This window comes from Rutidosis leptorrhynchoides, unplaced genomic scaffold (genome assembly GCF_046630445.1).
Source record: "Rutidosis leptorrhynchoides isolate AG116_Rl617_1_P2 unplaced genomic scaffold, CSIRO_AGI_Rlap_v1 contig237, whole genome shotgun sequence".
NCBI classification, from domain to species: domain Eukaryota; kingdom Viridiplantae; phylum Streptophyta; class Magnoliopsida; order Asterales; family Asteraceae; genus Rutidosis; species Rutidosis leptorrhynchoides.
The window spans coordinates 6192-77846 of NW_027266485.1; the positions used below are offsets into that span (position 1 = coordinate 6192).

General features: G+C 35.0%; 9 protein-coding genes and 1 pseudogene across 9 annotated transcripts in view; 5 read left to right on the forward strand and 5 right to left on the reverse strand.

Moving 5' to 3' along the window:
• The first annotated feature begins 10210 nt into the window (after window positions 1–10210).
• Window positions 10211–12669, forward strand: LOC139882148 (uncharacterized). Its single transcript, XM_071866515.1, is given in 9 exon segments — window positions 10211–10490; window positions 10788–10862; window positions 10954–11235; window positions 11401–11536; window positions 11630–11792; window positions 11874–12002; window positions 12077–12271; window positions 12335–12475; window positions 12556–12669. Coding segments are annotated over 9 exon segments (1515 nt in total).
• Window positions 12670–13365: 696 nt separating this feature from the next.
• Window positions 13366–15572, reverse strand: LOC139882146 (probable WRKY transcription factor 3). The gene is made up of 4 exons (XM_071866514.1): window positions 15177–15572; window positions 14104–14717; window positions 13847–14005; window positions 13366–13615 (listed from the first exon to the last, which is right to left on the reverse strand). Exons 1-4 carry the CDS (start codon window positions 15570–15572, stop codon window positions 13366–13368), a joined length of 1419 nt encoding a protein of 472 aa, XP_071722615.1.
• A 6636-nt stretch (window positions 15573–22208) lies between these two features.
• Window positions 22209–23365, reverse strand: LOC139882149 (uncharacterized). The gene is made up of 3 exons (XM_071866516.1): window positions 23219–23365; window positions 22823–23145; window positions 22209–22749 (listed from the first exon to the last, which is right to left on the reverse strand). The coding sequence occupies exons 1-3, from the start codon at window positions 23363–23365 to the stop codon at window positions 22209–22211; spliced, it is 1011 nt and encodes a 336-aa protein (XP_071722617.1).
• A 4997-nt stretch (window positions 23366–28362) lies between these two features.
• LOC139882150 (mitotic checkpoint protein BUB3.3-like) lies at window positions 28363–32626 on the reverse strand. The gene is made up of 15 exons (XM_071866517.1): window positions 32522–32626; window positions 32304–32434; window positions 31789–31871; window positions 31378–31629; window positions 31072–31144; window positions 30901–30981; window positions 30731–30812; window positions 30477–30577; window positions 30347–30377; window positions 30220–30250; window positions 29573–29742; window positions 28993–29115; window positions 28857–28913; window positions 28698–28772; window positions 28363–28464 (listed from the first exon to the last, which is right to left on the reverse strand). The coding sequence occupies exons 1-15, from the start codon at window positions 32624–32626 to the stop codon at window positions 28363–28365; spliced, it is 1497 nt and encodes a 498-aa protein (XP_071722618.1).
• Window positions 32627–33472: 846 nt separating this feature from the next.
• Window positions 33473–34964, reverse strand: LOC139882151 (cell division topological specificity factor homolog, chloroplastic). Its single transcript, XM_071866519.1, has 2 exons — window positions 34866–34964; window positions 33473–34075 (listed from the first exon to the last, which is right to left on the reverse strand). Exons 1-2 carry the CDS (start codon window positions 34962–34964, stop codon window positions 33473–33475), a joined length of 702 nt encoding a protein of 233 aa, XP_071722620.1.
• Window positions 34965–36135: 1171 nt separating this feature from the next.
• On the forward strand, window positions 36136–38760 carry LOC139882145 (protein RETARDED ROOT GROWTH, mitochondrial). The gene is made up of 7 exons (XM_071866513.1): window positions 36136–36425; window positions 36866–36977; window positions 37307–37466; window positions 37836–37984; window positions 38181–38332; window positions 38419–38533; window positions 38626–38760. Exons 1-7 carry the CDS (start codon window positions 36136–36138, stop codon window positions 38758–38760), a joined length of 1113 nt encoding a protein of 370 aa, XP_071722614.1.
• A 409-nt stretch (window positions 38761–39169) lies between these two features.
• LOC139882152 (putative receptor protein kinase ZmPK1) lies at window positions 39170–41558 on the reverse strand (annotated as a pseudogene).
• A 5495-nt stretch (window positions 41559–47053) lies between these two features.
• LOC139882153 (uncharacterized) lies at window positions 47054–48391 on the forward strand. The gene is made up of 3 exons (XM_071866520.1): window positions 47054–47162; window positions 47249–47484; window positions 47819–48391. Exons 1-3 carry the CDS (start codon window positions 47054–47056, stop codon window positions 48389–48391), a joined length of 918 nt encoding a protein of 305 aa, XP_071722621.1.
• Window positions 48392–48467: 76 nt separating this feature from the next.
• Window positions 48468–48953, forward strand: LOC139882154 (uncharacterized). The gene has a single exon (XM_071866521.1). It carries the CDS (start codon window positions 48468–48470, stop codon window positions 48951–48953), a length of 486 nt encoding a protein of 161 aa, XP_071722622.1.
• A 21150-nt stretch (window positions 48954–70103) lies between these two features.
• LOC139882155 (uncharacterized) overlaps window positions 70104–71655 on the forward strand; it is a 1983-nt gene continuing 431 nt past the window's right edge. The window contains exon 1 of the mRNA XM_071866522.1: window positions 70104–71655. This exon is cut by the window's right edge and continues 431 nt beyond it. Within this exon, the coding sequence (XP_071722623.1) occupies window positions 70104–71655 (1552 nt within the window).

Genomic DNA, 71655 nt, shown 5'->3' on the forward strand with positions numbered 1-71655 from the left:
AAACGTCTAAACATTACTTTATATGCGTTAAGTATAATAGAACAAACTTGCTTTTAAATTCGTCATTAAGAAGCAAATAGAACTTCGCTTAAAGGGTATTTGAAAGTTTTTCTCTAGATTTCAAAAATATAATACTTATCTATGCCATATATTTAAATAAAACTTAAACAGCAAGATAATCGAACACTATGGCATAGTCATATATATATCCCATAAAGCATCAAAATATTCTTCGTAATAAAAATGAAAGTAACACTCACAGTCGTTGAAGTTGTGTTTTCGTGTACGTCCCTCGTAGGTAGCTTGCCCGATTCTGTCTGAAATCGATACTAACGTTAATAACTATCGAATTCTACATGATAAAGAAATTCCGAATATTTGAAAAGTTCGATGTTAATTCGCTGTTAGATATTACATCTTGCCTCGATCTGCGTGAATTACTGGTTTAATGACATCGATAATTTACTAATTCGAGATTCTCAATTAATGATATCGAAATAAAATTGATACGTGGAATTCGTACGTCTTACTTGTTAGATTCTACACGATCGATTAGTTAGTTAATTACTAACGGAAATATTTATTTTACTCATTAATATTTATTTCAAAATCATTTCTTTAATTTAATCAAATACTTATATAATAGAAAAATATTTAAAAATTCACATAATACTCCAAATGGTTAAAATAATATTCCGTCATTTTTACAGAATTTTTTAAACTGAGATATTATTTTAAATAATTTTGAAAACACTTAATTACATTTGAATTATTCTTATAACTTTAATTAGCTCAGAAATCCAAATAAAATAAATTTGTTCTCTAAAACTTCTGAATCTTTGATATTATGTCAAAAATAATATTTTCAACTTACTGTGAGAATTTCATAGGTTCGGAACATATATTTTAGGTTATACTAGGTTCGAAAAATACATATATTGCTTTAATATATAAAATTAGGTTTGGATTAGTAAAATGACCAGAATGGCCTTTGACTTTATTAAGACGCGGTGGTAAACTTGTACATTTGTAAAACAGTGAAGGGTATATATGTATATTATCACAGGTTCGGTGATTTTAAAATCAAACCGTTTCAATCAGAATAAACCAAACCGAATTGAACCGAACTAAACCGAAAGAACCGATTTTAATTCTGTGAAAAGACAATTTTAACCTTTGACTTTTATTGACCCAATATTGACGCGTTTACTGTCTCGTAAATAATTAAAATTATAAAGGGTAAAGTGGTAATTTATCAATAAAATCGATTTTTCCGTCCCACTATAAAACAAGGATTGAACCGATCGGTCCAATCACTTCTCTTCTTCTTCTTCTCCGCGACAGCGGAACTTCTCTCGCCGCTTCGCTCTGCTCGACGTCAGCCCAGCCGTTTCCGGCGACGTCAAGCCCCAATCCATATACCGATCAACTCATCTCGTCTCAAGGATCACGAATATCCGGTTAGATCCTCTCAATTCCTCTTATATTTCGTTTAATTTCGATTTAAAGTCTCGATTGATTATGAACAAAAATTGGGGTTTTTACTTGATTCTTATATATGTTGTTCGTGAGTGTCCTAGGAGTGTTTTGATATGATTTTCATGTTAAATTGACGAGAAAAAGGAGACGAAATATCACCTCAAAATCCCGGTCAATCAAGGTCAACGACGAAATTGATGACATTTCCCGGTGATTCCGCGGTCGTGGTGATCTCGGCTTGCTGCTGGGTGGTCAGCTCGGTCAGAAGTGGAGCAGACACGTCCGGTCAACGACGGTCAAAGGCTTCTCTCGGCTGGTCAACGGCGGTCCATGGTGGAATTGATGATGTTTCTCAACATAGATGGAGTCGCCGGAGCTTCAGGTGTTTTCTGGACCATCAACTCGGGTTAAACTCGACTGACTCAGTTAAGACCCGACCGTGACTCGGTCTTGACTCAGTTGGTAAATGGTCTCCGATCGGTAAGCCTCTTTGACCAAAAATGTTCCTCGCCGTCTCTAGTATAGCATAGTTGAATTTGAGATTATTCTGGAAATTTTGTATATTGGCAGTGTGTTGTTGCTTGCTTGGCTGTGAAACTGTGAATTCAGTGTTTAAGCATCTCTGGAAGTTTGCATGTTATTTTTCTGTGAGTTGTAAAATCATAAACAGTTTGGTTTTGATGGCTGCCGGCTGGAAATAGGTTTAAAGCTATATCTGGTTAAGTTGTTTGGCTGACTGCCTACACTGTTTATCTGAGTTCAATGCTGCTTGTTGTGGTCAGAGAGTGTTTAGCTCAGTTTTTTTTTTTAAATTCTGGAAGTGTCTTAAGTCTGGCAGCCATGAATTGTAGTAGAAAGCTGCATGTATGCATGATTTGGTGGGCTGCCAATATCACCACACCTGTCTAGCTACAGCAGCTGTGTTGAGTCATGAATTGAGGCAATGTTTGCTGCTTTACAGCTGTCTTTGATAGTGCTTGCTGTTGTTGTTGTGTTTTGTGTAAGTGTTTTGGTCAAAAGGCTACATTTCTCCAGGTGTTTGGCAGCTGAATTGGACAGTGTAGTGGCTGGGATTGGCAACTTCAAGGCTGCCTGGACTTGACTTATTGGCTGGCCGGCTGGGTTATGTGATAGTATAGGCTTGTATTTCATTTTGTCTATTGGAAATATTCCTAACATGTAACATTTAGGCTATTGCATATAGGATTCAAATATTTTCTTATTTGTATCCTTTGTATAATGTTGCAAAAATACTTGCAAATATACTTGTATGTATAAATTAGAATTGTTTGTACAATCTCTTTGTTGAATTATTTATTTAAGCATAATTTAATCGAATCTATTCGTCGATCTAGCGTCAATACTCGTCGTGAGAATAACTCACATCTAACGTACTCTCGAAATCCAATTTCTCGCTAAAAGAAAGCTAACTTGACTCTTAAGCAATAGATGCGTGGAAAATCGAATCTTCCAATTGACGTAATTATCGAAAAGATAATCACGTGCGTCGAAGTCGAATTTTGATTTAGCGTAAACCTCGAAGTAAAACACGTGCGTCGAAATTATTATTTATTAAAAATTATCGACACGTCGACACGATTACACGCTCATCTAAGCTCGATTTATCGAGTCGTTACAATTCCTCCCCACCTTAAGAACTTTCGTCCTCGAAAGAACTAACTAGAGTTGGAAAAAAAAAATGAGGATATTGCTCTCTCATGTCTCGTTCCGATTCCCAAGTCTCTTCTTCTATTTTATCGCTCCTCCATAAAACTCGGACTAGGGGTATGGTCTTGTTGCACATCCTCTTCTCGGTCCTGTCGATGATAGCGACCGGAACTTCGTCGTTCGTTAGCGCGACTAGGATTATATACATAATACTTAAAACAAACACGTGAAATTCCTTTGTAGAACAAATCTTCTCTGATTTCTATCAATTGATGCTTGAGTCGAACACGTACTTCGGTTATCTAGTATAAGTCGTCGGGGTATTTTTGAATCGTTTAAACTTTGAATTCATCGTTCTCTCCATTTTTTTCTTCTCATCTCGAACATGATCTTTGTCTTCATCATTCAAAGCCTGGATCTTAGATTGACGTTCCTTATAAAAATCTTTTATCTCTTGCGTCGTTAATTATTCTTCGGTCCTAATCTCGTCGATCGGTACTTCGTAGCAATTCTTCTTAAATTTTCGATCTCGTCAATACACGACATTCTTCACGCTCATTTGAGAATCTTCATTAATATGGCTTGACTTGATACCTTCCCATGGATCTTTTATCAAATTGATTTTCAAAACTTAAAATTGATTTTCTTCTTTGAGAAGCATTTTTTTTTTTTGCAAGTTAAATTTTTATTTTTAAATAACTTGAGTTGTTTGACTATGAAAAACATATTGCATGGCCATGACTTTTAAAAAATTTCATTTGATCCATGGTCGGTTATCTCGTCGTACCATAACTCGTTGGTTACTCTGGCATCCTGAAGCTTCATCTTTATCGATCGTCTTCTTTCCCTTCAATGTCGTTAATCTCTTAGTTCAAAATGATGTCGTTTTTCGTCTAGTTGAAGCGAAAGCTTCCATCTCTCTCGAGACATCTCCATATCTCTTCGTATCTTTCATCCTTTAGCATTTTCTCATTCATCTTTAAACTTCATCGATCATTCACGTTTCCATCCATTGTGGCTCCTCGAACTTTTGGATTAGGCGGCGAGGCCTCATTAACACGACTAGTGGAATCTCGGCTTGACTGTTATGAGTTGATGTCCTAAATCTGGCGGACATTTCTAGAACGTCGAGCAATTATTGGCGACATATCTATACGTAGGAGAATATCCTAGCTGTCCACTTCAACAAGCGGAATTCTTCATTCCTCGTGAGTATAGCTCGTTCGATCATGATTTGACTTGATTAACTTCCTATGGATCGTTATTTTTCAACTCGCCTTTTCAAGATTTAACACGAAAGTTCTTCCTTTAAAGAATTAATTCATAAAAATATTTTCATTTAAACCGACTCACGAGTTGATTACTGAAAAAGAAAAATTTTGCGTGATCACGACTCTTAAAATTTTAACTAATCCATAGTCCGTCATCTTGTCAGAACATGATTTATTGATTCTTCTTTTATCTTTCTCTTCCTTCTTCGTCGTTCGTATTTCTTGAACTTTCACTTCGAGATTGTCACGTTTATCGAATATAAAATGCTATTGTTTTCAAATCGTCAGACTTTTAAAATCGAAAATTTTATCACTTTTACTCAATCAAGGTTATCAGGTTACTTTTTGAGGCATAACTACAACGTACTATCGTTTTTCCTATAATCCCTAAGGTAGTTGACTACCCTATAAGATACATAACATAAGCTCTGATACCAACTTGAGACACCCGCCCTCCGATCCCTCATGTGGGCCTACTGCGGGGCCCGTTGGTACCTTCTATCGTCTGCGGAAACTGGGCCCCAACCATGCCTCGTAACCTGAACCTGCTTAACCTGGAGAAAACATTTTATTTGTAGAAAACTGTAAGCTATAATGCTTAGTGAGGTTTTATATTGAAAACACTTAATGAAACATTTAATAATAAACATTTGTATTCTCAAACATTATAAAATATTTTGTCTTTAGAACTCGTCGTAATATATCTTTATTTTTCATAACACTTACAAAGGAAAATTTCTCGTAAACATTTTTCTCGTAAAACGTGAATTCATACTTTACTTAATATTCCTCGATAATAAATGAACTTATCGAACCCCTTTCAGTGAAAAAAAACTTAGGAAAACTACTATGGGAGACCCACCGTAGTATCCTTAAACTCGGCACCCGTAAACATGGGCGCAATTAAAACTTCCGCTACATGAACTAGGGAAGCCATACCCTCTGATCAGACCATAAATTTGGGGCCACATAAGGACCAAGTACTCTCTTTGGATTGGTCGCCACAAAGTCGACCGAATCCCCTCAAATAAAACATTTATATTGGGTTCGTATTTATATACATTATGTATAATAAAGCAAAACTTTCTTTTAAACCTCGTCGTTATTAAAACGTCTAAACATTACTTTATATGCGTTAAGTATAATAGAACAAACTTGCTTTTAAATTCGTCATTAAGAAGCAAATAGAACTTCGCTTAAAGGGTATTTGAAAGTTTTTCTCTAGATTTCAAAAATATAATACTTATCTATGCCATATATTTAAATAAAACTTAAACAGCAAGATAATCGAACACTATGGCATAGTCATATATATATCCCATAAAGCATCAAAATATTCTTCGTAATAAAAATGAAAGTAACACTCACAGTCGTTGAAGTTGTGTTTTCGTGTACGTCCCTCGTAGGTAGCTTGCCCGATTCTGTCTGAAATCGATACTAACGTTAATAACTATCGAATTCTACATGATAAAGAAATTCCGAATATTTGAAAAGTTCGATGTTAATTCGCTGTTAGATATTACATCTTGCCTCGATCTGCGTGAATTACTGGTTTAATGACATCGATAATTTACTAATTCGAGATTCTCAATTAATGATATCGAAATAAAATTGATACGTGGAATTCGTACGTCTTACTTGTTAGATTCTACACGATCGATTAGTTAGTTAATTACTAACGGAAATATTTATTTTACTCATTAATATTTATTTCAAAATCATTTCTTTAATTTAATCAAATACTTATATAATAGAAAAATATTTAAAAATTCACATAATACTCCAAATGGTTAAAATAATATTCCGTCATTTTTACAGAATTTTTTTAAACTGAGATATTATTTTAAATAATTTTGAAAACACTTAATTACATTTGAATTATTCTTATAACTTTAATTAGCTCAGAAATCCAAATAAAATAAATTTGTTCTCTAAAACTTCTGAATCTTTGATATTATGTCAAAAATAATATTTTCAACTTACTGTGAGAATTTCATAGGTTCGGAACATATATTTTAGGTTATACTAGGTTCGAAAAATACATATATTGCTTTAATATATAAAATTAGGTTTGGATTAGTAAAATGACCAGAATGGCCTTTGACTTTATTAAGACGCGGTGGTAAACTTGTACATTTGTAAAACAGTGAAGGGTATATATGTATATTATCACAGGTTCGGTGATTTTAAAATCAAACCGTTTCAATCAGAATAAACCAAACCGAATTGAACCGAACTAAACCGAAAGAACCGATTTTAATTCTGTGAAAAGACAATTTTAACCTTTGACTTTTATTGACCCAATATTGACGCGTTTACTGTCTCGTAAATAATTAAAATTATAAAGGGTAAAGTGGTAATTTATCAATAAAATCGATTTTTCCGTCCCACTATAAAACAAGATATTTCCTAAAACGAGATATCGTCTATGTTTGTGGCATATTAAAAAACGTTTCCCAAAAAACTTTCACATGTTTACCACAAAAACTCAACCTGTAAGCAGACTTAAAGAGGTGCATTCGAGAGTCACCGAATATTGGAGATTTTGAGAAGAATTGACATGAAATAATGGCTACCTATAATTTAGAAGAGAATGATTGGCTTCGTGGTTTATATGACATTCGAGATTGGTATAAGAATGAATGACCTGAGGAGAGGGATGAGAAGTTTATCATTTACCTGCAGAAATTTATGACTCTGTCAACTTCCTTCAAAGCACTCCAGTATTTGCAACAGTTAAACCCAATACTAAAATTTAGAAATTGAAAGGAGGATTTAATTTAGAAATCGGTTGATACCTTCTGATTCAATTGTATAAATAGCAGCGTGGGTTTAGTTGAAGTTTGAAAATAATAGGTGCAGAATTCTTCAGCAACTGGCGAAACATTTTTGCTGATGAGTCGAAAAAGATGGTGAGCAGGTCGATTGAGTTATCGGAAAATTTAATCGGCGATGAAGAGCGATTGGATTTTCAATTAGATTAGGATGATTCACGTCGTTCATGAAAAGAAAAAAAAAACAGACACAGAGAGAGAGAAATAACGGAGAAGTAACAGAAAGTTAAGGATATTAAAGAATTATTTAGACCCTTGATTGTCTAAACAATGGACGGTTTAAATTGGGTGTAAGTCTAAAAGAAATATATCTGGTGTAAGTGGATCCCTCCTCATGTATATAATGAAAATTATTGAATAAATATATATAACTGGATACTTTTTAAAGTGTAAAAAAAATCCTTAACATGGCCATGATAGTGATACTTTTTAGGTGTCAAATATAGAATCTTTATGTTTGTAAAAAATATTCTTAAATTTGTTATAAGTGTTAAAGTAAAGATGTAGAATTAATTATTTTACTTTTATTTATTGGCCGATTTCCTCATACGGCAGTAGGCAAATTTTATCTATAATAGAATAATATGTAACTATATATATAGCAATTCTCAATAACTATTTTTTCTTTTTATGTTCAGCCAAAGTTGAATTCCTATCGATGATTATGAGGTCAATCTCAAGATAAATAAAAGATGTTTTATTTTATATTAATAAATCAATCCATAAAAGGTAACTCATTAAAAAATGATCAAAATCTATTTTTCCATGCCATCCAAAAAAATTACGACAAACATAATCAACATAAACGTTTTCGGAGCTTATCAATAGAAAACAATGTCAATAAATTACTATGAAGTAAGCGAAATATTGTTAAATGAAACAAGTTAATCGCTCGAACAAAGATTAATCTTTACAATAAATTAAAAAGTCAAAACCACACATATTCAGAATGGTATTATCGAAGATTTTATGAGGGAAAACTGTACTTTATATCCTCTTCTTTGAAAATGATAAGGAAAATATCCCTCATGTTTTGAATTAAAGGAAAATATCCCTCTTAGATGATTTCGTTAAACAAAAATACCTCTTTGTCGTTAAAAATTGGAAAATGGCTTAACTTTCTGTTAAGTCATTTTAGGTGGCATATTGGATCAATATAAACATGACACTAGACATATGAGATGCAAACAAATTGCCACGTGTCACTAAGAATGTCACCTCATTTGACATGAGAAAAACCGGTTCGGCCAGATTCGGTTCGGTTCAGAATATATTTTTAATTAATTATTTTTTTAATTTTTCAAATTATATTTTTTTTAAGTTTTTCTTAATTTTCAAATTATCATTATTTTTTATATTTTATTTAATTACTTTAATTTTTAATTTTTTTTTTAATTATTAAATTTAAACTTTTTAAATTAATTTTCACTAATTAATTTAATTTTCATTATTAAATTTATCTTTTTTATTTTCAAAATTATTATTATTTTGTATATTTTATTTAATTAATTTAATTTTTTAATAAATTCATATTTATAAATTAAATTTGTTTATTAAATTTAACTTTTAAATTTTATTTATATATATTAATAAAAAGAGATAATTTAAAATAATAATATTTTGAACCAGACCAAACCGGTTTGGTTCGACCTTGAACCGGTTTGAACTGGTTTGGTTCGAATTTGAATCGAACCGGTCTTTTTCATGTCAAATTAGGTGGCATTGTTAGTGACACGTGACACTTTTTTACACATCATATGATACGTGTCATGTTTAGATTGGTCCAATATGTTACCTAAAATAATTTAACGAAAGTTGTGCCACCTGACAATTCTTAACAATAAAAATATTTTTGTTCAATGTAATCATCTAAGATGAATATTTTTCTTCGATTCAAAACAAACGAAATATTTTTCTTATCGAACGGACATAAAGTACAATTTCCATTTTATTTTATGAGAGAAATATAAATTTTCTAAATAAAAGTATAAGACTGCTGTCATAATGATGTAATAATGATGATAATAACGAACACAAGGATTTAAAATCAAGGAAGCTTGAAAGGGGAATTAAGGATCCGAAGAAAACGGGGGAAGAGAGAGAGAGAGAGAGAGAGAGAGAGAGACAGAGTTGTGTTCTGTTTGAAGAAGAAACCTATCTGTCTGTCTATCTGTCTGTCTCTGTCTTCTAAATATCTCAGACAGGGAAAAAAAACATTTGCACCCTCCTTCTCTGCCCTGTCTGTCGTTGTTGAAATAGCTAACTTAGGTAGGAGGGAAGGAAAGGAAAGGAAATCCGAGTTTCTCACTCCAACTCGGTTCCTGATCCTCACATCGATGCCGGGTTCTTCCCCTTTCCTCAGGTATTCATACTTTCTGCGTAATCGTATTTTATTTGAAGATAAATCTTTATCTTTAATTGTATAACACAAGCCTCGGGTTTTTGTGTTTTTCTAAAATTCTCTGTCGGAATCTTCTTTCCCGAGGAAAATGTTTTTAGTTCATAAAGTTATTCAGGTAATGTAATCAAATGTTTGTTTCCATTTTTTACTCATTAATCTTGTATGTTTCTTTATGTGTGTCCTCAGGTAAATTTCATCCTAGCCGGAGTGGGACTAGGAATGTGATTTATCCTCCCAGAATCAAATTTGAAAAAGGTACATTAATTTATCTCATAATTTTGTCCTAAATTGAGAAAAAAAAAAAGGTAAATTAATTTATCTCATAACTAATTTCCTAGCCACTTTGAAGTTTTTAGCATACCTAAAATTTGTCTGTCCATACATTACTTAGGTTTTTAGCTTCTTGATATTAGTCCTAGGCCAAGGCCTCCTATAATTCCTATTTCCTAATCCTATTCCGCTAGAAATTTAAATGAAAGCTTTGCTTCTTAATGCAGGCATCTTGCATGAACTGAAAAAACACAAAACCGATTTGTGCAGAGCTAAACTGTCTGGAAATGGGTGGCTGCGTGTCAACGGAGAACCAGAGAGTTATCTCTCAAGCGAAACGGATGCGAATGAGAAGACGTGGCAAACGCCATGGGAAGAGGGCTGAGACAATGAAAAGGCTAGGTGACGCTAATGGAAACCGTGTAAGAGATATTACGGTTAGTGAATTTGTTCATTTTGATTTTGAGAAGGGAGCAACAACCACCTTCAAGAGATCTGAGATGACTAACAAATCATTTCATCGAACTCAGATGCAATATTGGAATCACAGTCAAATTGATGCCAACGGTACAAGATTTTGACTTTTTTTTTTTCCAATTGCTAGCTTCAATCTTAACAAACTGTTTTATTTAAAACACAGCTACATATATAAAATAGCATACACATTTATTTATACCTAACTTTTAGGCAGCAATATTAACTTGTGGCTGGCTGAGAAACTGAAACATGGAATTGATGTTGAATTGCTTTTAAGCTTCAATTTGGAATTAGAATCCTGTTCGGTTGAATAATTCTAAGTCATTTTCAATTTTCTGGAAGATTTTCTATGAAAACTAAACATTCAGAAAACGAGATTCTTTGCAGGTATGTGCCAAGAGGAAGCATGGTTTGACTCGGTTAGTATTATCGAATCTGATCAATCTGATGATGAATTTATCAGTGTGCATGGAGGTAAATTAATTAACCTCTTGTTGTTCTTGGAGTTTAAAAATTGGTCGAATGTACGAGATAATATTTGGTTTCTTGCCAGATGGATTTCCTACAGTAAATGATGCAATGGGACATATTTCAAATGGTCAAGTTCTCCAGTACGAGGAGTTTTACGAAAGTTACTCGAGAATCGATGGAGGAGGTAAAACTGAGAAATACATGAGCAAAGATGAGTACAAGAAAGTACTTAATGATCCATTCGGAAGCTTTAATAAAGGTCTAAAAGATGATTCTGGGGATAAAATTCCAGAAAATAGAAACAAATCCAAAGTTATCATGGTTTCCATGAAGAGAAAATCCATTGAACGAAAGTCAGGATTTTGTAAGTATTAATTATATCACTTTAAGGGTGCGTTCGTTGTGTGTCTCCGTCTTGATCCATACATTTTTAAAGCCGTTTTTTTTACCAAAAATGGCAAAACAAAAAACACCTTTTGAGGTTGAGTATATATATGAATATGAGATTTTAATATTGGATTAATTGCAGGTCCAGTTGAGAAATTCTTATACCGTCCACGAGCAGGAAATTTGATTCCTTGTTCAACAGGAGATAAGCCTAGTTCAGGAAGCTGGTCTGAAGTTTCACCTTCTGTATTTTAGCTTCGTGGAGACAACTATTTCAAGTTTGTCCTCTGCTTCTACAAATATTAATGTGATTCTTCTCTAATTGTAACATTGTCTGTCTAAACATGAAATTTATACTTATAATAATGTAGAGATAAGCAAAAGCAACCTGCTTCAGAAATCAGCCCTTACAAACCGATTGGTGTCAATTTATTTGCCTGCCCGAGAAAAATAAATCACATTGCTCCGCATCTTGAACTTCCTTCCGCCACAGAAAATGGGAATGCTCCTTCTTTACTCATTGTTAATATTCAGGTAAGTTTATACAGCTAAGTAGCTTGAAGTGCAAGTTATCTTGAAATGCTGGTTTGCTGATGAAGACATCTGAACAAACAGATGCCAACTTATCGAGCCACTATGTTCGTCGGTGAATACGATGGTGAAGGCTTGAGTCTAGTATTATATTTCAAATTATCGGAGAATTTTGAGACGGAAATTTCTCCTCATTTTCAGGAGACGATCAAGGTGCTTAAATTACCTACCTGTTTACAATACCAATTCTATTCCTTAGGTTTTAATTTAATGGCTTTGGTTGGCAGAGATTTGTAGAGGATGAGACGGAAATCATTAAAGGGTTTGCTAAAGAATCTAAGGTTGCTTACAGCGAAAGGCTAAAGATTTTAGCCAGCTTGGTCAATCCAAGTGAAATGCAGCTGAGTTCTACAGAAAACAAGCTTGTAAAATCCTATAATGACAAACCTGTCCTTTCTAGACCTCAACACACTTTCTTCAAGGTAACAATAAAAGCACGAAATTACCTCTTCTAGCTTTCTACCATGTAGTTACATTCTCATCAGAGCTATTTCGAATTTTCAGGGCTGAATTACTTTGAGATCGACCTGGATATTCATCGATTTGGCTATTTAGCTAGGAAAGGTCTTGAATCATTCCGGGATAGTCTTCAGAATGGAATTCTCGATCTGGGTTTAACTATTCAGGTAAATAGATATCTTGCTGTTCAAGATACAAATTGTGGCCCCTCCTTCACTGACGTGAGGATGTTGTTTCTAATTGGCAGGCACAAAAACCAGAGGAACTGCCGGAACGAGTATTATGCTGTATGAGGCTGAACAAGATCGATCTCGTAAATTATGGCCAAATACCTACCATTGTAACAACCAAAGACGATTGAATTGGGACACAAGCAACACGAGAAGATCAACTGCTTGCGAATCAAGTAATCGAGTCTAGCTGATGAAATATTAACCGGAGAGGCGCACATCACATACATTTGATTTTATTAACAAAGTGGATCTTCATTCATGACTGTACAAAATGAATTTAAAATACAAAAAGAGGAAAATACTTTTTTCCGTCGAAAAGCTGTATTTTTTCCCATCTCTTCTTAAATTGTGCAGATCTTCACAGTACCTATCCTATTGGATTTCTGAAGTTAAATGATTCTTTCTGATATACTAATGGATACTGTTAATATCATTTAATATTGGTTTTTTAGGTTCATCGTCTCTTGTAATGCAGCATACAGTCTGGACTCTAGAAAACAGATTACAATGTACAACTACAAGTACTCTCTGGTGCATCCCAAAAAAAAAAAAACAAGGCAAAGCTTGAAAAATGATAACAAACAATAATACTTTGGAATTTCCATGTACAAAAGAATTACACAAAAGAACAGCATTTTCAATACAGTATCCCACAAAGCTAGTATACATAGTTTTACATACCGTGTTTGTAAAATCTATGTGAATATGTTCTAAATCTGACTTCCAATTTTATACTCTTCTCCTGTATCAGCAAAAAAAGAACAGATTTTAAGCAAACTTTAAGATTTAACGTATTCATTCTCCGGCTCCGTTAACAAGCAAAGCTACGTAATCTGCTCTTCCTTGAACCTCAAACGTGCGACAGGCTGATGAGAGTAGTTGGAAGTATTTTGTGGCATTGTGTGGGTCCTACTAGTATTACTTCCAGCTAGATTGTGGCTGCTTGTTTTCGGAACAGGTACGTCGTGATTATGCTTTCCCTCGTATGTCGTTATGACAGCTTTTGGGTCACTAGCAGCTCGCTCGACATGCTTACGAACATTGCATCCTGGGGCTGTGCATTTATAGTAGCTCCTGCAAAATTGTAAAAAATTCTAATTAGGACAAATTTCAGACTTTGGAAAATTGAAGGACCAACAGGGACTAAATATGTATTATATCCCCTTAACCTCTGTAAATCATAATGAAAGTTCTATCCGTAGCAAGGATATGAGCTCATTAAGGCTTAAGACTACAAATAATCAATAAGGCCATTCCTTTTCAATTGATTGATTTATAAAATTTGAAGAAAAGTGACATCATCACCTTGGATAAGGATTTCCTTTGACAACTTTCTGGCCGTATTTACGCCACCTATAACCATCATCCAAAAGATCAACTTCACTGGTCGTCTGCACAATAATTCTGGGCTCTGAAACAGTCCTGTGCGAGGAAACCGGTTCCGTTACCCTAACCTCGGTACTTCTGCACATGCGTGGGAAAGAAGATTCCATTATTTCATCATAAAACAAACTAATAAACCCAGGAAAAGAGTAAATTCATGTTTCCACTAAAAAAAATACCGTCTTTTAGGATCAGGCTCATCATCATCTTCATCATTTCCATCCAAACCAGTCTCAGCATCCCCAACTTCTTCGCTGTCACTCGTATTTTCAGGGGTGGCGTGGCTAGATTCCCGATCCTTCCTACTATTCATTGAACTAGAAGTTTCGGTATGATTTTCTTTCAAGCGCTTATTCGGCTGAGGAGGTTCATGGTTGTGCTGGCCCTTGTATATGATTTCCGTTACTTGGCCGTCAAGTGACCGTTCCACTTTCTTCTTGACAGGGCATTTGGGATGTGTGCATTTGTAATAACTTCTAGGATATTCACTTCCTTTTACTTGCTTCTGTCCGTACTTCCGCCAATTGTAACCGTCCTCAGCCGGTTTATCCACGACATAAGTAGACGATTGGGACTTCTGGCCGGAATGAGGAAACTCCAACGATGGCTCCTTTTGCAGTGGCATTTTTTGGTGGTTGCTTGTGTTGGAAGTTAAGAATAGAGGCTGCTGAGTAAAGGTGGATGTTGATGATAAATAAGATGAGAAGTCAGAAGGCTGCGTTTGGGAATGCGATTGTGTGCCCTGGGCACTGACTTGTGCCAGGGCTTGTTGAGGGCTAATTCCAAATGGACCCTACATTTTACAAATTAATTACCGAAATAAGTAAAGAACTCAGGTAATACATTTGAATTATAGTCGATAAAAGGAAACAGAAAACGAAAAATGAAACAGCATATATCATTTCAGTCGCCCTGAACATGGTTCATTAAGCTTAAACAGAATTATCTGTAGATAGAGTTATGCTTATGAACAATGTAAATAAGTTGTAGAGTAATGATTCTTGTATGAAATTGGACTATACTTGATAAAAAAATTGTTCATAGGTTGAAGTATAATATTCATTCCACTTAAAATGAGCTTAAACAGAGTTAAACTTCATTGTATATTGTTCAGTTTTGGTAAAGAATTCTAAAACCTTTTCTATCTAATCTAACGGTTTTGTTTTGATTCTAAAATAAAACAAAAAATAACAGGTTCGTGTCCAACTCTTTAAAAAGAAGAGTAATTTTATTTACTGAAAAAAATACTCACCTGACCAGGTGACAACAAACCCCAACCTGGAGAATCCGGCAGCAAATTGGTCGGACTCAACCCGAGCGGCACCGTGAACATCCCCGCCGGCGACGGAGCCGAAACCATCAAACCGGCCGGTCTATCCTGATTGAACCGGAATCCTTCACCACTCTGGTCCTGCTCTGGCGCCGGAGAGGTCATGGCTCCGGCGAGGAGCTGGGAAAAGGACTTGCAATCGTCGGTGGCGGGATCGTTGAAGAAGCTGGAGACCAACGTCATGGGCCCGGGACTAAAATCCCCAGGCCCATTAAAAAGCGAATCCCCGAAAAGGGTCCTCAGCGGCAGCGTGATAGTCGGGCGTGGAAGCGCCGACGAGGATGGTGGTTGTCGTCGCCGGTCCTTCTCTTCAGCCATTTTTTTTTAGTAACTAAAGACAGAAGAGGTAAAACCATTCACTTAAGAACTCTGTTTCTTGTTGGATTGGTACTTTGTTTTTTCTTCTTCTTCTCGTTTGTCGTTTTTGTCGATTTCAACTTTTTGTAAAATTTGTCATGTTGCAGTTGTGGATCTTAACTTAGTAATACCAAAAGTCCACGCCGCACATATCAATAATTATTTATTCATTTTTAAATTAAATAAATGGGTTTTTATTTCTTCTCTGTCTTTAATCGAAATGGGGGGCCAAATGCGCGCGACATTTATAATGAGTTTACGGTTTTGTCCCCGACGACTCGAGCAAATGACCCACATGTTGCCAACAAGGCTCTTTGTTTGGTTGGAGAGCACGATATTTAGAAAATGAAATCCAACGTTTTTCCTTCCAAAGTCAAGTCTCTCCCAACTACAGTTACAGCTGTATATGCCTAAAGGATAATAACGTCTTTTCCCTTTTCCGACGAATAATAAACAAGACATATATATAGATATAGATTATATACAACTAAAGGGATGGAGAAGTTTGTTTTGTCTAATTTATCACTTTCGGTTTCGGGAGTCTTATCGGACTTCTAATGGAACACGGAGTATTTCATTTAGATGGAAATATGAGTATTTGTTAGGCATCTGAAAGTAACAATCGATTCTATACTAATATTAATTGTCTATTCTTAATAGGATTAATTATTTTAATATTGAATGCGTCAAATAAAATTGCAAGTGAAGCGTGGCTTCTTGGGCAAATTGCATGAATGGAATTTGGAAACCAGGGCAAATCTGTCATTTTCAATGTCTACTGGTTTTTATCTATTTGGGTAGAGTAGATAGATATACTGATTGATGAATAGAGTTAAAAAGAAAGATCGAGCTCAGCTCAGCTCAGGAGAGTTTGAGTTCCTCGCAAAAGCTGACACGACACACAAAGTCTTTCTTATCCACTTTACGATTCGAGTAGAAAGTTAATTGTACGTCACGTTTCCTTTTTCCCCCAACAAGGACAATATCCAACCTCAAAATTCCCTACTTAATACTGAATATCCCCTTTTTGGTAGATGAATTTTTATTATTCTTAAAAACAATTATTTTCAATCACATTATCTTTTTGTTTTTTTTTAAGAAAACAATACATTATACATTTAACTTAAGAACTTAACATTTGATATTTCGACTATAGATTAGAGATTACTACCTACTCCATATTTGATTTTTCGCTCAACTCTAGGCTAGACTTAGTCAACTTGGAGTAGTAGCACCATTTAATTTGTATTTATTTCGAACCCGTACTATGTATGAGTTTAACACCGATTGGCATATACATGGCCCCCTCTACTGAAACTTAAAGACCGGCATATTATTACTCGTGGCTCATTTTGTTACATATGTTCCAACTCGGTCGGTGGTGAGGATCTTCGAAAAGACCTCAAAAAATATATATAAATGTGATCAATTAACTTTAGGAAATAGAGAGGATCATTGGAGCAGGAAATTATAAATGTATTTTTTAAAAAAAAAATCTAAACATTTTATGGTATTAATTGGATTTGGTAAACATTTGTAGTCCTCCTGAAAATTTCATTTCCGGGATCATTAGCTTAATCACGGATTAATCTTATTCCGGAAACTTCAAATCCGGAAAAAGATAAAAAAAATATTATTTTCGTGTATTGGATTTACGGAAAGAGTCTCATTCCGAAAATTTAAATTCCGGTCAAAGATTTCTCTGCATGTGGAACACGTGTCTAAATGGGACAAATTTCGTGAAGTCTCATTCCGGAAATGAAAAATCCGGTCAAAGGTGGCACGGAAAAATGTTTGGTTCCGTGTTCTTAATTTACGGAACGAGTTAAATTAAATTAACCCCCCTTCCTCTTTCTTCTTTCACACATTCAGTCGATCTATCTCTCCCAAATTTCTCTACAAACCTCCATCTCTCTCTCCCAAGTTTCTCTACAAACTCGGACGGAGCTTCTCTCGGACGGCGGAAAGTTTGATTTTGTTTTCAATTTTCATTTAAAATTTGCTCTCACGTCAAGTACTCGGAAAAAGATATTTTTCAAAAAAAAATTCATACATTTGTTCGAAATTTTTTTCGTTTCGGAAGTTAATTTGGTTCGATTTTATGAATTTTTATTTATTTATCACGATAGTCAATCATGTGAATTTTGGAAATAATACTTTGTTCAGTTTTAAGTTCATAAGAATATTTTATCCCTCCAACATAATTAACTAATCTTAATATTAGAGAACTTTATATGGTAACCCGTGAGGACCTAATATAAAGTTTCTTACTACATATCAAAATAAAGATCATAATTTCACTCTAATATAAAATTATATTTTTGTATATCGTTCCCTTAAATTAATAAGAAAAATTGGTAATATTCAAGTTAATTATAGAAATTTTAAAATCTCCACTTCATCTTATACTGTATATATATTTATCTAATTTCAAAATTATTCATTTTAATTAACATGAGTAACTAAATATATATGTCTATATCCATACTTTTATAAAAACATTAATAAATATACTTACCTCAAATTATAGAAATTTTATAAAATTTGGACTTAAAATTTCAATTCATGAGAATTTTTTTTTATAATATGCTATAAATATATGTGTCGACGGTATAGTTTTCTATAGTTGTTCCAATGCATAGTACTTTAATATATTTTGAATATGTTGATTATTTATTGTAATAGTTTAACTTTTGAAATATAAATTTTTTATGTCAACAATTATGATTACGGTAACCAAAATCGTGAAAAGTATTTAATATAATATATTTTAAAAAATCATTTGTATAGAATCTCATGACTAGATTTTCGAGTCATCTATATAAACTGATTATCATTGATGAATGAGCAAATTTAAAAATTTATTTATTGCTACTCCATTTGAATATTTGGATAGACTATATACTGTCATAATTTCCATAATTTTTTCTGATAAATCATTACCATAAGTTTTGAGAATTATTGCCAAAATTAAAATGCAATAAAGCTCTTGATATTTATATACTGTAATTATTATTTTTAGACCCATGACAATTGTAGTAAAATTTTGACATCATTTTGACAATAGAAATCACAATTTCTTTAAAAAAAAAAATTGTCCCTTGAAAATCTCTCCTAAAATATGTTTCGATTAAATTACTTATCAATTTCTTTGTAAAATATGTGGATTTATTTTAGAGAAATCATTTATTTATTTTTTTGTACAGATTATGGCGGCGAGATCTTCCTGGATTCCGCAGGGACCTAGGGAGCCCGATCTACTCTGGTTTCAGCCTCAGCACAGATCGCGTGACATTTATTCGTCTCAGGAGGGGCATGATAGGCCACTGCTTGTGAGGAGAGCAGACACTTTCTTCTGGGAGTGTATGCGGGATGACGTCTATCGCATACCTCAGGTCATGGCGTATATAGAGATGACGGGTTTCGGAATGGTGTCCAGGATAGGATTTATGGAGTACGATCATCATCTGCTGACGGCACTGGCCGAATGATGGAGGCCCGAGACCCACAACTTCCATCTATCCATAGGCGAGGCAACCATCACGTTGCAGGACGTTGAGGTTTTGTTGGGACTGTGGGTTGACGGTTTGCCGGTTACGGGTAGCGAGTCGTACCCCGCCGACATCGACGGGTATCTGCGGAGGCTGTTGGGTTGTGTGCCGGAAAGGACTGGGAAGATCGGTATTCGGCTCTCTAGCCTTAGGGCCCACCTGGAGCGCCATCGCGACCGTGTTGATATTACATACGAGGAGGCGCTTCAGAGGGCTCGATGCTACCTCGCATTCTTGCTTGCTGGTTGCTTCTTCCCTGATAAGAGCGAGAACAAGATCGATCTCTTGGTACAGTGGCTCCTAGAAGACCCAGAGGCTTGCGGTTGTTTGAGCTGGGGCAGCGCTGTGCTTTCCTATACGTACCGCGCATTGTGCGATTCTGCCCGCTCCGGAGAGCACTATACGAACATGTGCGGGCTACTCGTGCAGTCATGGACATGATTTTTAAGGTCAGGCCCATGTTTCTTCGAGGACATCAGGCGCCGGTCGACGCCCCATTTGCTGCACAGTAAGTTCGTGTACATCTAAATTTATAACTAAATTCATGATTTATTTATTTCCGCGACCATACGTTTATGGCTTACGTATTACTGAACTTTTAATTGACGCAAGTGGACAAGACCTTTGTCCAAAACGAATATTACAAGCCACGCCCTCGTGGCTTATAGAGATCAGTTGCCCATGATGACTTCGTCACATGTATTTTAAATCTTTTCGAATATTATTTTTCAAAATATAAATTTATTTTTAACAATTACTTTCGTCATTTCGTTTCAGTTCCTATGGACACCCTACGCCGAGCACATGCTCGGTCTACCTGATGGATGCCGTCAGAGCGAGCACATATGGATGTCGAGGACATACCTCCACTATTTCTATATTGTGGAGGGGCACTACCCCGACAGAGTCATGCGGCAGTTTGGGCGCCTTCAAGCTGTGCCGGAGGCTCCTCTAAATCAGACCAAGACTGACAGGTTACACCGGATAAAGAGGTCGTCCCACGTTAAGAACTGGGAACGAGTACATGATGTTTACGTTCAACATTGGCACATTCGGGCCAACCATGTCATCGAGGGTCCCCAGACAGCTCACCCGACTGTTGTGCCGCTATATCGGGACTGGTACCTTGGCAAGACCGTCCGCTTCGTTGAACAGCCCGGTCGTGAGCCAGATGCAGGAGGTTACCATGGCCACACGGATTCGGTGAATGCCCTCATGCGTACGATTTACTACTGTTTATGTGATGTGGTATTTATTAATTCACTGTTTATGTACTATCATTCGTTGAGCGATCTGTACTGTACTATATTAATTCGCTGTTTATGTGATGTGGTATTTATTTGCAGAGCGACGAGTTGAGCCGACTTATGCATTGGGCGAACCATCTTCAGGATGTGTATAGGGCCAACCAATATCATCACGAGCATGTGCGAAATTATGGGGAGTTTTCGTCACGGATCCGGGATTTGTTGGAGGCGACCGGTTTGCCGATATATGAGCCGATCGATGTCCCGAGCCAGGGCATCGTGCACGCCGATCCTAGTCAGGGTTACGTGCCGACCCAGCGGAGATCATTGTTGCGGAGGCTCGGGAGTTGGATTTTGAGGAGCGGTAGACGAGCCAAGCAACCATCACCTGAGAAACCTCCGCCTGCTGGACCTTCTCATCATGCTGGATCTGCTTATCATTCTGTATCGGATTTTAGGGATGGACCCTCTAGTCCCGTTGGATCCTCTTGTCATAGTGGTTCATCCCGGCATTCTACATCATCTCACCATGCAGGTAGTAACGTGCAAGTGCCAGAGTCACGACCATTGCACAACGATGAGTTCTTCCCATCGCAAATAAACTTAACGGAACTTCTGAACAGCCGAGTATTTACTACCGATAATCTGACGGATACCACTTCTCCCTATCAGCAGCTCCCAGCGTCCTCAACGGGTGCAGATCCTCTGGCTCCTGCACAACCTACGCAATACGATTTCGTCGCGAGTTTTTTCGGTTCAGTGCAACCGGAGCAGCAGACGGCCGACACATATGTTGGAGATGTGCATATAGGGCTAGGCATCGGGTCGAGTTCTCAGGGCTTTCCCGACACATCCACTGACCGGCCAGTAGGTTTTGCCGAGTTTGCAGGACAACACGGAGGTCAAGAGGTTCATGGTTAGTATATTTTCGTAGTACATTTAAGGTTTTCGCATAGTATTATTAATATATAGTTATTGATAATGACGAACTGTTTTACATCCATCGTAATTACTAGATACTCATACTCATAGTGGCGAACCATCTGCGGAAGAGATAGCGTTGCAGCGACAAGATCGTATCGGTCGCGGTCAGAACAAGAAAATGAGCAGTTGGGTATACTACGGCCCCAGATGAGCTAGTATTGGAGTAGATTAAATGTACTGTTTTATTTATAATATTGACATTCATCACCACAATATTTTTTTACTAAAAATAAAATTAATCATTGTCTGTATCATACTCCTCATGATCATCTTCAACCTCATCGTCATCCTCATCCTCATCATCGTCATCATCATCGTCGTCATCTTTATCATCGCCGTCGTCATCATCATCGTAGTCAACATCTTCACTATCATCATTCATAGTCGTCATCATCGAGAGGCGCATTTCCATGAAGTCCGTATGGGTCGTACAACATGTTCAATGGCAGTCTATCCGTCGGTGTATGAGTGAACGAGCATTTTCTTCTATCGTGGTGTCTGCCGTTGCAATTACTACACCCTCGTGGTCTTCGACCGGTCATGTTCAGGTAGTCCATCGCGCCACGCTGTCGTCTGTTTACTCTTCTGCGACCACGACCGGTATGATGAACCATGCGACTGTCGTCTGGTAGGAGCAAAAAATCGGATTCGGGCCAATGATTTGGCAGAGGGCCAAAAACACCACTAAATTGTTATCTCCAACCAGCCCTTGTGAAGCAACGATGAACCAGGTCTAGACGACGGACGTGAAGTTCCTTCGCAACGGCCATTGCATGAGAACAGGGTATCCTGTAGGTGTTCCAACATAAACATGTTCATGAACCCATATCAAATTGAACCGTATGTTCATTGCCGGTAACTCCGAGACGCAATGGCGGAGATCTGACGCTGAACGTACGGCCGGGAGCATTTGGATATAACGAGACTGAATACCGTCTATAATTCATTTTGTCTGCATCGAATGTTTTCATCAGTTTTGGTGCAAGCGCATATCTGTATCTATTTATTTTCGTCAGTTCGTCTGCAAATATTGCCATGACTTTTGCATGCGTTGCCTGAACGAACGCCCTGATCGGCAAGAAGCGGTCGCCTCTGAGAACGTTATTGTAACTCTCCACGTCGTTCGACGTGGTTGTTCCCCATCGGTGGAATCCGTCTAGGAACAATGTCCACTTCTCTAGGGGAATACGTTGCAGATAAGTTGCTGCAGCCTGACTCGATTCTATAAGATCTGCCCATGCCTTCATATACTTAGCCTCATCCAACTCGGTACCAACTGCCCAAGATAAGGCATATAATCCTTTCTTCTTCGGGACGTTTGACAGCATATTAGCACGAATGTGCTCCATACAGTACCTGTTCAGAAGCAATAATTAATTCATGGATTAATTTGAACTTGAAATTACAATTAAAGTGTTGTAAACATCACCTATGAACTCCCCAGTTTGAAAATTTGCTATCGAGCTTCGCAATAGCAGACAGGATGCCCGAATTACGATCAGAGATAATGCAGGTGAACGTATCTTGTAGAACGTAAATTTTCAGGTATTTTAAGAACCAATACCAACTATGGTTCGACTCCTCGTCTATGATCGCATATGCTACTGGCACGACTCTGTCGTTGGCAGTCTTTACGACCGCTACAACCGCCTTACCCTTGTACAATCCACGAAGATGCTTTGCGTCGACAGTAACTACCGGGTGACTGTGTTGAAAAGTAAGTCTCGTGGCACCAAAATGCCAAAATATGTACTTGAATAAATAACAATAATCAGTACACGAAGTAAAATTCTTATTAATGTGCTAGGTAAACATGTGTTGGTACCTGAAAATCTTCCTCCTGCTTGCACAATCCCGTCCTCCTTCTTGAACTTCCACTGCACTGTAGTCCCATCGTGACAGTGTTGAAGAGCTCGCATGTAGCTGGGTAGTTGGCGGAAATTTGTCTCCCAATCTCCATAACCTGGTTCATCGCCACTCGCTTACCGTCCTAAGCTTTTTGCTTCCCAATTTTACAACCGAATGTTGCTTCGCAGTCGGCAACTATGGCCTTCATTGGGTAATTTGGACAGTCGCGAATCTTTTCCAGTATAATGTGGGCAACGTGATCTTGCGAAATATTCATGTCTTCACGTTCGTTGTCCTCTCCGTCATAATTTTGCCCGTCACACCAGACAGTCATTTGCCACGTGCGATATTCTCTCTTGAACGAAGCCCGGATATTCCAGTTGTATATAATACCGTCATGCGGCTGCTTAGTACGTTTGTTTGGACGATTAACGCATTATGCAGCCCATCTTGTCCGGTCTAACTTCGTCTCGCGAAATTCTGCTCCCCGCCTGGTTGACCAGATCGCTATCGCACCATGAAGCTCTTCCTTGTTAGAAAAATGTGTTCCCACCTTTATATTACTAGGGTCACTATTGTATAATTCTGGTCCACTAGGAATGCGGCGGTTTGTTACCTCATTAGGCCCATCCATGTTGCTAAACACATGATAATCTCTTGCGGGCGGAACAATGTAATCCTCGGCCGATGAGGCGTTTCCCCGTCTTCCGCGAGGTCTACTACTACCCTCTCTCCCGGCATTGAATCTTGATGTCCGGTCCGAATTATGAATCGGATTGTAGCTAATGAACAAGTCACGACTCCAAGAATGATGTTGATACATCAATGATAACGTAGCATCATCATTAATCACGATACATTATTTTTCACCATTATCAACCACGTATACATAAATAAGATTCAATTGTACCCGTTCTCTTTGAATTCCGGCATAATCGCACATTATTTGAGAAAAATCATCATAACTCAAAATACCATTGATGAAATACGTTGCGTCGGGAACGCTGCCCACCACGACATTGCCTTCCACGAATTGTATAGAACTCATCTAGTATAAATTTAAATAGGAAGACATATTTATAAAAAAAAATCAAATTCAAAAAATATTGCAAATAAAATCGAAGAAAAAATTAAAAAATTTAAAATTATTCGGATGAGAGACGAAGAAATAATGTGGAAGTGAGAACAGGTGCGGAGGTCTTATAGGCAAAATCTATCCGTGTATGCAATTTTCGGACAAACTTAAATCGGAATTTTCATTAACGCTACCGTCATTCGGAATTGACAATTCCGGTTTGACATTAAGTCCGGAAACTTAATTTCCGATTTTACATTCATTCCGGAAAATCCAATTACGGTTTAACATAGATTCCGAATACTTCATCTCCGGTTTCACATTGATTCCGTAAATTTCATTTCCGGTTTGAGTTGAATCCGAAAATCCCATTTCCGGTTTGAGTTGAATCTGTAAACTCCATTACCGGCATCAATTAAATTAATTTCCTCCACCACAAAATAATGGTATAATTATTAAGAAATCATTTTTTCTTAAAAAAATTGAATTTCGAAAATATTAATTACAAAAATTAATTAATCTAAATTCTTAATACAGATTAGTTGTTCTGAAAACTTAATTTTCGAAAAGATATTTTCGTATTTACCTTTTAAATCTGAAGTGTAAAAAATGGTGTGCCCATCATTGGAGTAGGAATGGGAAATCGCTCATAAAAAGTCACCCCGTCTCTCTTCTGGCCATAATTTTTCACATAGGCTAGTTATATTTATTATTCAGGCTATAGTACTATTTACTCCCTCCATAATAATTGATACAAATTGCTTTTATCTAGTCCACGAATAATTGTACTATTCTAAATTTAGGAATAATTTTTTTTACTTTTTCCAGCTATACCCTCATATTCACTAACAAAATAAAGAATAATCATTATTTATAAAGATATATTTAGTCATTAATACCTATAATAGTTACATTTCTTAATCTATCTAAACTCCAAAATGTGTCATTTAAATATTTAAATATAGACGGGAGTGTGATATATACATACTCCTAATAAAACAATATTAATGATCATTATATATAGATACTCCTAATAAAACAATATTAATTATCAGCTGCAAAGTATAATGAAGTTACAATGCCTTCAACCATCAAAAAATAAAAAATAAAAATTACAATGCCTTCGTGCACAATAGTGTATACCACGTAGTTCCTTCCCAAATAAATATGAGTAGTATTAAATACAACAATATCTTTCTTTGTTGGTATGATTTGTTAAGTTTAATACTAAGTAGCAATCAGTTATTCATTCATAAAATAGAAAATTAATTTATTCAACTGCGTGCAAAATGCTAGAACAACACCCATCAAGAGCAGTACGTGGTCTAATGGTTAGACATTTATTTCATCGATAGATTGTGAATTCGATTCTAGGAGGATCAGATTTTAGTGGATAGTTTGTATAAAGAATTTATAATCTATATATATATAAAAGAAAAAGAAAAACCCACAAAAAGGAGGTAGTATATACTCCATTTATTATTCCCTCCATCTAAAAAAACATGATGTTTTGATTAATATGACATGGTATAATTAAATGAATATAAAATTTTAGAAAATTTAAACAATATTTTATTGACAAAAATATCCTCATTACACCGTATTATTTATGAGTTTTTCTAACTAGTGCAATGTTGAACTGGATAAGTATTAAAAACTCGTCATTATTATGGAAAGATCGAGAAATTTATCCATATATATGTACTCATGATATATAATCTTTTCAAAAATTTGGGTTTTTTTTTCCATAAATACGTACAATCTTTCCATAATAGTAATGAGTTTTTAATGCTTATCATGTGCAACATTACGCTGGTTAGAAAAACCCATTATTTATATCATGTCATATTAATAAAAAGTCGTGTATTTTGAGACGAAAGTAGCAGAAATTATTATATCTTCATATTGCTGTAAGGCAAAAGAAAACCTTACAACATAGTCCGGGAAAAACTTACAATATTGGTCTTACTGTTTCAATCGTTGCTATGAGCCCATTTAGAGATAGATCTAGTATCAATTATAGTCCAGAACGTCCTTGGTGTTCCAATCAACTTATTGCATCCTCTATGTTTCAAGATTTTTTGTTAGTTGGTCCCTCTACCATTGATTAGGTAATTAATAGCACTACATTATAATTTTCTTACGTAGCATATTTATAATTAGATCCAACCCAATTTCCAAATAGGCAAAAACGTGTGCCCACTGACTACTGCTGTATTTTCTTCCAGATTTGTTGATCGATCGACGGTAATTGTTGGGCTTTGCATAACAAATATGGAACAACGTCATTATATTATATATATATTATTAAATGTAGCTGATTATTTTGAGCTTTTAAATATATGATATACCACTACGAACTAATCGGACCACCGAAAACTATACCATAATGGAAGTAAATCTACACAAAAAACGAAACTTCATATTGAAAAAGGAAATATAAATATACTTGTGTAAAGTAAAAACTTCAATCTCCACTAATTATCAATTAAGAAAAATCTCTACTAATTTTAGGGAGCATCTTCTACAAATTAAATACCTCAGCAACGTATCCCATATATACATACATACATCTATCTATAATCGTATCTTCTTAATCTCATTCGACCTAGCTAATTGAAACAAGTTTTTCTTTTCTTTCATCCTCTTCCAAGGTATTAATTATGTCGATTACGCTAATGCCAATTGTCGCCGGTGCTAACATGGTTGTTATTACTTCTTTCTCTTATTATTTGTCAGTGAATTTTAGACTAATTAACTTGTTATCGATCTCATGCTTAATTATTTTCTGTTACAATGCAGACATGTGGATTTAAGGTGAACACTCAGTCTCCAAATTGGCACAAGTCCTTGACTAAAGTTTTGAGCCAAATCAAAGGTTTTCTACTACTTTCTCTGATTCAAGGTTTCTTTAGATATTTAGTTTCTAGTATATATTACGTACACATCATCCTGAAATTTGAAACGTGTAGCATTTGCGATCTTATAATAATAATAATATGTTATGTTGAAATTTTGATGTACATATGATAGGAACGGCATATGCCATTGATGTACCCGAGGGAATGGCATATGTGACTGGAAAAGTAGACCCAACCATTATATTGAAAAAGCTCAACAAGTACAAGAAACATGTTACGCTTTGTTGGGTTCGAACTGGTAAAACCAATATCGGTGGAGCTTTCGATGGTTATGAAAAATTCATACGAGAGCAGCAATCACTTAAAGGAGGAGGAGGATTCCCGATGGATCCTTATTTGAACAACATTCATCATCAGCCACCATTAATGCCCAATCCCCAATTTCCACCTCCACCACTGCCACAATCAATGCCCAATCCTCGATTCCCGCCACCGCCACAATCAATGCCTAATCCTCCATCCCGCCACCGCCGTCTCCGCCAGTAGGTCCTTACGGCCCCAACTACCGCTGTCCTCCTCCAGTCTATCATGACCTTTATAATGTTAATTATCGGCCTAGGCACATGCATTAGGGTACTCGTTTTTTTTATCAAGGAATTCAAAAGGTCTAGCTGGGGACTATAAGTATTTTTATTTTTTCTGTATTCCCAACTATCTCTTGTCATACTTACCACAGTATTGATGTTGAATTAGTTTCTAGTTAAGAAAATGACTTTATTTTATTTTATTTTATTTTTTCATGCGTGTATTATTTGTTCACTCGATGTTGATAAAAGAAGAAAAACCGAAAGATAAGGCAAACAGTACTTCGAGACCACAGTAATATATTGAATGTATCAGCAAATAAAAACTTTTGTAATTTTTTTTTAATACTTTTTTTCATGCTTTTAGAAACATAAAAATCATTTCATTTTTATTTTACTAGTTTCACTCCATTCAGAAGAAGTTTTATATGTACAGTATGCATAACGTTACGATATTTTAATTTCCTATATACATTCAGTCATATCCAAATAGAAATAAGAGATAAGAAATAAGAGAACGTTGTCTAAAAAGTGAACACAACCGATAATAGTGAGTCATCAATCATACAATGCTTCGGTAAAATAAAACCCTTAATATCTTTTACCTAGGGCCAATGTCCTTCAGTGCATTAATCTGCTCCTCTCCCATTGAAAACATAACACTCACGACCAAATCTTTTCCCTCAGCAAATCCATCCTTGATCTGAGCAAAAGAAAGATCAATTATTATCTGTAGGTAAGGCGAGTGAGCTATAATAATCATTTATAAAAACCAAATTTTGATTGTTTTACAAGGAATGTTTTCAACAAATTACAAACATTTCATTTCAACAAGTGCGAGTTAACATATTAATCTTCATTTAATATGAGAAAGCTGCCAGACCAAACACAACTTGATCGGAACAGAGAGAGGATGACAAGAACTAAAAATCTAACCTGCGAAAGCAGACTTTCATCGGTTGGAAGGCGTAAGTCATCCTTAGTACCACCATTATCAGTCAGCAGACTCACCTGAAGATATCGTCATAATCACAGCTAAGTCATTCTCTCTAATCATGATGAAGAGTGTAAATAAGTTTGAGATTTAAAACATACAAATCCGTCTTCGGAGATATCTATCAGTTGGTACTCAGTACGTGTGACATGTGGAACCTACAATTCGTACTTGAGATATGAGCATGGGAGAGCAAAAAAGATGATTACGCAAAGTTTTAAATGCTTTTGTTCTTACATCACAGTTGTGGGAAGAGGGAACGATATCTTCAAGCTTCTTGCCATTGAAAATGTCAATTCCAACAAAGTGGCATTTAGCGTGGCCGTGCTTGCCAGTTTTTGATGTTGAAACCTCAACCACCTGCTCCGAAGGCATATAGATCAGCCAGAAGATCACATCACATTTAACAAATGGTCCCTGAATCCTTTTCCAACCAATACATGATCTGTTTTAACTTATTTTACTATGAGAGGATAACAAATACAGCTGATATGCATTCTGCACAAAATCACAAGTAGACTAATCGGTGCACACAAATAGTAAGCTCGAATCTCTGTTATCTAATATTCAAAGTTAAATGATAAGCTCAAATTCCACACAAATAAACCGATCATCATATCCGCAATTAGTACGATGATCAAATTCACGATACGGTGAATCAAAATCTAACATATCATAGGGAACACACAAAAGACATTATATATATATCACACATAACACACAAAGACATAGCTCAATGGTGCACTATTCAAACATCCAAATGACGAGCAGTTCGACAAGACGATCGCGAAAGCAAAGATATCTACGGGAGATATACCTTGCATGGGCGGTTCTTGATGACGATATAACCATTCTTGCGAATAGTTCCGGCCTGCTGCGGGTAAGTTTTGGAAGCTCCGGCGTCTGCCTTGGACTCGAAGTGGTGCTCCTCGTCGGACATGATGTTTCCCACCGTCCGACTCGCTGACAAGAGAGACTGAGCGACGTCTAGTTTTGGAAAATTACAAGTACAAAATAGTGAGTAGATAGAGTAATGATGAGAAAGGAATGTTATTGATTTTTTATTTTCGTTGAAATTAAATAAAAAATAGTTATAGTTGACGATTTTCACGGATTATTAGCGGTTGGATACGGAACGTGGACGATAGAGTTTTGCAGGATGAAGAAATATTGTTGCGTGCAGATAACGTGAAGGCTCTGAAATTTACACGTGGGCTTGATTAGGCCCCCCCACCCACTATAGTATTCTTATTTGTTTTTCACCATGTCAAACGAACAAAAGAGAAAAATGTTAAAAAAGTCTCTCTAGTCATTTTCTAAAAAGCAAAAAAAGAAAAGAAACAGATAATGCAATCTTGCAAAAGTGAAATCTAATAATTATATTGGGATCCATAGAAAAGTACATAGTTAAACTACAAAAAAAAATACAGCCAGCATTTCCATCTGGACCACAATATTACAGACCAGAAAGAATGAATGATCCTTGAACCAAAATCTGCCAGAAAACCAATACAGATTGCAGACACTAACTATCCAAAATCATTCCCTTCTTTTTCCAGAAGAGACAGGTCTATTGTTGTTATGATCCAACTTTGTGTATAAAGATTTTAGGAGGCTCTTCTCTGTGATAGGAGGCAACATATATACATTCAATAAAACTGATAAGTGACCGAGAAGAGTAGATGTTTAATACTTATAAGTTAACAAGAGCAAATACTAACATTTCACCAGCTTCGTTATATGTGTAGCTTGACGCAATGGCCAGAAGTTGTCCCTCTTGATTGCAAGACATAGATGCCACACTATTTGGGTACTTAGGCAACTGAAAGAAAGAAAGAAAGAGAATTCTGATTATAATCTTTTGAAGCATGGTTTTGTTTTCAAAGGCAATGTCTTAGATATATGTAAATTTTGTTGTTAAGAGGTTAGATATAAGAAGGCCCTAGTTTCATGTGCACATGAAGATTAGTAGTACCTCAAATAGCCTTCTTCTACTTTGAGCGTCCCAGGCACTGACATAACCTTGATTATCACCAGTATAAAAAGCACCACGAATACTGAATCCAAAACTCCCAGTGAGGAATTCTTTTTACATTGTGATAAGAACACATAAAAAGGAAAAAAAAAATTGCGCAGGATACATACAATGGATTGAATACAATATCATTCACTGATGCTAGATGATATCTTCCATCCTTTGACTTTGGATGACACCGAAACATGAAACTGCAATGAAAAAAGCAAGTATTCACTACTTGCAACATCTAGAAAGTAATTTTGGGACCCATAGCATAGCAGCATAATCTGAAATCCAACCTTATGTCGTTTGAATTTGACGGATGTGAGATCTCCAATGCTACCCGTCCATCTACTGAACCAACTGCAAACCCTGGAAGGACATAAATTCTCTTCAAAATCATTAAAATACAAAGAAAAGCTTCAAATCAGAACATGGTATATAGTAGCTCATAAAAACAGTAGTCCCTCGTTCAGATTGAAGTTGTATGTCAATTCCAGCTAAACATAGTTCATTTCCGGTGCTCTACATACAAAAAGATTCCTACTTTTCACCATTTTCATGGCAAGAAAAACTGAAACTTTGACTGTCTATGAGAACCATACCTCTAGAGTAAGCACAGGCACTGATACATCTTATGTGGACATCCAAATGCGATTCATTTGATTCGGCTGGTCTTTTCAAGTTGCGGACATCATATGTATATACTGATGTTTGAATGGCTACCATCAGTTCATACCCAGAGAGCGACATGGACTCAGCCTCTGCACCTAACTCTATGAAGTGCACAAGAGGCTTTGCTGCACGGGTGTCCCATGACATGAGCCTCTTGTCTAAACCAGCACTAATCACTTGGCCTGCTTATAAAGGAATGAAAAGGGTGTTATTATTCTGTAGCATAAAGCAAAAAACTTTAGCTGAATGATCAGTGGATGGAAGCATATGGAAGCAACATAGCATCCGAACCAAAATGATATGTGTATGATAAATAATTATGAAGGTTGATTGCAGCTTACGTGTCTCATCGGAGTAGCTGACAGATGTCGCTATATCATCATGATTCCCAATTGCATCATTTCTTCCTGAATTCAAGTCATACCTACCAAAATTTTGTACAACAAGGTGTTAATCCATAGTTCTTGAAAACATACAAATACAATCTTAGAGAGTTTAAAAATAATTCACAACATATAATCTACTTGGCAAACTTGTTTTTCATATTGAAAGATGCAGTTCATTAAAACCAGAATGCTATATGCTACGGACATGCTGATCAACCAATTGGTGTATACTTCTGTTAGCTATCCCTTTAATCAACCAACAAGTTTGTATGAGAAGAAAATGCTACTGAAAGAAATTAGGCCTGAGGATTCAGCCTGATACATTATATGGTTTAAGGTTAATGCTAGTATGAAAGAAAGACATATGACATGAGAGGCGAAAAAGAACATCGAAGCAAGAATCTTTCAGCAAGTCATGGCTTAAAATGAAAAATAGGGTATAATAGCAGTATATTGTGATAACACCATACCTTCGAATTAAACCATCCGAGCCTGCTGTTAATGCTGTTGAACTGTTCTGGTAACAACAGTCGAGGAGGGCCGCTTCACAAGGAGCTTCTAATCTGAGCACCGAAGTGTCCACATCGAACAATCTAAGCTTCTGCCCAATTAGAGGTGAAGAACAATGCTTGGAGTTAGTTATTGAAACACCCAGTAAAAGAATCCAAGAAGGGAAAATGAAACTCACAGAATCCCAAGAGGAAATGAGAAGATCGTTGAACTGGGGCGCAAAATGGATCCTTGAAACCGCGTCTTTGATTGGGTTTTTGAATTCCAAATGGAATCCGCTCATTTTTTAAAACCCAGAACTGAATTGTAGCTCAATGCTCGAATACACGTCAACAATATGAGAAATCTGACCCAGAACTGAAAATCTGACCCAGAATTGAGTTGGATTTGTTCCTTTGAATCAACGAGCGGGAAAATTAAAGGACAGCTGAATTTCGAAAAATTAAATTCAACAATATTTGTTTGTTTAATGCAAGAATCAGGAAGACAGGAAGTAAAGTTTAATGTCAACTGAGTGTAGAATGAAGAAAGAATCTGTAAGGAAGCGCACCAACAATATTTGATTTTGTGATACTACAAAAATATCCTGATAATTCCCTGCGCACCTTACATTTGGGATTAAGTAGAGGATTTGCCCCTGACTATTTAAAACATTCTATTTGACCCCTTATAAATAAGGGGTGAAAGGTCAAAATCTCCTTTCATACTCCTAAACTTTCACCCAAATACGAGTCGAGTGCATTGGACACGATCTTATTCTTATGCAACATAAATTTGTAGCTTAAGGTTAAATAAAATTTTGAAGAAATTACAATGGTTCAATCAGTCACATAATCATATCAATCTTCAACGAAAACAAACATAGATTCGTTTTCCTGATTCACAGATATATAACACACAAACAGAAGAAGAGAATACCAAAAGATGGAAGCAGCCTTTCCATCCTCAAAAATAGCAGTAGGAAACAATAACAACAAATGCCATTGACTGAAACCAGCAATCATTATGCAGAAAGTAACTATATATATATATATACACCAAAAGTGTAAGGTTCTCTAGTTAGCTAAAGTTCCATACTTTGAAAGAGAAAAGTACAAACGTTCCCTTTCAAACTCAGGAATCATTGTGTTCACGACTCTGGAACATAGAAATCAAACTTGACATCAACAGAACCTGATAAGTCACCCTTATCTAGGTATTCAATGTTCGTTATAGATCCAGCATCTTCAGTTTCTAAGTATTCCGGCTTCACACGACGAACAGGCACGGTGACCGAGTATACAGTGCCGATATCCGTATCGGCAGAAACACTCAATTGAACTTTATCCTGCGATTCTATCTCCACAAAATCTGATAGAGCACGGACAATGTTATCCACGATTTTCCGTTTAGCTTCGTCACTAACAGCGCATCGGTCGGAGAAGAGAATCATCTTTAACCGCTGCTTAGCAATCCTTGCATTAGATGTCTGCCTCGACGTCTCAGAAGGAAACACTATCTTCCATGCCAAGTTCAATCTCTCAAAGAAGTTCATATTTATGGCACTCAGGAGGAAGCTCTCGAGCTCGTGGCTTACCGATTCCGTGGACAAGTTGAAATCCCCTGAGATCCCAGAAAGTCGTTTGGACTGAACACGCGTGCTGTTGCTTTTGATCACTATGCCATTTGCAGACCGTTTTGTGGTGGGTTCAGATATGCTAGAAGCACCATTTGAAAAACAAGAAAACTCCACCTACGATGCATGAATAACTAAACCCATCAGCCACTATATAATCAGCTAGGAAATGGAACAAACATAGTCATATAATGTAATTTAACAGTAAAGAGGGAAGAAAATGGTAAGCTCTAGTTTTCATGTAAGCACGCAGAATAAAATATGGAACGACATTAATGTCCGAGGTTTTTTTTTCTCCCTGAAGATTAAATGTCTAATTTCCACACATAGCGAAGAAGCAATGTTCTTGAGACGGCTTTCCCAGCCACTAAACTATCCGTCTACAATTACAAGTTGCAGTTGTTGGGAGTAAACCTCGGAAGCGAAATGGAGATGTTAAAATAAAGTTGTACATCTATTTGTTCAACTGAAATAAGCTAATTGCACCTGATGAATTTAGAATCACTGAACAGCTATTTCTAAAGTCTAATAATCATTTATGAATGCTGTCAAAATAGTTAGTTCGAGGATACCGGAGAATATACATGTCTGGCATCCTTGATGTGGCTATAGTTAGTTCGAGGATACCAGAGCTCATCAGAGTATAATATGTTTAAAAGGGCCCGCCTTTATGTAATACAACGATGGAATCAAAATCATAGTAGCCAAAAAGCCAACAGAATTGTTGAGAAATCAAAATGGCTAATCTTTCAATTCGAAACAAACAATGTCACAATTCCCTCTTTAAAGTTAAACCCATTGACCTTAAATCGGAATTCAATGTTCCCAATCCCCATTCAAAAGCACTTTTCAGGATCGGCACGGAAAATTTAGAAATCAAATAAAAAAAGTAATAGAAAAATCGAACCTTAGAAGGAGGCAAAGAGGGTCGAAGAGAGTGTTTGGGATGATGATAGCAAGATGCCAGTGTTGCTGAGACACTCAGATCCCCAGATAATATCGCCATTACTTCAATTCCGTGTCTCTCTTTTTTCTTTGTTTTCCTAGAATTCGACTAATTGATTTTTTTAGCTCTTACCAAATCTCTCTCACTCACTTTGTTTGCTCAGCTCAAAGTGTGGCTGTTTCTTTCTTCTACTGCCAGTAGCACGTACGACGTCGTTCCATATTTACATTGGTATTGGCCGAACCGTGCACTTTGTCCTTGATGTTTCAATATCTAAGCTTCTTTACCCCTAAAGTTCAGATATAGCTTCATTCATCCTTGGTATTTCAAAAATTAGATCAATTCCTTCCGAAGTGAATATTAGATCAATAAAACTGATTGTGTGGCGGCCACATGTGCCATCATTGATCAGAATCGAAGAAGAGAGATGTTCAATTCATCTCTACCATCATTTTGACATGAATCAAGCATACCATCATTTTGACATGAATCAAGCATGGAATTAGTGTATGTATCGCAATAGAAGAATATCTTATTTTCCTTTCTTCATTATTAATAATGACAATGAAATTCTTTTTTCTTCTTTTTTATGTTGATAATGAAGTCTTTGATATCGAATTTGACGTAATAATTGACAAGATGGGGATTAAATTACTGCGATTTTACGAACCATGATTAAGGATGTGATTTGGCCTTATATTTATTTGGTTTGATGGTGATGGATGTACCATCCTTCTCAATTTGTTTGGTTCGAATCCCATAAATCAAATTCATACATATTTTATTGGTCTAAAGGATTAAATAAAACCACTCTCGAATATCCAAAAAAAAAAAAAACACTCTTATCGTAATATCGTCGAATTCTGATCTCGGTTGGCACACCGCACATGTGGCTACCACACAATCGCTTCTCTTCACTTAATATCCCCTGGATGAAATTGATCTAGTTCTATAAGCATTAGGGATGATTTAGACGAATTAAAACATTAAGGATGAAAGAGCTCAGATGGTGAAACAATAACAAACACACTTAAACACCATTGTGAAAAATTCAGTTTGTTTGTGGTCGACAAAACCTCAGTTGTTAACGCAGAGGCTCGCTATGAATACAAATGGGGATTGAAGCAGCCATAGCCCATAGCTTAAATTTGTTTGATTTCATTCAACATTGAGCGGCGACAACCGCAAAGACTCCTTTTTAAAAAAGCTTTCATTGTAGCAGCCTCTGTGAATGGGTAGATGGAGAGCTGCTGCTTCTCTTCTCTTAAACCAATTATCAAACACCTGCAAACATCGTGTCCTTGATCACTCTAAACCTCTTTATTCATCTCACCCAACAAAACCCGCTTCGTTTTTGCTTAGCTCGAGATGTTTCTCTGCTGTCCCGTCTCGGATTTCGGTTTATGATTCGGATTTGATACCTGGGCCTGTTGATTCGAGTCACGACTATTATGGGTTTGTTGATAGGGACGATGACGAGGCCGTTAAGATTCCCGTTAAAGCATATTTTCTTTCCACTAGGTTAGCCACTTTGCATATTCTTTTTGTTATCTTTATATATGTTTATTCGTTTTGCATTTGATGATAGACGAGAACTTCTCTTGGTTTGTATTTCATGTATCGAATTTGGTTGGCCTGTAGTATTGATGTGCTATAAATGAGTGTTTGATCAATTCTATTTTCTGTGTTTTTTTATGGATGCCTTGATGGTTGCTCCAGTTTTATTTTCTAGCTGTGCTAGACTGATTTGGATAATAATGAAAGCAGAATTTTGCACATAATGAATATGGCGAACTGTGTTGGATAATTGGATTGAGCTGAGACTAATTTCCAGTTTTGAAGTACTTCCTTCTTTTTGCTTATGCACATGCTTTAAGGGTTCGGGCCAGCCTGCCTTACCATTGTTTATTTTTCTGTTTTCTGCTTGATTAATTGGCTTCTCAGATTCGTGCTTTTGACAGTATCGATTTGAAAAGAATGCAAGCCGACAATCTAAGCAATGTGATCCCCCCTTCCTCTCGCTCAACAAATTATGTTGCTCTCAGATATTGCAGTGTCCCTTCAGATAATACTGTAAGAAGGAAAAGAAGCATTTATTTCCTACTTGATTATTAAATTCTTGCCATGCTTAATAACTATTTTCTCAACCACGGGGATTGCTGTTAAATTATTTGACACCCTTAAGAGCTGACATTGCAGTATAACCATAACTCAGAATAACTCGTCTCCTATTTGGTACAAATTTGACCTGGCAGAACATGCAAGTTTCATTCTTTGCTCTATGTTTCTGATTTTTCTCCTATTGTTTAGACTTAAGAGTGTAGTAAAACAGGTTCTCACCTATGTCTTTTATTGTTTTGTAATTTGTATCATCATGGGTTTTTAACCTCTGATTTCTTTAGGTACCCAGCACAAAACAGAAAGTAAGTAGCTACCGTTATGTTGTTGTTTTCCATTACGGATCTGCCGTTCTGTTTAACATTGAAGATCGTGAGGTTGAAACCTACCTAGACATGGTTCGAATGTATTCCTCTGGGTTGCTTCGAGAAGCAAAGAAAGATGGTAACTTTCTTATGAAGAATCCTTTATTTCGTTAAGCTTGGATGATAACGTCAGTTAAACCTAATATATTGGATTCTTTCTGCTCAGCCACTGCATTTAATAGAATTAACCTCTCCAATATACTTTTCAATCATTCCATTATCTAATGTTTTGTATAAGTTTGGTTGAGATCTCTGGGGTGAAGTGTACCACACTTTGCCTCATCTCCATAGGTATTTATTAGTTATTAATTATTATCTCGTTTTCCATGGTACTAGGCATGCGAATAGAAAACTACTTTTGGTCGAACTGCTTGTTTGTCATATACTTTATATTGTCATATTTTTTACTTGCAAGTCTAATATCTGTTTTTCTCATCTTGTTTTTTAGATTATGTGGTAAAAGAGAAACCATTGTTAGATGAAGATATGCAAGGAGGGCCCGACTACATTGTTCTGAAAAATCTAGATACTGATAGCATCCGCATTATTGGGAGTGTCCTCGGCCAAAGTATAGCATTGGATTATTTTGTTTCACAGGTAGATGTCTATGTATAACTCTGATGATATATCTCTATTGTGATTTTGTACGTGTGTGTGTCGTGCTCTGACGCTTTTGTATAATATAACTGCAATTTAACTATGGAAACTTTCTCCCAAGACATTAATCGATTATTTCCATTTGCTAGAAAATTCAAAATAGCCCCATAATTTATAATTTCTTATTTTTGGTCAGGTTGATGGTATGGTGGAAGAATTTGCTGGTATAAACCGTGCTATGGAGAAAACTGGAACTTTCACAATGGATAGGACAAAGCTTCTTCAGCTTGTTGGGAAGGCTAATTCAAATCTTGCTGATGTGATCCTCAAAGTTGGTCTCTTTGACAGGTGATGGCCGTTTGCTGTGTGCTAATATTTATGGTGTAAAAATGTAGCATGGTTATATCTAATCTATTCCTTTTCTCATTGTATAGGTCAGAAATAGCCTGGAGAGAGGCTAGATATGCTCAAATATACGAGTACCTCCGTGAGGAATATGAAGTCACACAACGCTTCGGAAATCTCGACTTCAAACTAAAGTTTGTAGAGGTATATATATTTTATAATGTGATTTGGACCTCTATTTTTTCTGAACTATACATTGCACACATTTCTGAACATCTTATTTTTACTCATTGCAGCATAACATACATTTTCTACAAGAGGTCATCCAAAATAGGCGGTCGGATCTCTTGGAATGGTGCATCATTTTCTTATTAACGGTCGAAAACATTATTTCGATATATGAAATAGTTAGCGAGTCAACTGGAATTTGACTCAAAGATAGGACAGTTTCGAGCTAGGGCAGCTATACAAAAGCGACACAAAATTCATTCCATTTGTTATGTCAAGTTAATGTTATCGTCATGAATCCTAATAATCTGTTTTCCTGAGCAGATACCGACTGCTGGAAGTTTTGTAACATCCATCGACAATAATTTATCAGTTCATCAGTTTTGAAATTGAAATATTAAATGAACTGTATTGCATCTCTTATTAAATGAAAAGCAGCTTCTTAGAATGTTTATTTTCCAATCTTGCAAACAAACTACTGATAGTATTGGATGGTGACGTATATACACAGCAATACAGGAGAAACAAACCTCTCAAAGTCATGTTTAGAATCATATTTACACATAAAAGCCAAGTATGGAAAAATTGCACCAAGTAGTTTGAACAAAATTATTACTTTTGCTGCATAAGCATCTCCACAACCTGACTCATTGTCGGTCTGGCATCTTTATCTTCCTCTACACATCTTAAGGCCACTCTAATCATGACTTCCATCTTTTTCAGGTCAATAGGCCCTCTAATTCTAGGATCAATGATATCTTCGATCCACGAATCCGGCATCGTTTCACCATCTTTCATCTTCTGCCTCACCCACATATCTAATCTTTTGTTATTGTTCTCTCCTACCTGACCATTGCTGGTGGCCCGGCTACCAGTCGGGTTATGCCCGGTAACCATCTCCAACACCACAACACCATAGCTAAACACATCCACTTTCGACGTTATTGGAAGATTAAAAACCCACTCCGGCGCCATGTAGCCTCTTGTCCCTCTCATTCTCGAGAGCACACGTCGTCACCGCCGCCACCACGGTTAAGTAGTTTGCTAAGGCCAAAATCAGCCACCTTCGGTTGGTAGTTGGATCCTAACAGAATATTTTGAGGCTTCACGTCGCAATGTAGGACCCACTCCAGCATTCTTCGTGTAAATAAGCCAATCCTTGCGCAGTTCCTAAGGCGATATCAAATCTTTTCTCTGCATTGAGTGTGTTGGAAGAAAGATTCATCCCCAATGATCCGTGTTCCATGTACTCGTAAACTAATAATCTGTGTTTTCCTTCTGCACAATATCCCCACATTTCTATCAAATTCATATGGTTAAGATTTCCTATGGTTTTTACTTCTGCTAGAAACTCGGCTTCTCCCTGGTTTGTGCCAATATTCAGTTGCTTGATTGTGGCGACTCGTTTGTCAGATAAAATGCCTTTATATACAATGCCACCACCTCCTCTACCAATCTCTTCACTGAAACCACGTGTCGCCCTTTCAGCTCCGCGTAACTGAACTTCTGAAACTTAGATGCAATAAGTAGGCATCCTTGCGTGCTTTGATCTTTGTCGGCTCTGAATAAGCAGCACCATACCAAGAAAATGCAGGTCAGCTGTACACTTCCCAGTGCAATGGCAAACCAAAGAAGAAACTTTATTACCACGCGTACGTCTGACCAACTTTGTGTTTTCACTGGAACAATTTAATCTTGGTGGTTTCTGGGGCTCAAATTCAGATGACAGATATTGTGCTGGCAATTTAACATACATGTCCCCATCAACGCTCAGAGCATAGTATCCGTTGAGCAATATATTCTTAAAGTAACAGATAAAGAAAGGAATATGCGTATCCTTTTGAGAAACAGCTATTAGTCTAAAGCCTTTGCACTGACACCACTCCTTGCATAAATCTTTACAGTCTTGAAAACTTAAATTCCAACGGAACTCCATATCAAACCCATAGAAATCAACATGAGAGAGATGAAGGAAGCCAACTGCAAAGTCACTATTATTTTCACAAGGAATTTCAATCTTTGGAACACAGCCGGCAGTTAAATCTTGATCATCTGCAAATTTGTACCCAGGCAAGCACGTGCAAGTCTTGCCGATATCAGAAATGTAAGAACATAAACTATTCGGTCCACAAGATCGACGAATTGCGCAAGTTTGTGGAACAGCTAGCCATGAAACCACCCAATTTCCTTTCTCTAGACTGTAAACTCGAAGGTTGCCATCATAATCAAGAGACAATCTTCTCAGAATTTTACTACCAGCATCTGTAGCATAGAATTCTAGAAAATCCGACGAAGTGAAATGACCAGAAGAATCCATAACCATATTTCTAGTGAAGTTGTTCTTGCTCCTACCACTATCCACAAGCTCTTGTTCAGGCCAATAGGGACTAGAAAACTCAGGACCATCATACAAAAGGCGAAGAACGTTATCATTGTCAAAAGCAAGCTTATAATAGCCTTTTGAATGATCAGTCCCACTTTTCGAAGATATCAAACTAGTGTTTCTTCCAAGTGGTTGATTTGGCAATAAAGTATCAGTAGGCGAATCAAAACTTTGCCACACAATCTCAGTACTGTTCGAAAAAAGAGCTAAATTCCCAGAATTACGAAGCTGCAACCTAAAGATGGAGTTTGAAATTGAAGTTGTTGTGGAATCCTCGGCAGAATGAAGGGTTACCTGATTCTGGGGGCTATCGCCGTCGATGAGAATCAGGGTTCCGCGTTGGAGAAGAGAAAGTTTCGAGCTTTTTCCGTTAATGGGTTCGTCTCTGTTTGCCATCCAGACGACGGTAGACTCTCCGGCGGATGAGACCCAAATGGCGAGACACACGGCGTTGAGCCCGACTGAGTAAAACCCAGCTGAAAAAACACCATTTTTGGAAACCAAAATGTCCCCTGATTTGTCAACTGATAATGACGAGCCGACAGAAAGTGTGTCGGTAGCTGATGAACAGATTTGAATCCATGAAAGAATCAGAAGAAGCAAAACCCAGAAATCCATGGCTAAAATGGAGTCATTCCATGTAACAACCTTTGATTTATTCAGTTTTTCTTTGTTTTTGACTCTTGATTTATCCAGTGTTTTAGACTTGTACCTTACCTATAGCTTTTGTTAATCCAAAGTTTGGAATTTTGTGGGGGGAAATTGTCAAAACCTGGGGAAAGTGACGATTTTCTGTACAAGTATTGAATTTTCGTACTACTGTACCTCCACCGTGCCAAATCGCTTTTACTGTAGAGTAAAAACGACCGTTAGAGACGGATGGATTATATAGTTTGGTAGGTAGGTAAAAGTTCGAAAACCAGTTGACGAGGTGTGAAAACCGTGAGTGGATTGAATTCACAAAACTCATTTGACAAAACTATAGTGTTGTCATTTTCAAAATCTGAGTATGAAATTTCAATCAGTGTGATGAAGGCTTTTTGACAAAAGGGATTTTAGCAATAATTAAGAATAACAACCAAATAATTACGTATAAAGTTCAAATATGCTGTCCACATGCAGTTATGCTAAACCAAAGGGGGCTCTTTCATACTTGAAGTGGTGCTCAAGATTTTGTCATGTTAGGTATTTGAATAATAGTCTTGGTCTTTCATAATGAGTCAACTACATTAATTAATATAATTTTTTTTTAAATGTTCCCAATACTCAATTGGAGAAATATTTGAATTTTGAGGGGGATATGGAGTATAAGATTGAAGCGGAAAGTTCCAATGTTAATTGGTAGTCTTGGTCCTTGGCCGGTTTCCCAAAGCACACTTCCGATAGACAAGCACGTACACCGTCCCTAGTGAGACCACTTGGATAAGCTATCATGGGCAACGCCTTGTCGGAGGAACAAACAATAGTATCATTATAGCACGATTTGAATTCATCAGCTCAATAGTGGCAGAAGTAAAACAACGAGCGGAAGTATCAATGTTGGGTGTTTTGGAAAGTCGATAATGTTATTTACCCATTAGAGCATCTTGAGTGATGCTCTCAATTTTTCCACATCATAATTATTAATTATGAGATCAAATATACAATTGAATAAAAAATATACATGATATATGTATCCCTATTTTCTCTTTAGATCTCTCCTTCAAGGGACTTGTGGAGCGAATTTCAACTTTAATTTTTTCAATTTTTAACCAATAAAAGAAAGGGTAGTGGTATACAAATTCTAATCAGTGCAACATTGCACCCGATAAACATTTAATGATTTCTACTAATAGGGAAAAATCGTAAATATTTATGAAAAATAAAAAGTTTTAACCCAATTTTTGGAAAAAATATATATCATGATTAGTTAAATATGGATAAAATTTCAATTAAATATATAATTTTTCATTCATACTTACGATCTTTCCATAATAATGTGTTTTATTAAATGCTTATTGGATGCAATATTGCACTGGTTAGAAAAACCGATAAACTATTATAGTTGTATACGTAAAAGATTTGAATCATAAAATGGATGATATGGTCCCAAATTTTAGAGATCCTAATGTTTTCCTATTTATGTCTACGTGTAGTTTAAGTGTCATAAATCGGGACCTCAATGTAGGACTATCGTTCACTAGAATGGATGAGTTACAATGTCGATTGAGATTCCCAGTCAATTTGCAAATCCCAGCAAAATCGAAAAACCCAGAAAAGACACAAACTTTCTCAGTAAAAACAGAGTTAATCACTCAGCCTATCTAATCTATCCTATTTTTGGTGAGAAGATTCAACACTTGACAATCACAATTAGGAGCAATTCCTAGTGCTTTCATCTAGAATTAAATCGAGAGAGAGGAAAAAAGAGAAGAAAGCAATCAAATAAAGAGAACACAGTTTTGAATGAAAAAGTTTCTTCCTTTGCTTTCATTAATTTTTTGTGGCTGCATACAATTGCTTTTATACTAGAACCATACACGAAACCCTATCTACTTTTGTCCTAACATGCCAGCAGCAGCCGGCGATTTTTGGTTTAACAAGAGCACCAACGGCTCGGAATTGAAAAAGCAAAAAGCAACTTTTTCTTGTCACATGCCGACAAGAGTAACAACTAGTTAACTCAAGTAAAAATTGCTAAGTAAATCCCACTAATACTGTAATTTATTCTTTTGCATAATCTTCCTTTTGGACTGAGATGAAATACTCGCCTTGCATCGAGCTTTGTCTAGAATAATGCTCTGTTTCAACTCACTTGTCGAACACTCTTGTATGCTATGGTTTACTTGCTTTCCAAGTTAGATGTGCTTCAATTTGTTTCACTCCATTTCTTGTAAGCAGCATTGCAAAGGAACTTCATTCATAGTCTTCTGAATATTCTCACAAAATAAGACACGTCTATGTAAGCTTTCACCGTTATTAGTGATAAGCTCGTTTACACAGTCAAATGAACAAGCCAAAAGTCGACTGTTTCATTCGACTTTTGACCCTAAAACAATTACTCTAACCTAGCTAAGACTCAACATAACTCCAATTTATTCAATAAGATCATATAACGATAATGCCCAAATCTAACTGTTAAACGATGAACCCTAGGAAAGAGAAAGTTTAATTTATTCTAATTAACTAGCTAATATAGGAAGCTTTATCAGTTGTGAACAAAAGCCCTTTAACTTTATGCTCTGCCAATTTGTCATTTTCGATCCACACGCAATTCAAACATCGATAAACCCTAGATGACAGAGAAAGAGAAACTGTACCAACTCATTAGTCGATATTGAGTTCATCAGGAATTTCGATCAAAAGCCCTCTAGATTCATGCTCCGCCAACTCGTTATCATCGATCAATTTGTTTTGTGAGCATTGAACATCTTCCTTCACTTTCAGAACTCTAATTTGGTCAACTCGAGTGTTTGACTCATTGAATCGATCAATTGGACCGGTTTTCCTCGAGTTGATTTCGGCTTTCCTACAATAGGTAAAATCGAACCAACTTTTTCCGTCAATTGCATTTGATAATCCCATGGGACATTTGATTACATCGAGACTTTCGTCATCGTTGTTAATCTTTCCGTCAATTTCATGTATTTCACAGTTGAAATGAGTTTTGGTTTTAACATCAACTTATGTCTCAATCGGTTCAATGTTACCATTGAGCTCGGTTCCGTCAATAATATTGATTGAACCAAAGTTTCGTTCAATTGTCAATTGATTTAGTTTCAGTCTGGGATGAATTTTGACACAAGTGCCAACTTCTTTCCTTTCATCGATTAAGTCACCACTACCGGTAATTTCATCAATGTTTTCTTCAATTACTTGGTTAAATCAGAGATGAATTTTGGCACTCCTATCTCTTGGTTCACAAGCTCAACCTTTCAGTTCAATTTATGAACCGAGCCGTCAAATTCATTTGGTTGGTGAGTTTTAAGCTTCTCCAACTTTAAATTTGTTGCAAAAACATCCTCAACAACGAGCGCGAGCTCAGTTCATTCCTTTTTCGTCTTCTGATTTAGTCCCTTTAACTCTTTCTCTGCTAATTTTCCATCCCTCTTCACTTCTCTGCTGTTAGATTATATCTCAACAGCCTGAACTGATTTTCAATCCCTTCTCCACATTTTCAGCTTCTTTCACTTCTAAATAACCTCCCAACTTACTCAAAAATTTTTTTGCCACAACTTCTATTAGTTCTTCCTTCAAATGACATTTCTTCTTCTTGAAATTCTTCTTTCTTACTATAGAAGTCATCAAACTCTTAATAACAGTCATTGTTGCTGGATTGGCAAAACAACCATAGTCAACACTCAAATCGCTTGCGGTGCGGATGCTCTTAATTTCGTGAATCACATATTTGACCAATGAAAAAAAATTGACTGTCAAAATAATAATAATAGTGTAATATAGTAGTAATAATAATTGGGGTTAAAAGATTTGTCTCTCATCGGCGTGTGCGTCTAATAATCAACAGTGGCCCAACTTATGTGTATGTGTGTATGAGTATACCACAAACGACATGGCCCATCAAAGTTACATAACTTGGGCTTTCGTGACAAGCTGTAATGATAATAAGCTTAGTAAGGATGTGCATGTGCTACATTTATTTATTTATTTATTTATGAGAAAACGTATACTTTCGTCTCTCACGTTTCATCTGTAATATTTATTTAGTCCTTCACGTATTTTCACTAGACTAACAAATTTTCACATTTACAAAAATCAGACTAAAATATCCCTTTGCCGTTAACTTCATCTATGTGGCGCTCAGTGGCGCCTACTCGTGCCTAGTCAGCTAACGGACCAATAAAATTGTGACACGTGTCAGCGACATGTCACACATTTTTTGCCATGTCACCAATTTCTGCAAAAAAAATGTTGATTTTTGATGACTTGTCAAAAATTTTGATGAGTCAGATGACATGCACAAATATATTGATCTGTTAGTTGACTAGATGCCACTAGGTATCACATGTGCAAAATTAATAATAGATGATATTTTTGGCCGACTTTTGAAAACGTGAGAAATTTTTAGACTAATAAAAAAACGTGAGGAACAAAAAAAATATTACAAGTAAAAATGATGGACGAAAGCATACGTTTTCTCATTTATTTATTTATTTATTTATTCATGATTATATTATTTTTCTTTCTCGGAATATCATAGGATAGGTCGATAGGATGTGCTACGCTGCTTTATTCTCGTGTTCTTTTGGTAAATTAACCAGTATTTAGGCAAAATAAATACAATTCAGCTAGTATTTAGTTAACCTTTTCCATTTTTGATTTGTTTGAAAATTTAATCATAGAATATATATCTTACTCATTAAAAATTTATCAAAGTTATATATGTTGATGAGTAATAGTAACGTTCATTTTTCAAATTACTGAAGATTTCATTGAAATGTCAATTAATATTAATAATACGTTATATTCTTATAACAATAAACTACTCCGAGTGTAAATAATGTTTAAAATATATATATATGTTTAAAATTACCGAAGGATATGTTCATCACAAAATACTTATAAAGATGCATTGATTTTTCTTACGCCGAGTGAAAAAAATGTTTTTGACCCGACTGTATAAATGGATCGGAGGGGAATAAGCATGAAACATACAAAGTGAGTGGACCACAAGGATATGCACAATCATAATTTAGCAATAATATTGCATAATTGAATCATACGGTCCAATTTATGACAAAATAAAATCTTATGATCGATGTAATAGCTTTAATAAAAGACCCCGTGATTAACTTTTAATGGAGCCCTGTCCATTTTCATTCAACAAAAATTTAGGTCAAACGAATCCGACAATCACTTCTCATTTGAACAAAATAGTATTTTTAATTCGTTGATCCAAGTGTGAAAGTGCTCATGGGAAAAAAATCATATAAATGGAGTAAATTATCGTTTTTTTCCAAAATAATTAAGCAAGATTCGAAACTTCAATCTCGAAAAGAAAGACAGATGCCTTAACTATCAGTGACGGATACAGACTATTTTGGGTAGGGCACCATTTCTATTAAAAAAATCAAAATATATATATATAGATAGATTGATTTAAGATTTGTAAAACAATGGGGTTACGCCAAGAAGATCCACTATCGCCTTACTTGTTTATCTCGTGTGCTGAAGGATTGTCGTATCTTCTCCGGAAGGCAGAAATGGGAGGGCCATATTCATGGGGTAAAAGTGATGTGCCGAGCTCCTTCTATTTCGCATATATTGTTTGCTGATGATAGTCTATTTTTTTTTTCATGCTACCACATCAGATTCTCATGTCGTAAAGAATATATTGAATGATTATGAAAGAGCGTCGGGACAAACAGTTAACTATAGGAAATTTGGAACTTTTTTTAGTTCTAATGTGGAAGACGAGAGTGCGGCTACCATCAAAGATATATTGGGAGTGAATATTCCACTGGACCATGGCAGATATTTCGGATTACCTTCTCTGATCGGAAAGAATAAGAAGCAAATTTTTTCTTTCCTAAAAGAGCGATTGCAGGCACGTCTTGAAAATTGGAAATCTCGAATTTTGTCAAGATCTGGAAAGGAAATACTTCTTAAAACGGTGGCGCATGCTTTACCAAATTATTGCATGAATGAATGTTTTCCTTATATTAGGTACTTGTGATGCTCTACAGAAGATGATGAACTCATTTTGGTGGGGTACAAAATCTAATGGATCTCTAAAAATTCATTGGTATTCTTGGGAGCATTTATGTGGACCGAAAGACTGTGGAGGCTTGGGTTTTCGGTTACTCCATTTATTTAACCTGGCTATGCTTGCTAAGTAAGGATGAAATCTTATTGATAATTCATCCTCTCATCCGGCTCAGATTCTCAAAGCTAAATATTATCCTAGGAGTGGATTCCTAGATGCATATGAAGGATATAATCTTAGTGTTATTTGGAAGAGCATATTGCAAAGTAGAGACGTGCTAGAAAGGGGAACTCGGTGGAGAATCGGTAACGGTGCTTCTGTTTCAGTTTGGAATGATCCCTGGATACCAGATGATGGAGATTATTATGTGCACCCGCCTATGATGAAGAGGATGGAGGACTTGCAAGTTAAAGATCTCATAAATGAAGATGCCACAACTTGGGATGCCACAATGATAAGAGGAAATTTTTGTGATATTGATGCCAACAGAATACTAAGAATACATCTCCCAAGAGTTAATTGCCAGGATCGGTTAGTGAGGACAGAAACGATGAATGGCTATTATTCGGTGAAAACTGGCTATCGATTAGCTGTCCAATATATAGGCCCATCACTAGCTATAGAAGAAAGTATGATGTGGAGACAAATATGGAGGATGCATATACCTCCAAAGTACAGAGAATTCTTATGGAGAGCCTGTAAGGAATTTTGCCAACACGAGATTCATTGTTGCAACGAGGAATGGTAGTACCAGAAAATTGTGTATCTTGTATAGAAAGGGAGACGATTTTGCATGCTTTGTTATTTTGCAGGAACGCATCACAATGCTGGGAGACATATGGCCATGTACTAGAAGGAGACGGGCTGCCAGACATATTAAAGAATTTACTACAGGGACCTCAATCAAAATTGGAGGAAGCTTGTTCGATCATGTGGCACATCTGAAAGCGCGAAACCTTTGGTATCGTGAGCGGAAAAGATTGCCACATACAGTTGTGGTAAATAACGCGATGAGAGACCTACAAGATTGGCAGAGAGCTCAGGCTAAACCTCGACAAGATAATCGGAGAAGCATACTGGTGAACAGAGATCAGGAAAGTAGATGGCGTAAACCACCAACAAAAATCCTTAAATGTAACTTTGATGGGTCAATACATGAAATCAATGAAAGATCAAGCTACGGGGCAGTTGTCAGAGATGACCAAGGACGATTGCAAGGAGGACTTTCTGGATACCTTGATGTGCTTCTTTCTTCGATATTCACAGAAGTTTATGCTTTTAGAGAGACTATGAGATGGCTTCTTCTATAAGGATACATTTCAGACATTAGAAACGGACTGACAGAACCTTGTTAATGTATTCCATAAGATTGACAGTGGAATTAATGAAATAGGCATGTTGATATCAGAATGCAAGATGATGGCTTTGCAATTTGCATCTTTTTCGTTAAGATGGATCCGAAGACAAACAAATATGGTAGCTCACAATTTAGCACGGGTTACAGTATTATATTATATTATATAATAATAACAATAGCTGGATGACTTACCAGCAACAATTATAACAATAGCTTTATTTGATGTACAAGTTCCTAATTTGGAATAAATAATACAGCAGCTTTCAAAAAAAAAAGTTTGTAAAACAATTTAATAAAATATAAGATAATATATGTTTTAATGATTTGGTTGATTAAGTTGTTGAGTATGAGACTTTTATCTTAAATTTCTAGCCTGATTTAAAATATATAATTAAGATTAAAAAAATATAAACCTTAACAAACAATCAAACCTCTTCAAAGTAATATGAATTTATTTCTCCTTAAAAAATATTTGTTAAAGATCATTAACGATTTTATCATGTCAATTTTAGTGAATTTCGATAGATTTACGCTATGTACAATCTAAAAATTCATGGTGTAACAATAATTTTTTACTATCATATATTTGATAGATTTATGCCATGTACAATCTAAAAATTCGTGATATAATAATAATTTTTGATTATCATATTACGTAAAAATATGTTTGATTTAACTATATGCAACTAAATATACTACACTTAATTTTAATGTTCTCTTGATGGTCCTAACTTTCGAAGTCTAGATTTATCGTTATTTTCGGTATTATCCAATATTCAATCATGCGTCCGTTCCTGTTAACTATTCGATTATATCGTGGTTGGCGGAGAAAATTATTGTTGGATGAACTCTACCACTTGTTATAATTAGATTTGAATTACCAAGTTGGTAAAAGTATTTTTTTTTAATTCTTTTTTATAAATTTCTAATATAATCTATCCACCCAAAGTCCGTTCCCCAAGAGTCGAATACATGACCTCTCGTAGAAGACAAAACGTCTTAATCATTGGGTCACGCCTCGATAAAATTTTTTTAATATTAGAGTTGGTAAAACTAAATATATCTTGAGAAAAGCAGGAAAAATAGTAAATATGAATATAAATATAAATAGAATTTATTAATTGAAACCATATTATATAATAATACTACAATAAGACTACAAATCATATATTCTATAATAATAATAGAAGTTTTCAAAATGGAGTTGAATTAATGACCTCCGATTTCCTCTAATCACTGATCTCGTTCACACAAGTAAAAATTCTTTCTGGGAATTTATTGTGAAGGAGACAAGACGGACGGGAAAAAACCTTTCTCGAGATAGCCGGGGGAAAGTGAAATAACCGAATTTTCAGATCGTTGAGAGTCGTGAGAGAGTCAGAAATAAATGATGAAGGCGATCGATGTCAATTTAAATTTACTGTTGGGGCTAGGGGACCATGATAAGAAGTAGCAAGGGCAAATTGGTCAGATAATTCGTCCTGATTAAACAACAGAAATGGAAAAGGGCTTTCTTGTAATTAAGTGGAAAAGTGAGGCTTGAACTTTTAGCGAGGCAACGTGTACTCTATTTATTTTGAGAAACCCAAGATTCGTGGATGTAGTTCGACATGGGGATTTGAGAGAGAGAGAAAAATTTTGTTTTGAAAAGAATTTCGCCGCAACTCTTGTGTTACGTTGTTTGTACGGTCAACCTGATATTTACAAACTCTGCCATTCCTCTCGTTTTAATCCTTCGTATACTCCGTAGCTACGTTTCATAATATTATGTGGCCCTGTAATAAAATTTAATTTTATACACGTTACGTGTTTTTTTTCTGATAATACATATTAAGTGTTATGAAGTCAATATAAATTTATTTATATTATAATATATAATTTATCTAATATTTACGATAACAAATCAGTGGGTCGGTCCGTTAGACGAGAAGTCTGTATCTTTAAAATTAATAATTTAAATATAATATATGATAAATTATATAATAATTATTTGTATTAAACGTATGTCAAATATTATATTGAAAGAGAATTATAATATAGCGGATTTTTATTAGGAATAATAGTTTGATAAAAAGAAATTAAAAAATAATAATATACATTAATTAGAAATATTTTTTTAAATAATATGTCTGTTTGAATTGGAAAAAAGAATATGTGGGAAAAAAAAATATAATGGATTTTAATTAGAAAAAAATGTTTAATAAGAAAGTTAGAAGAAAAAAATATAGTGTATTATAATTTTTTTTAGAATAATTTTTTAAATAATAGATAATAGATAGAAAAAAATTCATATGTCAAATTTAATTCGTTAATAAAAATTTATGAGTCGATATTAATTCGACAATAAAAGATATATACACACACATATATATCTACTAGTGGCAGGTGCTCGCGCTTCGCGCGAGCGTGTGGATTCTATTGTGGTCGACGTCGATTTAATTTGTATACTTCATTTTATTTGGACAAAAGATTGTTTGTTTTCACAACGGGATGGATGAAAAAAGCAATGAAGATGTGGACACCAATATAATAATCTAACTTACAACTAAAAAATAAAGTTGACTATGACTATAGAATGAATAGATAGAAACGCGCATTCCAAATGTTGCTCCCTGCATTTATTTTTTTAATCTATTTTTTATTCTTCAATTATATGATATTATTAAATTAGTATGTAAAGAAATAGCATCTAATACAATGTTTAAAAGTGAGTTACAAGTTAATTACTATGTAGTAAACATAAATTAACATTGAAGCCTGTTATTCTTGTTATACAAAAAGAACTACAAAATGACATACAATATCATAAAATAACAACTCTAGTCCTACCAAGTCTAACATATAGAACTTTTCATCCTTTTTTCATTTCATAGCCAATGAGCCGCCTTCACATTGTTCTGTTTTTCCAAGTTTACAAGCATGTCATAAGTCATACAAATCATTCCTCGTCGATTGGACAACGAAGACCAAAATAAACACCTATACATATAAGAGGATGCACATCTTCAGTTAATACCTCAATGTTCAATTTCTCAATTTGGAGCCAAATATTTCAAGACAGAAATTCATGTCATGAAAAGATAACACAAAGGATGAGAGATGGGATATGTATTATTCCACACATTTACCTCAGAATCGTACTGCCTTGAAAGATTGACAACTGAATCTTTCACTTAGACCAAGTTTATGATCAATTTATTTTCCTCATTCCTTAACTTTTTTATAGCTTTATTCTTAGACACGTCAGTAGCTCTCATGGCCTTGATTCTACCATGTGCAATTCCCAATTCTCTTTTCATTTTCTGTGATCATAAATTCATAATTATAACAAATTAATTGTGAACATTAATTTTAGTACATAAGTTGTTGTTGTCAAACATAATTAAACTTCAAAGGAATATTGTCTAGTTCGATTGGTCAAAGTCAGTTAGACAGTGGTAAATAAATACATGTTGCTTTTTAGATAATACACGCTAATATTAAGATCATTATCATTACTAACTATTTTACCTTTTTTCTTAATCTCATTAGCAAAAACTCTCGTTTCAATTCTTATTCAACAATGGATTTCTTAGGCTATTAAGCCACATATAATAGCAAGTGGAGAAATATAACTATAGACATAACAAATAATAGAGTTTCATACGGAAAGAGTACGAACTTGAATTGAAAACTTGAGCCCACATAATATCATTATCCAAACTCAAATTTAGCCTTAATCGCTATGTTTATAGACTAATATGAGCTCTGGCGTTGTCCCACCCTTCTGGTAAACACGTCGTGATTTAAAATCTATGAGTCTTGAATTTCGGACAACTTGATCCTTGAAATTGTATAAATTGATGGCGATGAACCCGAATCATTGTAGATTGCCATTAATCAGCCAAATTTCTTTTCTTTTCAAGGGAAAAAATAAGAGAAAATTAGGGTTGTTAAGATAATTTGAAATAATAATAATTTAATTAAGTTTGCGTTTAAAATCTAACAGAGTGACGGATTGAAATGAAGAACCCTAATCCCCAAATCAATTTTCGTTGGGGATTTTATTTTAGATAGAAAGTAGAAGGGAAAAAAATAGCTATCCCAAAATCTTCATAAGCTGCATGTAGATAATTTTTCGAGCTATTCATTATAGAAATAATCATTTAAAATGGCAAAGACACCACCATAGAAATAGATCGACTATGAATTATGATTGGATATTAGGAATTAGAGTAATATCATTGCCATGTCCGAAATGAATTTTGTTTTGTTGGCTATTTTAGGAAGAATGGCACAATAAATGGCTACTCACTCTCTACGGTGTTATCCGCGGAACAAAATACTCAAACCTACTATCTAGAGCGTTGTCCACTTGTTGTGGCGAAATGACAAAAATGCCTTTAAAATATGGACGTGCGAGGAGTATTTTGGGAAGAAGCTGACATGTTTTTGTGTATAACAAACAAGTGTCACACATTGAGAGAACACTTTGTATTGGTCTCTTCTTTATAAGCTACAGCGATATATGCCCGTTTGAATTACGATGAATGAGAATAGAATTCGTAGAGAATAGGTTTCTAATTAGAAATAATATTATTATATTAATAAAAAGTATTTGGTAGGATTTTATTAGGAACATTATATTATTTTGTTCCTAATTAGAAAAGGAAAAAATAATATCACTTATTTAAAATTATAAATTGATTTCTAATTAAACTTAAAGTTCTAAAATATATGTGTCAAATTACTATTCATTAATAAAACACCATGTGTCAAATTACTATTCATTAATAAAACACCATGTGTCGGATGTTAATTTGATAATAAAATTTGCAATTACATTTACAATTGAAATAGGTTTAAAATTAAAAGGGCAAAAGTAACCGTTTGGTCCCTGTTTCAAATGTTTTTGAACTGTTTCGTCCCTCCAAACATAAATCGAACAAAATGGTCCCTCAAACGTTAATTTTTGAACTCTTTGGTCCTTTTGCGCTAATGGACGTTATAATTTTTTTAGTTGGCAACACTAACCAATCGAAGCTTGACACGTGTCACTTACGTGTCTACAAATTCCACGTCAGACCGAAAATTGATCCAAAAATCGACCCGAATTAAACCGACCACAGAAAATCAAGCCGATTTAAAAACCGAACCAAACTAATTAAATAATTAATTTTATTATAAAATTAATTCTATCTTAATTATAACCTAGTACCTAACCGTGGCCATGTCTACAATTAGGTGCCTTTTATTACTTTGTTTCCTCTAAATGAAACTCATTTTCATTCAAATCAGTAGTCGTAATCTGAATCGAGTACGTAAATTGAAAAGTCGGATGATGAGGCTGACAAATCGGGTTCAAAAGGTTAGCCATCTAATACATCTGGTATTTGTTGGAATATTATAAAGTTTCACATTGAAAGAAATTTTGGTTTCCAGATTAGGGATGAACTTAAGCAACTTCTAGACGATGATGAAGATATGACTGATCTTTATTTATCACGAAAGTTGAGTTCTGCATCTTCGCCTGACAACGGCTTCATCACTCCTAACTGGTTTAATGGCTCTCCTAGCATAAATTCAAAATTATCGAGAAGGGGCAGCACTAACAATCACTCAAGAGGAGAATGATGTTGAGGAGCTTGAAATGTTACTTGAGGTCTTATAAAATCTTAAACGACGCGAACTCAAATTTTCATATCTATTCTTCAATAAATTGAAACACAATTAGTCGTTAACTTGTGTCTTTTGTAGGTATACTTCATGCAGATTGATGGCATATTGAACAAATTGAGATCCGATCGTTCCAAAACCCATTGTTTCAAACCGAAAATCATATATAAATGATGAGAAAGATGTCTAGAATAACATATATGAAAACGAAGACCGGATCTAAAGGTTTTTAAAATTCAAACCAAACTTTGACCGGATTTTTAGACAAAACGAATCAAGATATTGAAAAATTAACCTTGAAATCGTGATCCTTGCGTCAAAACGAGTCGAACGGTGTAAAGATCGCCGGAATCCGACGATCGTCGTCGCGAACTGGTGTTGGACCGCCGTGGAGGTCGCTGGATTCTGAGATTTTTCCGGCATAGTTGAGAGAGTTCTGAGGATAGAGATGATGATTTAATTGGTTTGGTTTAGTTTTTAAATCGGCTTGGTTTTTTGTGGTCGGTTTAATTCAGCTCGATTTTGGGGTCGATTTTCGTTCTGATGTGGAATTTGTAGACACGTAAGTGACACGTGTCAAGTTTCGATTGGTTAGTGTTGCCAACTAAGCAATTTTTAACGTCCGTTAGCGCAAAAGGACCAAAGAGTTCAAAAATTAACGTTTAAGGGACCATTTGGTTCGATTTATGTTTGGAGGGACGAAACAGTTTAAAAACGTTTGAAACAAGGATCAAATGGTTACTTTTGCCTAATTAAGAGTCTTGCTATTATCTATATAAAATATCATTTATTTAAATAATTTCATTAACATAAAAAAAATTGTAGTCTAAAAATTTATTCTTTATTTTAATTAATTAATTTTTTAATATTTGGAACGTTTATCGGAGAGTATTTTTGTTAGTGCAAGAGGTACTTCTCACCTGAAGAAGAAAAAAAGGCCGGTGACTATTCACTCTTCACAAAGTTTGAATTCTATTTTGGGAATGAAGACATGAAACATTAGAGAGTAGAGATTATATATACTTGCATCAACTTTCTTAACATTGGAGTTTTAATTTGAACTTAGCTCACATCTTGTTTTATAAACTTAACAAAGATCATTATAACTAACCGGTATTTCGAATTTCAACATAATTTCAACATCGTTGTACTGTTGAATCTTTCTTATCATTGTAAAAATTATAGGTGAGACTTGATAATCCGTTAATCCAACAACAGGAGTGATTTGGTCGCATATGAAAAATGACTATTCAATTTGTCAACTATTTATGGTATTTTTCGTCTTTGCCTATCCAGGTTTAAATTCAGTTTGGATTCATTAGGTTCTAGTGGTTGGAGTATTGGATGAAAAAATAAATTTTAAATTTAAGTAGGTGATACTGTGAAATAATTTTAGTGTCCAAGACTTGTGTTCTGCAGCCTAAAACTAGAAGACATAAAAATAAAATAAAAAATGAAATGATTTATTCTAATCTAGATAAAAGTATCGGACAATGAATTTACAAGAATTTTTTAAAAAAATTAAAGAAGATGATAAAAATAATAAATTTATTATCGGTTTTTCTAATAGGTTCAACTTTGTATCTTTTAAGAGTCAAACAATTTATTAAAGTTAATCCACCTCTAACCATACTAGTTAATTTAAATAATTAATTTTATTAATAAAATCCCTCCTCTTTAATTATATTATTTCATTCCTTCTTAAATTAATAGATGGATAATATTCTCTCCCAAATTTTTAGCATTCCCACCAAATTAATCATTTTCCCTCCCTAATTTTAAAACAAAATTAACACGTCTGAAGAATTTCTTGTAAGGAAAAAATCATTTTTCCTTACGATGAGCAAGCTCTTTTTCTTTTTTTTAGCAATCCTAAATCAATCAGCTCTCACAAACTGCAACATGGACTTCAATAATGATTCAAATTCAAAGAAGGAAGAGCACGATGATGATGGAATAATCAATCCAATTTTTTTTTTTTAATTTTAGATGTGTTTTTCTAACTTTTATCATAATTTCGTTTTGAATTTGTGTTAAGTCAGCCTCATAATTGTTGAGCCACAAATTGATATGAATTCGTCAAATTGGATCGATTTTTTTTATGAAGAACATAATTTTTTGTTTTAAACCGATTTTGCTTTAGAAACCGATGATTTTGTGGCTGATAAAAATAGTACTAATTGTTTGCAAGTTTTTTAATAGGATAACCTGACTAGTTGTTCAACCACTGATGTATTCATCCATCTGTCAAGAGAAATTGATTACGTGTTCCATAAACATTTGAGTAAGAGTACCAAAAAATATAGTAAAAATCAAGGGAAATTGAACTTTTCGTGAGAGCTGATTAATTTGGGATTGTTAAAAAAAAAAAAAAGAGTTTCTGCTCATCATAAGAAAATTGATTTTTTTTCTTAGAAGAAATTTTTCAGAGGTGTTAATTGTTTTAGAATTAGGGAGGGAAGATGATTAATTTGGTGGGAATGTTAAAAATCTGGAAAGAAATATTATCTATTAATTTAAAAAGGAATGAAATGATGTAATTAGGATGGTGAGATTTTATTAATAAAATTAATTATCTAAATTAATTAGTATGATTAGAGATAGATTAATTTTAACAAATTATTTTCATATTAAGACACTTAAAGAGTATAAGGTTGCACCCTATAAAAAAATCCATTTATTACATGCAACATGACACATCGAAATTCCAACTTGTCATAATGAAAGAAACCACCTTTAACTCGAGCTCTAATAACGTTCACATGATAAGAGGGGTAAAAAAGGAATTTACTAAAAGTCTATTTTATTAGTATTATTAAAAAGAATAATTAAGACTTGAAAGATTTTTTGTAATATTAATTAATAACGCTTGCTTGACTCGCAACCGGAATCGACGACCATTGCGATCCTCTTAAATTCATCACGTACGTCACTCTAGTCCCAAATTAGATTGCCTCCCGTACATGTAAAATCTTTATATATAATATAGAATATTTTTTAATTTATTTCAATTGTAAATTTAATTGTAAATTTTATCGTTAAATCAACATCCGACACATGATATTTTATTAACGAATGGTAATTTGATACATGTATTTAAGAAATTTGAGTTTAATTAGGAATCAAATTATAATTTTAAATCAATGATATTATTTTTTTCCAATTTTAATTAGGAAATCAAAACACAATAAAAACATAATGATTCTTAATAAAATTTTACTAATTATTTTTTCTTAAAATAATAATTTTATTTCTAATCAATTTCCTATCTATTATTTTAAAAATTATTCCTAATGAAATTCATATTCTTTTTCCTATTTCTCATTAAAACGGATATATCTTCTTTTTTCCTATTCGAGCGGGCATATTATTAAAGCAATTATGCCTAATTAAATTACAATATATATTATTTTTTTTCTTTTTTTTTCATTAAATTATTATTCCTCATAAAAATCCATTATATATATTTTTTTCAATTCTGAATTAAAACGAGCAAATATTATTTTTCAAACAATAGAAACAACTAAATTGATTAGATGCAATTATGAATTTTATTATGAAATCAAATTTTTGTATATAACTTTTACCTTTTGTTATGTTTATTATTTTTTAAAATAAAATAAATTTAAATTTAATAAGATGGTAGATTTGAAATCAAATCAAAATAATTATAACAAATCAAATCAAAATAATAACATATAGATTTAATAATATTTAATAGAAATAATTATTATATAATTTTTTATAGGATATATATTTAAATTATTAACTTTTAAAAGTAGATACTTTCCGTCCAACGGATAGACCACTTACTAATTAAATATAAAATATAATATATATATATGAGTAAGTTAAATACAAAACATAATATATATATATATATATACTCCAAATTTTAGGGTAGGTTGAAAATTGATAGTATATACTACTACTATTACCTATTTTATCAATTTTGTGGGTATTATAATTTATAAATTTATGAGCTCCATAAGAGTCTCATACCAAAAATTTATGCTATTACGAGCATGGAATTGTTTAGAAGTGGGGCATTTTCCGTCATTAAAGAAATGCCTCAAAATGGAAATTCATACATGTTATTTAGGTAATATATTAGCATACGAATGATTTATATATAATGCTAAAATATGTAGTATATCTGACAAATAAAAAAACGTTTGTCAAAATAATTTCTCGTAATAAATTATAGAGATGTAGGTCTGTGTCAATTTATAGGTCGATCTTTTACACGTCATCTTGCTCTCGAACATTAATATTGTAAATTTTTTGGAGATTGATAGATATTTTTATTCCAAACATTTTTTTTATGTATAATACAAATCTATCCACCTAAAATTTGTTTTTCCAAAAATCGAAAGAAAAAACGTTTTAACCATTACGTTACGTCGTCGTCGGTAATATATTGATGCCGACCTTTAGTTTTAAATAGTTCTAATATGTGTATATATATGTTTGATTTTTTTTTTTTTTTAATAATTGACGGCATGTGGTCGATATGGTGGAATCCAACTCGACTCGTAACCTTAACTTAAATAAATTCTTGAGAAACAATTTAAGCCAAGCAAGAGTCGCCGAATAAAATCAGATACTACCAACTTGAGAAGTAACTGAAAATTTAAAAGAATCAAATGAAATGAAATAGTCAATTGCTTTCACCTTTGCGTTTATGCTAAATATTGAATTGATGCCTTTCAGTATCACTTTACAGGTTTTCTTTTTAAAATCACAATTGGATATATATATATATATATTCTTTTTCTTTCGAAATTAAGACCACAGTTGGAGATGATACTAATATAATTTGAGTTCTAATTTCAAACTTACCAGCAAAGTAAAACAGTCGATTATTTATGACTATAGCATATATATGATCGAAATAACTAAACTAAGATTTATCAAAAGCTATTCGATGGTTTGGTTCGCTAGTCAAACTCACAACGCTACAAATTAACTCGAAGCTTCCATAATAAAATGTGACAATTTTTCCATCGACCTTATAAACTCCAAACAATGACCGACGTCGTTATATATTGAAATCTGACTTATTATTGGATTCGTTTCACGTTTCTAAATTAGTTTGACTTCTTCAAAATAACATTTCATACATTAATTTATTAGTACTATATATATATTTCGTTATATTGATCGTCTGTACGTACAATCCAAAATAGACGACGTAAAGTGCGACATTGGAGTCTTGCCTAATCTATCATGCTTTCTTCATTTTTATTGTAATGTAAATTAGAGGAGGTATTTAACATTGACTTTTGGTCTCATTATTAAGCTTTATTTTTTTTTGATAAAACATTATTAAGCTTTTAACTATGTGAAATATACATATACACTAGTATTTTGGGAGGTCAAGGAGCTAGCGAAGACATTTTTGTATGTGCATGAAATATCCGGGCTCCAGCCCATAAATCTTCGTGGAAATAATTGACTTTTTTGGGTTTGTAAAAACCTCAACACCTTAATTTATTAATGTACCACGTCAACAGTTGTATGCAGAAGAAGATCGCAGATACTACAATATACAATTACCACAACAAAAACTACTACCGTACGATCTACGATCTAAACCCAATACAAAATATATAGAAAAGACATAAAAGAATTAATGAATAAGTAAGTCTTTAGAATATATTGTTTTCTATTCTAATACTAATTTTTAATGAGTAAATTTTTATTTTCCTTCATATCTTCTACAGCCTCCTCAAGCGAACGGATAATGGATGAACACGGAGCTTGAAAGCTAGAAGACGAAAGTGCGGAGCGGAACGCGGTTTGGTGAAAATGTCAGCAATCTGATCAAGAGAAGAAACAAAACGAATTCCCAAAACCTTACGAGCAACTCGTTCACGAACTTAATGATAGTCAATCTCGATATGTTTTATTCGAGCATGAAAAACTGGGTTAGCAGAAAGAAATGTGGCACCAATATTATCACAACACAAGATGGGTGGTGCCGAGCAAGGAACTTGAGATTGAAGCCAAGCAAGTTCAGTAGCAACAACATACATCCCACGATATTCTGCCTCAGTACTGGATTTTGAGACAACAGTCTGCTTCTTAGAACTTCAAGAGAGAATATTCGGTCCAAGATACACACAGAACCTATTCGTAGATCGACGATCATCAGGACAACATGCCCAATCAACGTCGGTGAAAGCTTGAAGTTGAACTGGCGATGTCAAAAAAACCTGTAGTTTAACATCACGAGCAGGCTGGATAAACAAACCATGATACATCGTCCCTTGTAGAAACCGAAGGATACGCTTCACAGCTTTCTAATGTTCTGTTGCCGGAGCATGCATAAATTGAGCAATTTTGTTCACGGAGTAGGCAAGATCAGGACGTGTAGCTGACAAGTACTGTAAGGAACCCACGATGCTCTTGTAGAATTCAGGATCATGAAAAGGATCACCATCGGAAATGGAGAGAATGCGACTAGAAGCCATAGGAGAGGCTTGGGCTTTTGCTGTAGTCATCTTCACTTTACCAAGTAGATCACGGACATATTTGGTCTGTGTAAGATACAACCCTTCTGAAGTCCGAAAACCTCAATCCCGAGAAAATAATGAAGTGCACCTAGACCTTTCAAGGGAAACATGTTGCTCAATTTCTTGATTAGAGTACGGAGTACTACAACATCTGATCATGTAACAATAATATCATCAACATAGACAAGGACATATGAAAGAACAGATTTTGAGCGGGAGATTAACAACGAAGAATCACTGGCTGACGACTCGAAGTGTAAAGACATGAGAGCATAACTGAGTCTCGTATACCAAGCTCGAGGAGAGAGCCTTCTTCAGCCAGCATACATGATTGGAAAATCTGGGATCAACAACGCCAGACGGCTGAGTCATAAAAACCTGCTCATCAAGAATACCATTGAGAAACGCATTCTTTACATCAAGCTGATGAATCGGCCAGCCAAAGGAGACTGCAATAGAAAGAATAACCCGGGTAGTAGTGCTCTTAACGACGGGACTAAAGATTTATGTAAAATCAATCATGGCAGTTTGATGAAATCCCTTGGCAACTAACCGTGCCTTGTACAACTCAATACTCCCATCAGCATGACGCTTCAATTTAAACACGCACTTACAGCCAACAACCTTACCATTTGAAGGTAATGGAGTTAAAGTCCAAGTGCCATTATGAATCAACGCACTGTATTCTTCAGTCGTGGCATGTCGCCATTCTGAAATCTTGACAGCTTGAGTATAACAAGTAGTTTCAGAGACACCAAAAGCAACATCCGCAAAAATCTTCGGTTTAAAAATACCACACTTAGCACGCGTTAGCATTAGATGATCAACGGTTGTGGTCTGTGCAACAGTCGAAATTGTAGCTGGAGGCGGCGGTGCTGAACTAGGAGATGATATACTAGAGGGTACTTCAACAGAGTGTGCTGGACCAGAATCTGTGAGAGTAGGAGGTACTATAGCACGGACTGGTGGAGCAGAACATCTCTGAGGCGGAGATACTACAACAGAGGAATCACCAATGGGGCTGCCATTTGGCAATAAAGACGGATGTGGAGTATGCAAATTAGGGGATACAACCACCATATATGGTCTTAATTGAGCTGTGACATGCCTAGTAGGTGATGAGGCACAGAGAGGAACAATAGAAGGAGTACGAATAGAATGCAAATCATGAGAGGATAGTCCCAACTGATCAGCTGTAGTATGCAGCACTGGAGCAGAACCTAGAGCAGAAGCAACAAACAACGTCATAAGGGTACTACTAGTCATGCTATTGGTCTAGGTGATAGTCCTAGAGTCCGATGCAAACAGAAATCCTAGCTCATTAAAGACATCCCTAGATATATAAATTCTATTAGCAATTAGTTCGAGATAAATATACCCTTTATGTTTATCACTATATTCTAGGAAGACACATGATTTAGTTATATATTCAAATTTATGTTTATTATAAGGCCTTAGTAAAGGAAAACATTCACAACCAAATACTCTTAAGTGAGAATAAGACGGAGCTTTACCAAAAAGTATCTCCCATGGTGAGCGATGTCCAAGAGCAGGTGATGGCATACGATTCAGCAAGTAAACTGCAGCAGAAAAAGCATGGTCCCAAAATTTTCGAGGAAGAGATACATGAGCTAATAACGTTAGACCAGAATCAACAATATGTCTTGCTTTCTTTCTACGACTCCATTCTGATCGTGATCATAAGGACATGTACGATGAGTTATACTATGTTCATGAAGAAACTTTGAAAGAGATCGATACTCGCCATACCAGTCAGATTGAATAGCTTTTATTTTCTTTGTGAAAAAATTTTCAACATGAATTTTGAATGATTTAAATGCAGTCATAACATCACATTTGCAGGTAATTGGAATTAACCATGTATAGCGACTATAAGCATCAATAAACGAGACATAATATCTAAATCCATGAAATGACAATTCAGGAGCAGGACCCCATACATCCGAAAAAATCAACTCCAGAGAAAATGTCATAGTAGTCTCTGATTTAACATAAGGTTCTTGGTGACACTTACCTAGCTGACATGCAAAACAAAAAAACTTACTACATGAATACTGAAAATCAGACGACGCTAAGACACGACTAGTGACTGTACTAGATGGATGTCCGAAGCGTTGATGCCATAAATCGATAGATTTTTTCGAGGCAAAAAAATCTTGCGGTATTTTTGAAGAAACATGGGGGGCTAGACGGTACAAACCATGCTCAACAATTTCTTGGAGCAAAATTTTCTCTATGGTTTGATCCTTTACAAAACAAGCTGACTCATTGAACTCAAAGAAGACATTATTATCCAAGCAAACTTTAAAAACACTTAACAGATTTTTCAAAATTTTGGGACAGTGCAAAATATCAATTAAAACCATATTTTTGGAACTAGTCGGAATAGTTCCCTTACCTGTGTGAGATATTGCTAAACCCATGCCATTACCTACTTGAACGTGATCACTACCATGATAAAGAGCAGACATTTTGTTATTTCTTCTACGGCCACGTCTGCGACCAGTGCCCATGGCCAAAGAAGTTGTGGTAGCATCCCGGATCGACACCATGAATTCCTGTACGAAAAGTAGTTCCAGTGTGTTGCCCCTGACTATGATGAGTGCGAATAACGTCAACAGAAGGTTCAAGAGCATTCCGAGCAGTAGTCATCTCCAGATATGCCTCTTGATTCAACAACATCTCAATCAAATTTGCAATAGAAAATCACCTTTATATGTATTTAACACATAGATGAAAGAATAATATTAAGGGTCCATATTAGCAATAATAGCCCATACTAGATAGTCCTCAGAACCTGTAATAGATTCGACAAAACCCTTCATCTTTTATACATATTCGGTTAAAGACATATCACCTTTTTTGATTTGAAGAAGACGTCGGCTGATAATCATCGCCCGATTCGTAGATTGAACTGCAAACAGCTGATTAAGGGAGGTCCAAACAATTACTGAAGTATCATGTACTGTAATCTGGGCTAGTATAGCAGGAGTTAGCGATTGAAGAAGCCATCCGATCAGAATTTGATCCTACTGCTCCCAGATTTGATACTAGATATTATACTCCATGATCCCATTGATTCGAATATATTGGGGAGGACGAGGTACATCTCCCATAAGAAGTCTTAATAGACCATAACCACGTACAATAGGTAGTATTTGCTTCGACCATAATAGAAAATTCGAATTGTCGAGTTTTATTGCTATGACATGATTAAAAACCTGAAGACAGGAGATGATGTTACCACGGGTTGAAGCTTTCGATTTAGACTACGATGAAACACCAAAATTTGGCATGCCAATAGGGCAGGCGATTTGCAGCAACAGGGTTATGCCGGATGAAGGGTTTGAAACGAATCGTGTAGTAGTGACAATCGACGGCGACGAAATTTGACCGATGGGAAATTCGAAACCACGATTTAGTTGGACGTTGACGGCGCCAAATCCGTGATAGAACTGGCTCTAATGCCATATTAGAACTACTGATAGAAAAATATTATTTTGTGTTATTGATTATGATGATGGAATACAAAATATATAGGAAAGATAATAGGAAATTTAGTGAATAAGTAAGTCTCTAGAATATATTGTTTCCTATTCTAATACTAATTCTTAATGAGTAAATCTTTATTTTCCTTAATATTTTCTACGTAATTTATTTTGATTTTTTTATAAAGGAAGAATTATTATTAATAATTGAAAAGTGGTCGAGTTCGTCCACGTCCGTTAAACCATAACTTTCGAAAAAAATTCTAGTTTTTTAAATTAGATGAAAATCGTAAGTAAGATCGTTTAACGTCATTCACAAACAAACTATCAGGATGAATTATAAAAATATGTCGAAAGTTAATGGCAACCATATCATCTATTAATGGCTCAAAGAATGATTACATACAATAACAATGCCATATTATAAAGGTAAAATCGAACTATCTTTTTGGCTTGTTCGACCAAAACATAAATCTAGTTAGAGTGGTTAAAAATTCTGCCATTATGAAGAAAAAGTTTTGTTTGCAATTTTGTACCAACACACGGCCTATTACAAAAATGGTTATAATCTACTATATAATTCTAAATGACTTGCTGTTAATAATTTTAATTATACAGTATTTTATTAAAATCTATGGAATCTTTTTAGTTAAGTACTATTAATTATACTAGGAGTGATAACATATGAAAGAATGATTAAACTCATTTTGTACATTCCGATTTTTTTTCCCATTGTTTAGCCCTAGTGCACGAAATATTGGTGCACCTTCCAAAAGCAGCCACGTGTTTTTGTCAGTGATCAACCAATTGTTTTAGTGTGTAACTGTGTTATTGTCTCTAAACAGTCATCACGAGAAATTATTTATGGGCATGATGATAAATTAAAAGTTCGTACTATAATAATGCACCAAAAAAAGTTGATACTATAATTATAAATTTTCCTTTTCTTCTGTTGTTGTTTTTCCATTTTCGCTAGTTATTTTTCCTTGCGTATTTCAGATGATTAGTTGTCTGAGATGACATTTGTCTATCAAAATGCATCCTTGAATAAAAAAAGAGATAAATAATTATTTATTTATTTTATGAAACTAAATAGATTATTTTTGCTCAATCTTAACATCACCAAATTATATATGAGAATTGATGGATTCTTCAACTTCAAAAAAGAATGCCATGTTTTAACCTTTAATAATTGGACCATGTCCAGATCCATATTATGATAAGAATAAGATATGCATGCCTTTTGATAGATTTTATTTTTATCAATCAAGATTTTTATTAACTGATTTTTTTATCGAAATCTTATATTAACAAAATTGACTTAATGTTTTTAATTACCATTTTGTGCATATAGTCAGGTTGTTAAAAACGTAAAACAGATTCAAGACGGTTTGTATTTTTTCAAAACGTAAATACGAAACGTAATACGGAAGATAAAGACGGAATATATTATAATACTTTGTAAAGAAGAAAAATACAACTAATTATATAATTTTTTTTGACAAACTAATAGAAAGTACAAACTAACAAGACTACAAACAATTAGGTTTGTGAGATCATCCTTTGATAAGATTATTTTATTACTTTATTCACAAAGACATAAATTCAATTGATTCGGTTTAAATATCAATAACTTAATTAAATCTTACCTTTAATTAGATCATAACAAATTAATAGTGTTTTGATGTAGAAGTACCTATTCAGGATTGGTGCAATTTTTCTTTAAAAAACAACATCCTTTTGATTTTTTAAAAATTGTTTTGAAACGCCGTTTTTACCGTTTCTATGTCTTAAGACGACGTTTTGAAACGTTTTAAGCCAGATTCGTTTTTTCTAAAGATTGACAAGAAATATTTTGGCGGAGACGTAGAAACAGACGTTTCTACGTCCCAATTCACATCTTTAACAACCTTGACATATAGCGAAGCATAATTAATGTTTAATATAATTAATATTTCTTAAGTAACTACTTTATTACCTTAACCTTTTTAATAGTAAGGATTATATGAATATCAAAGATTTAGTATAGCATAAATCTCCTTAGCACAATAATAATAAAAAAATCTCCTCAGTATACCAAAGTGATTTTGTTTTTTTGAAGGTAGATCTTTTCGATCTTAATATTATATATGTATTTAAATAGACGTCATTTTGAAATTTAAAAGTGTTAAAAATTTGTGGGGAGAAAATGAGTGGAAAGTGATTGAAGGGATAAAAATATAAAAATTATTGATATTTTAAAAACATTATTTATTTTAAAAAAAATTTTAAAAAAGTCATATATTTATATACGGAAGGAGTATATAGTTGTATATAGTGACATTAGTACTAATTTTAGTTTTTTAAATAATTTTTTTCTTGTTATTATTATTATTATTTTAAAATAAGTGAGACGAGAGCATCATAAAATAAAATATTAGAGATAGAAAGGTAAGCATGATTAAATTATGTTATCAACCAAGGCTAAATTTGTGAATAAAGGCGACAAAAGGGCAATAATTATGCAAGCTTCTAAACCTTAAGAAGCCACATCCACAGTACTGAGAAGATTGTGGGCCCAGCTTATTGTCTGCTGTGTTGGTATTAGCCAATTACATACCAACTTTTGAATGTAAAAAATAAAAAAAAAAATCTCCCAATTAAATTTGCAGTATTTAATCTCTATCTTAATTTTTTTTATTAGATTTTGATTTTGCTATTTAAAAAAAGTTTCCTTCTATTTTATGTGAATGCATGTCAATTAAGGTAATATATAATAAATTTACAAAAGAAGGAACTTTCAGTTTTTATTTGTAGTAACTGTTTAATAACTAAAACAATAATATCTCTGCCAAGAAAGTCAGGAAGGTTTGTTAATAGAAGTTCGTTTGTTTGTGTGAAGATTTCTTATCTGGGATCTCTCTCTTTCTCTCTCTAAACAACAACTTAATAATAATTCCATACCCAAAAGAACCTCCTTTCTTTTTTTTTCTTTTTTTTTTCTAGAGAGAGAGAGTGGCCAAGCAGATCGAAATCTGCTTTGTTTCTTCAATTCTGTGACGATCTAAGCTCCTTCAATGTTGGTACTATAACACCCAACTTTGTTTTCTTTTGGGCTATTCTATTTTTACTCTATCTTTGTTTGGGAGCTTAAAATTCGAGTCTTTGAAGCTGAATTTTGCATCATGAGGAGCTCTTAGACTGTTGAATGATTGGAATCAATGGTGGATTCTCAAATTAGGGGCTCTAAGAGGATGTGGGTCTGAGGTAAATTTATATATGTTTAATTTTTAAAATAAAATAATTTGATTTATTTTTTGTTAATTTGAAATTAACAATTTTCTTGTTTCGTTTGTGTAATTATGATACAATTGTTTATATATTCATTTACTTACTGCTTCAATTGTGAGCTCGATGATCTATTGGGTTTCATTCATTTCGTAGCTTGCATAATTGGGGTTTATGCATTTGTACTGTTTTTGTAGCTTATTCATGTGTATCCACTGTTAAATTGCTTGGTTTATATAATTTGGGGGCCTTGGATTCGGTTTCATGACATTTTGATTTTGTCATAGGATTCGTATTCACTGTATTAGATATGGTGTTTATATTTGATTACATATTATGATACTCTGAATTGCTCGGATCTAGTGCGTTACCTTTTCTTATTATACTTATCACCTCATATGTAGACATGAATGAGCAATTGAAACTGGTTCGAATTGTTCAAAGTTTTGTTCATTGTTATCAAATATCCATTTTGTGCCCCAAATTTGCAAAACGTTCAGTTATTCTCCTAAAGAGTCAGTTCCCAAAGTTTCCCACCAATTCTAGTTTGATAATACTGTGCTTTCTTTATGTGGAATATGGAAAGCTGCAAAGCTTGCTAGACGTTCTGCCTTAGATAGTGAAATTTCTATGTTTGAGTTTCTTTAGGAACACAGTGTCATTGCTGATATACGGTTGTTGGTATCTTAGAGTAAACAATGTGTAGTTTTTCTTTGCTTATAAAGTTATAATAAACATTTGTGTAATCATGTTTTGCCAGCTTATCAGTTCTGTCTCGTGGGATAGTTCTACTTGACGGAGTTTAATAAGTAGTATAGTTCTATGTATGAATATGAAGTTGCATAGTACATAAGCTTTCCTTGCTTGGCTCCTATAAAATTATTGACACCCAGAATTCAGTTTGCTAAACCATACCGTGATGGTTATATGCTTCAATTTCACGCATGCAATGTATGTTTGTTGTCAGGAATGGGAACAAAGGTGCAATATAAGAGCTATTTACCTGGATATTACTCGATGAGGGATCTAAATGAGGATTCTAACAGTTGTAGCTGGCCATTTTACTATGGAGACAATAAAACATTGGCAAATGGATCATATTACAATGGGTATGTGCCACAGGCTATTCCCGATACATATAACCCGGGGTGCGATAAAGATGTAGTCAAGCGAACGATGCTCGAACATGAGGCCGTATTCAAGAATCAGGTATTCTCTAGTTTCTTTCTTCATCCGTGGAATCTGAAATCCTTTGTATGCTGAAGATTTTCATAACAAAATCTAAACTAGATGACTTTGCTCACTGTAATTTTTTTATGCAGGTGTCTGAACTTCACCGCCTTTACAGAATACAAAGGAACTTGATGGATGAAGTCAAGAGAAAAGAAATACATAAAAATAGAATGCCTACTGAGGCATCATTTTCATCAGAAGATGCTCGTAAATGGCATGTTTCCAGCTTCCCTGGAGCAAACTCTATTAGTGCTAGACCACCTTTTTCGGAAGTTGAAGACAGTTATTCTCCGTACAGGTCGATGCAAGGAAATAATGGGCAAGTTAGTGTCTTGGCATCCCAAAATGGATGTTCAAAGGATATAGAGGTACTAGAATCTAGACCTTCTAAAGTACGGAGAAAACTAATCGATCTTCAACTTCCAGCTGATGCATACATAGATACCGACGAAGGGGAACAAATGAAAGATGAAAAAATTTCAGGCTTGGCAAGTTCATTTCCGAATGGATATCAAAAGATGCCTTCTGAGAATGGTGTACAATATTTTCATGGTAATGGTGTGAAGATCGGTTGTCAAAGAGACGTCTCACGACCTGAGTCTTCTTTCCGTAACCTGGCCGACTTAAATGAGCCCATTAAAGTTGAAGACACTAAAGCTTCCACATTTTCCGACCTCCTTAGTCGTGCGTCCTGTTGTGGGGACATGAGAGGCAATCCTGAACTGTCTGTTACTCCCAAGCCGAGTCCTTTTGAGTTGCCTAAAGTCAATTTGTTGGATTCTCATCAGGAAAGCAACAATGGTAGCCTTAACAATCAACAAGGTTGGTTTGCGCATGTTCTTGAATCAGGTATAGCTCATCCTGACATTAAATGCCATAGTTTCTGAGTTTATTTTGTTATAATGAATAATCCTGACTATGATGGTTGATGGGAATTCCGTTTTTACAGGGAAAAACAGAAACAACACAAAGTCTGTACTTCCAGGCATCCCACCAGAAAGACTGCCTGTTTTTTCCCAGTCATCTAATTTTTTCCCTAACAAACCTCATGATTCTTCTCTATCTGGCCAAAGCAAGTTTGACATGTGGGGAGACAGAAAAGTTCGGGGCTTAGATATTTCTGAAAGAACTCATCCTGAATCAGTTGTAGCTTCTAATATACCAAGCCCATATCCGTTTGGTCCAGCTTCTGATTTGACCAAGTCCTGGTCTCCTTCTGTTTCATCTTGGGAAAAGCTTTCTAGCAACTTAAATCAGAATTCAATGTCGGCTCGGGTTCATCCATGTTTAAACTCTTCTAGTGACTTGAATAGGAGCTCTCAGTCGTCATCTCAAAGCCATGGAATTTTCGGAGACAGGTGGCATCTTAATGGTAATGTCAGACTTATGCCTGGCAATGAAAGTGAATCATCGAACCAAAATGGCTTTTACCATGGATCCTCATCGGGCTCTAAGGAACATCCCATTTGCATTCCTTCAGCCCACTATGAATATCTCAACTCCAGTAACAACCGTAATCTAACCTCTGAGCAATTTTCCAATCACAGTTCAGGAAGGGTCCCTAAGGACTCAAATTGCGTGAATCTCAAGTTTCCAAAAGAGGTAAACCTGAATGTCACCATCTCAAATGATTCGCCGGAACCAAGTTTGGAGATTTTAGAAAGTGGACAAAAGCATGATCAGAAGAATTCCACTGGTATGTTGCCGTGGCTGAAATCTCTACCTGCATCTAATAGTAACAAGTCTAATGGCAAAACGGAAATTAATGATTGCTCAAGTACTAAGAAGATACTTGGAGTTCCTATTTTAGATTCTAAAGTGAAAAATGAGGGGAGATTATGTAGATTGCTTGACATTAACTTGCCCTGTGAACCTCCCATTCCCGACTTGGAATTGCCGAGTGGGGCTGGAAACTTGGAGAAGGGAATGACTAAGCAAGATCGTGGTTTGAGACATGAAATTGATCTGAACATGTGTTTGAGTGAGGATGAAGCTTCTTTAGTGACGTCGCCTGTTCCAAGCACGAGGATAAAAAGGACATTAGGATTTGATTTAGAAGCCCCTGTAGTTCTGGAGAGTGATGACGATGTCGCCCGTGGAGTAGAAGAACCAGAGGCAGCTGAGAAATTTCTGGAAGCTGATCATCATCCAGAGGAAGAATCAATGAGGATGATGGCTGCAGAGGCTATAGTTTCCATCTCATCGTCCATTCTCCATCATAACGATGATGTCACTTCCGGTGAGAGGGACCCGCTTCAATTCTTGGCTGACGTAGTTATATGCTGTGGGGAGGAACTGGAGAACAAATACGAAGTCATGGCTAGGAAGCTGAGGGCTGAGGCTGAAGAAATCGATTATTTCGAGTTGATGACGTTGAAGCTGCCAGAGACGACAGAAGAGGAGTACATGCCCAAACCGTTGGTCCCGGATCACATCAACCTGGACGAGGCGGTGGGGCCCAGCCCGGCGCAAG

Coding starts and splice junctions, on each gene's coding strand:
- LOC139882146 (XM_071866514.1), bottom strand. CDS start 15,572: ATGGCTGAAGAGAAGGACCGGCGACGACAACCACCATCCTCGTCGGCG. Junction 14,718..15,176: donor GTTTGTTGTCACCTGGTCAG/GTGAGTATTTTT, acceptor TGTAAAATGTAG/GGTCCATTTGGAATTAGCCC. Junction 14,006..14,103: donor GAGCCTGATCCTAAAAGACG/GTATTTTTTTTA, acceptor ACGCATGTGCAG/AAGTACCGAGGTTAGGGTAA.
- LOC139882149 (XM_071866516.1), bottom strand. CDS start 23,365: ATGAACCAGGTTATGGAGATTGGGAGACAAATTTCCGCCAACTACCCA. Junction 23,146..23,218: donor AGCAGGAGGAAGATTTTCAG/GTACCAACACAT, acceptor TATTTATTCAAG/TACATATTTTGGCATTTTGG. Junction 22,750..22,822: donor TCAAACTGGGGAGTTCATAG/GTGATGTTTACA, acceptor GCTTCTGAACAG/GTACTGTATGGAGCACATTC.
- LOC139882150 (XM_071866517.1), bottom strand. CDS start 32,626: ATGAGCGGATTCCATTTGGAATTCAAAAACCCAATCAAAGACGCGGTT. Junction 30,982..31,071: donor TCAAATTCAAACGACATAAG/GTTGGATTTCAG, acceptor TTTTCATTGCAG/TTTCATGTTTCGGTGTCATC. Junction 28,914..28,992: donor CCTCTTCCCACAACTGTGAT/GTAAGAACAAAA, acceptor TACGAATTGTAG/GTTCCACATGTCACACGTAC.
- LOC139882151 (XM_071866519.1), bottom strand. CDS start 34,964: ATGGCGATATTATCTGGGGATCTGAGTGTCTCAGCAACACTGGCATCT. Junction 34,076..34,865: donor CCTCTTTGCCTCCTTCTAAG/GTTCGATTTTTC, acceptor CATGCATCGTAG/GTGGAGTTTTCTTGTTTTTC.
- LOC139882145 (XM_071866513.1), top strand. CDS start 36,136: ATGGGTAGATGGAGAGCTGCTGCTTCTCTTCTCTTAAACCAATTATCA. Junction 36,426..36,865: donor GCATATTTTCTTTCCACTAG/GTTAGCCACTTT, acceptor TGCTTTTGACAG/TATCGATTTGAAAAGAATGC. Junction 38,333..38,418: donor AAAGTTGGTCTCTTTGACAG/GTGATGGCCGTT, acceptor CTCATTGTATAG/GTCAGAAATAGCCTGGAGAG.
- LOC139882153 (XM_071866520.1), top strand. CDS start 47,054: ATGGGGTTACGCCAAGAAGATCCACTATCGCCTTACTTGTTTATCTCG. Junction 47,163..47,248: donor GGGAGGGCCATATTCATGGG/GTAAAAGTGATG, acceptor CTACCACATCAG/ATTCTCATGTCGTAAAGAAT. Junction 47,485..47,818: donor TCCTAAAAGAGCGATTGCAG/GCACGTCTTGAA, acceptor CATCCGGCTCAG/ATTCTCAAAGCTAAATATTA.
- LOC139882154 (XM_071866521.1), top strand. CDS start 48,468: ATGCTGGGAGACATATGGCCATGTACTAGAAGGAGACGGGCTGCCAGA.